Source organism: Phodopus roborovskii, unplaced genomic scaffold (assembly GCF_943737965.1).
Source record: "Phodopus roborovskii unplaced genomic scaffold, PHOROB, whole genome shotgun sequence".
NCBI lineage: Eukaryota > Metazoa > Chordata > Mammalia > Rodentia > Cricetidae > Phodopus > Phodopus roborovskii.
The window spans coordinates 856,625-928,713 of NW_026126613.1; positions in this window are offsets into that span (position 1 = coordinate 856,625).

Below are 72,089 nucleotides of genomic sequence, written 5' to 3' on the forward strand. Positions count from 1 at the left end.
GCAACTTGTGTGTGTGTGTGTGTGTGTGTGTGTGTGTGTGTGTGTGTGTGTGGTCTCACCTTTGTTAAGTGGATGTTTGATTTTTCAGTTGTTTTTACTCCAGTCTGTATGGTATGAATCAACCGAATGATGGTTATTTCTCAGTCTTGGGGCCACACTGGTTTTCAGAATTTATACTCTGTCTGACTTAGGACTTTTATTTCTGTGAGGAGATACCATGACCATGGAATCTCTTATAAAGTAAAAACATTAGTTGGGTGGCTTACATTTTCAGAGATTTAGTTCGTCACATCATGGTTCCACGTGGAACTGAAGCAGGAACTAAGAGTCCTACATCTTGACTCACAGGCAACAGTAAGGGTCTGAATCACTGGCCACAGCTTGAGCACACATGAGATCTCAAAGCCTGCCTCCACAGTGACACAGGTTCTCGGACAACACCATACCTACTCTAACAAGGCCACATCTCCTAACAGTGGCACTCCTTTGGGGACGGGGGGGAGGGGCATTTTCTTTTAAGCCACTACAGATGCTGAGGGTCCCAGATCGGAAATGTTGTTTTGAATTCTGTGTTTAGACTCCAAACAGGCTTAGAGTGGTGCAATGGGTATCCTGGGTACTAGACTATCAGGTCAGGAAGAAGACCCTTGGGATCTCTTAAGTAGGATTCAGAGACTGACTTCTTGGACATTTGCAGAGACAGAACTATGGGTATCCAGTGGTCCACTCCATGTGTGGTGGTCAGTCCCAATGGAATAGAGATAGGATGCAAAGAGTGATATGGCAAGCCTAGTGGTACCCAACCAGGGCAGAGTAAAGGAGGCGTATAGTGATTGTGGGGTCCATTGAAGAGAACAGATCTTAGGTCATCATAGAAGCACAAAGGAATAAAGATGGGCTGAGAGGAAGGGCTGAAGGGGACACTTGTGGCAGCAAGTCCCAGGAAGTAGAGATGGAGTTCTACTGAATTTCTTATAAGTGTTCAGGGGACAGAAAAACATCTATCTCCTTCCTGCTCTCCTCTACACCCATTCCCTTTTACCACTGGCTGAACCAAGGGCAATTTTCTTCACATGGTTACAACAAAACATTTTGTGAGGTACACACTGGAAAAGTCCTACATCTAGCATCTATATGGTTTACCTCTTAAATCCATTTTCCCCTGCTATTCTGAAATATATTGATGCTCCTTGACTTACAACAGAAGAACATTGTAAGCTGGAGCTATCTTTGGTCAACACACATAGCCTACCAGCAAACACATATTGTTGTAGCAACATAGTCCACAGTACAATATGGGTTGTGTCTGTGTGGATGAGTGGGAGGCGTGGCTTTGTTTACTGCCTAGTATTACAAGAATAACATGTTACATATAGCCAGCCCATAAAAAGATGAGAGTTCAAAACATGAAGTATGGTTGTTCCTGAATGTATATCACTTTCACACTATCACGAAGTCAAAGAATTGTAAGTCATCAGATGAGGACCATCTGTATTGAAAACTGAACTAAAAGTATCATTCAGGTGTGCATAAACAATTTTTCTCCAAGCTTTTGTTATTTTACTATATACACAGAAATTAGAGTACTCCTACTGACTACTAAGTCAGCCATGAATAAGAAAAAAAAAATCACCTACGTAAATAGAAATTGAGAACAGTGTATTTGAATTATCTAAAAACAAAGGAAGTTAAAATGAATGTGAGAAGCACTATTAACTCTTGAAATGCAGAATAAATCATCTCTACTGGATTAAGAACAGCAAGGTTCACTCAATATTGAAACTGTGCCTTTGAGATAACATAATAATTGCATGAAATTTCATACATGTAATTATCTTGTGCAATGGGATCTTTCAGGCTTCTTTTTTTTTAATTTCATACATTTATGGAACTTTTAAAAAAATAACAAAACCCTTAAGGCTGCACTAGCCAAAGAATGGATTGAAAAGGAGATTTTATATATATACAATAAACTCAAGAAACGGTTAAGGCATCATGTCAACATTTGTTATATTAAAGAGGTGTGTCTACTATCCTTCATGGAAAGGTAAGAAATATTGACCAGGAGGATCTATTATGTAGGATGCTGTCTGGGGAGTTAGGTGACATACTATTCCCCAGAACTACAACAAATGTGCCTTCTGACCTTGATTTAGTTCTTTAACTTTCCTTTGCTGTAGTAGTCTTTGCTATTCCATCAATTATGGGTATTTTCTTTTAACGTGCTCTTATTTTCTATTCAAAATGAGACATATACATTTAATTGTTTTACATCCCCAGTTCAAAAGATCTTAAATTCAAATCTGCCAACCAATCAGGCTACTGCTGTAATCAAAACTGATTCCAAACTTTCATGATTAAATTTTTCAGGAGATTTGATCTTTAAATGGAAAATGTTGACACTTTGTGCTTTAGTAGCAATAGTCCTTAAAGTCAATAAAATGAGGGAGAAAGCAGAAAGGAAAGCTTAGGATTAAAGAGGGTTGGATGTAATGAAAGACAAATAGTTAGGGAAAACAACTGGAATGTGTGAGGTCAGTTCTAGTTTAAGTATGATCCACAGGAGGAAGAGCGCATCAAGCTGTGGTGCCAGTCTGTTATGAGTCTTCTTTGATGTCACTGGTAGTCTGAAGCGAAATGATACATCTGCATCTTGCCACTTTCAGCTAAGATGGCCTTGGAATCCAAAGGGAAATTATGTGAGGCTTCTGTAAATATTTTCATGGCAAGTGGTTTCCTTACCACATACATGTGCACGTGAATAATTCATCCTCATTCCTGGTTTCAACTGTAATTTCAGCAATACTTTAAAACTCTGAGTGACAGTCCCAGTTTCTTGTAAGTCTAGAGAGCTGTTGAGGCTCGTGAGATGAAGTTCCTTTACATAGACTCAAAGGAAGAGGCCACCATTGCAGCCCTCACTTGATGCATATGGCTGCCTTCTTCCCTGACAAAGCAGAAGATAACTTGGAACTCTTCCTGTAGCTATGACGATATTTCGGATGGGTACTCCTATATCCAGTCTTCACCGCTCCCCAGAAATCTTTTTTACTTACCATGCTTCTGGAGACACTTGTATTCAGCTTGATGTTAAAGCTCAGCTTCCAAATCAGATTGCAAATTGTTCTGGAGCAAGCTTCTCTAGAGAGAGCTCAGAATAACCCATGATTATGATTAGAAAGAAGATACTCATTTAGCTCTATTGGAGAAGTAATGGTGTCGGCAAAATGCATATACAAACACACAAGGTTGGCATTCTATGTTGCTGTACTACTTCTGGGAGAGAGGGGCTCTAAGGACAGAGAGGATAAAGAGAGGCCCTTCCTTCAGGAAGCCAAGGACATGTGTCAAAGGCACCCTGTGAATTAGTGTAGTTTTGGAAGATAAGAGAAAGAGAGAGAGAGAGGGAGAGAGATTGTGTGTGTGTGTGTGTAAGTGTGTGTGTGTGAGTGTGTGTGTATGTGTGTGTAAGTGTGTGTATGTGTGTATGTGTGTAAGTGTGTGTGTGTAAGTGTGTGTATATGTGTGTGTAAGTGTGTGTATGTATGTGTAAGTGTGTGTGTATGTGTGTAAGTGTGTGTGTGTAAGTGTGTGTATATGTGTGTGTGTGTGTATGTGTAAGTGTGTGTGTATGTGTGTGTGTGTGTAAGTGTGTGTGTGTATGTAAGTGTATGTACATTCAGAGGCTAGAGGAGGATATTGGATCCTCTGGAGCTGGAGTCACAGGTGCTGAGGATCAATCTCAAATCCCCACGAAAAGCAGAAAGTGCCCTTAACTGCTGAGCCATCTTTCCCAGAAGAAACAGTTTTTAAGCTAGCCAGTCATGAATTAAAGAACAGGTAAACATCATCAGTGGAAGTAGACCCAGTCCCGAGGACTGAAAGGACAAGAGGAAGGAGATGTGTGACCGCACTGACTGATGTTGAGGATTCCTGGGTCACTGAGGGGTCAATGGTGTCACACAGGCGAATAGTCTCAAAGCACTGGAGAAATGGATTTGCTCAGTTTACCTCAGCTTCTGTTTGCCATACTTGGCTGTCCCCTAACATGCTAGATGGATCAGCCTGAAAGGAAAAGCAAGAACTATCTCCTCAAACATTTGTTATCTATTGCAGTCTGCTATTTTTTAAAGAATGAAAATGTACCGAGTATTGTTTTTGCCTCCGTTTACAAAAACAACATAATCATTGTGATGTGGATAAGGAGATTCTTTGTGCTGCCAAGATGCCAAGACTGGTACAGAATACAGCTTAAAATAAATACTGAAGAGTATGCATTCATGTAAGAAATCAACAGCACAGCAGCCTAGAGAAAATAAATAACTGGAACTACCATTATTTCCACATTTGACAGGTAAGGAAATAGGAACACCAGGGCTCATAGCTTCTGCTTTGTCTCATTTGCAATGAGAGGCTACTTTGTTTCCTAGATTCCAAACCTCCAGTTTTTAATCATTACATTGTGAAACTATTCAGTAAATTTAGCACAAAAGAAACCGTTTGGGGGAAGATGCTGTTGAAGAAATGTGAGGGTCCTGTTAGAAAAGAACAGCTTTGGAGTTTTGTCATCCCAGGATAGCTCATCCGTATTTCCATGGGCTCAGCAGGTAAGGATAGAACAAAGGAACAGAATTGATTAGAAAAGTCCCAGTACAGCTAGCTGTCATCTATCTTCTAGCCTATTATTTATAGTTAGGGCTCTTAAAGGGGTGGTTAATTAAAGACAATGTTGCCCTTTGCAATTTTTAAAACCTTTCCATGGGTGTCCTCTCTTCTTTTATGAGACAGTGTTTCAGTCCCATGGCTTTTATCAGTTCAGTTCTATCTGCATCGTTCTGAATGCTGGGTAAACTGTATGCAGTCTTGGGAAATGTGAGAATTAGTCATTTGGCCATACCTGGATGCTTCTGCACATCTACACACCTACACAATTGATCGATGACCCTCTATTAGGCTATTTTGTTACGACTCTCAGTCTAACCTTTGGGAACAAAGAAAAATAAAATTGAAAGTATGTTCAGCATCTCTAACCTGGCATGTTTCCCAGATCCTTTACATCTATGTTATTTACTAGCGTTTGACTTAGAATAGGCTGTTAAGCAGCACAAGTCCTCCTATTCCCATTTCCTTCTATTCATACCTGATTTTTTGAAAAGGTCAGTTATTCACCTTGGTTTCATGCCTATAAACATACACACAGAGACATTTACACCTTCTCTTGGCATCTGTCTTAGTCCGGGTTTCATTGCTATGAAGAGACACCATGACCACGGCCACTCTGATGAAAGAGACAACACTTAATCGGGGCTGGCTTACAGTTCAGAGGTTTGGTCTCTTGTCATAATGGTGGGAAACGTGGCACCACACAGGTAGATGTGGTGCTGGAGCAGAAGCTGATAATTCTCCATCTGGATCCACGGGCAGCAAGAAGAGACACCGAGTCACTAGATCTGGCTTGAGCTTCTGAAGCCTCAAAGCCCATCCCCAGTGACACACTTCCTCCAACAAGGCCACACCTCCAACAACGCCAGTCCCTATGAGTCCATGGGGGCCATTTTCATTCAGACCACCTCAGCATCCAAACAGATAATTTTAAAAGTTTGGGTTGGTAGTTTCCAGTTTGATTTGCTAATAAATTCCCAGGTAGGAACCGTAATCTCAAAATCACTGAAGCATTAACTAACATTGTTTGGTTAATCAAATTGCAACCTACTTTATCACTATTTATTGACTATTTTTATTGCAAAATGAACTGTAAAATCAGGTTATTAGATGGCAGATAAAATATATCCCATTCTTTCAGTGCTTCAAACATGGTGATTCTTCTCTTTCCACCAAGCTGAGCATCTCAAAAAAAAAAAAAAAAAAAAAAAAAAAAAAAGGTTTTTCCCCTGTCTTTTAAGGCTAGTCACAAAGACTAAAGCTTGTACTGCAAGTTGTTGGTGTTCAATCGGCTGAGAATCAGTGTTGGGAAAATGCTCCTGCTGGACAAGGGTTTGGCTTCCCTTGTGACTGACAGTTGTGTTTGTGATAACAGTTACTGTTTCTTGTCTCACACACACCCCCCCCCCCCCGCTCCCCAGGGGATCAGAGCCATGGCTGCACTGGTTTACACCACTGTCGCCCATGAAACTGGCTTGAGTTAGGTTCTTTGATTAGGCCTTCTACCCACTTTTCACTTGCATTCCGTCCGCCGCTCCCCCCCCGCCCCCCGCATATAGCTATAATGTTTTGAAGATGCCCACATCTTAAGAATGAATCCCTGTCTCGGTTAATTTCTGGAAGTTGTAAGGCCTGAATTTCCACAGCTATTGTAAATTCCCTGCATCAGGGATCTGGTCTGTTCGTGCGGATGTTGTACTTAGAGCTGTGGCATGATTGACATGCGGGGCTCACCTAAAGCACCTGCGAGTAGGCACATGCTACAGGGCCACCTTTGCAACTGCGCTCGCTCACCATTCTCTTCCTGGAAATGTTCCTGTATCAAAACGCTGTTCTCCTTAGAAAGATGGGGCCCAACCCTTTACTGTATAATCGCTGCCGTGCCCTGCTAGGGTCCCTGGGAACAGATGAGCGGAGCTCTGTCTGGGCCAGTCTCTTCTTCCCAGGAGCAGTGACAATGGAGTTATAACCTGCTAGATTTCTACTCTCTTGGTTTGGAGGTTGATAAAATGTCTCATCTCCCACCGCCTGTCCCAGGTCCTGTCATAGTAGGCACTAAATGTCGTTGACATCATTAGTGAATTCTTCCAGGGTGTCTTAGTACCATAAAGCATATCCCATTTTAACCTGAATGGTCCCTCTCAAAGGTACCCAGCTAACAAAACACATGCGCAGTGTTTCCTCCAGGAATGTTGGATCCGGGAAAACTCTGGAAATGAATCTATTCAAAGGAGAGATTGAGGTTTGCTTTGTGCTGCGAGATCTCATTTCTAGAAGTCTTAATGGCATGGCTACTGGAAAAAAAAATAAGGCTCGTTATTTGTTCTCACAGATGGGCCAAAGGATTTTCTTGAGGTGTAAAGTTCTGATCTTGGAAACAAGAAGCCAAATTTCTATTGTGCTTTCTTTCCAAATACCACATTGCCATGTCAGGCACAGCTATGCCTTCATGTTCCATTACCGTCATGATAACTTTTTCATTGCAAGAAGATTGAAACCAGAGTCTAGCTAGGCAAGAATTCTACCACTGAGCCCCAATTACAAATATGGATTTTGACTGTCTGTAAGAAAAACTGGAAAAATATACAGTAGAAAGCAAAAATTGTATGCTCTGCAGGGTACATAAAAATAATCCCCAGACCAAATAACTGGAGATGATTTGTAAGATGTTATTAAAAAAAATTGAAGTCAGAAATGATTTTTATTGACAAAGAGTACAAAGCAAGGATTGTTTCTGTGCCGACATATTCTGGAATTTTTAGAAGTCTGCATGGACAGAGTATTGTTGTCTAGAGAAAAGGGTTCCTAATTTTAAAGATTGCCACTCTGTGGCTGCCTGTGATAATTATTTTACTGGCCAACAAGGGGAACTGGCAATTAGGAAGAGACTAAGCTACAGTGAGAAAGGGACAAGAAAGCAAGTGGATTATCTTATTTTACAGGAATACTCATAAAGGATACAATTGCTATTATGTGCATAATATTAAATAATTTTGCTTTGCTTATTTTGCTTCAAAGAATCTACCACTTTTTTGAATTCATATGAATTTTCACATGATGGTGCTAAATGAAACCTGGCTAGAATTATTTGCATGCTTCACTTGAATTTATTGACTTTATGTTAGCATCAAGAGTGTGTGTGTGTGCGTGCGTGTGTGTGTGTGTGTGTGTGTGTGTGTGTGTGTGTGTATTATGGGTAAATGCACCTGTGTATGTAGATAATGTGTATCTATGTGTATGTGGAGGCTAGAGATCAATGTCATGTGTCTTCTTTGTTGCTCACTACCTTAGTTTTTAATATTTTATCTTACTTGTATGAGTGTTCTGCCTGTATATTCATTGGTGTATGTCTTAGTTAGGGTTTATCATTGTTGTAATGAGACACCATGACCATAACCACAGCTACTGTTATTAAGCAAATATTTAATTGAGGGTGGCTTGCTTAAAGTTTCAGAAGTTCAGAAGTTTTGCCCATTATGATCATGAAGGAGAACATGGCATCGTGCAGACAGACACAGTGCTGTAGTTAAAAGTTACAGGCAACAGGAAGTCAACTGACTGTCACCCTGAGGGAAGCTTGAGAAAAAGAGACCTCAAACACTTCCTCCAACAAGGCCACACCTCCTAGTACCACTACACCACTCCCTTTGGGGACCACTTTCTTTCAAACCACCACACACATTGTATGCATGCCTAGTGTCTGAGAATGACAGCAAAAGACTCCAAGGACTGGAGTTAAGGATGCGTGTGTGTAGGCATGTGGGTGCTGAGAACCAAACCTCGGTCTTCTGTAAGATTGCTGTGACAAAACATCATGATCAAGATGACTTATAGAGAAGGAAGCACTTACAGTTCTGGAGGGTAAGAGTCTGTCACTGTCACTGTAGGGAAGTGTGGTAGGGTCAGGCATTGCAGCTGTATTAGGCATCGCAGCTGTATCAGATAAGAGCTCATAATTTTAAGCACACCCAAGAGTCAGAGAGTGAATTGAGAATGGGGAGGGCTGTTGAAGCCTCAAAGGCTCTTCTAATGATGCAGTTCCTCCAGCGAGGCCAACACTTCCTAAACCTCAGCTAAACTAGGCCATCATCAGAGAGCAAGTATTCAAACCCCCGAGATGATGGAAGATATCTGCTTCAAGGCAGTAAGCAGCCTGAACCCTCGAGCCATCCCTCCAGCTCTAGCACCTTTGTTTTGATTCAGGTTCCCTTATGAAGCTTGACGTCACTGTCTGGCCAGCAAGTTCCAGGGATCCACATGTCTCGATCTCCACCCGGCGTTGGGTTACTGTGTGCACTGTTGTTCTGGTTTTAATGTGGGTGCTGCAGACCAGGTCCTCATACTTGAGCATCAGGTGCTGTACTGCATGAGCTATCTCCCCATCCCACACCAATGGCTTTTATATTATCAAAAGTATTCTAAAACCTAGCACGCAGGCACAATCCAACAGAAGCACTCAAGTTGGAATTTATTGTCTACCTCCCTATTCAGCCAAGTGTGATTTCATTCTATTTATTTCCCCCAAGGCATCTTTATTTTCTCCCTATAATCTTGGATTTGGCAAATTATTTTGTACCTGCTCTCGAGGGCTGAAGTAGAAGAGAAAATATAATAGTGGGTCAGATAGACCTGTCTTCATATTCCAGCTCTGCCACCAATGGTCAGTATGCCCGTTAACACTTAGCGGCTCAGAACCCTCACCTGTAAGAGAGATCAGCTGTTCCTGCTTGGTAAGCGTGGTGTGGAGCCAGTGTGCTCAGCACATCCAACTTTAGCATCTCATGTGAGTTTGGTATCCAATAAATGGGCAGTAGTGGCAACAAATGTTTGCATAGTTTTCCCACGAAGTTTAACTAGTTCTGTTGATGACACACATATCTACAGAAAAGTCATTCACTAGCCTCCTCTTAGCCCTGCCCTCGCTGCCTAGAAACAAGCAAACAAGTGAACAAAATAGGCAGAGCTACATAAGGGCACCACAAATGCCATCCATGAACAAAGTAAGGCAAGAGAGTGTTGCCAAGGTAGGATCATAAATGTAGTAACTGGATAGAACAGCTCAGCAACATTTTTATTACTGTTTTCTTTTTAAATATTACCAGAAAATAGGTGAAAATTTGTTCTGTCATTTATGATTTTTTTTAAATCTAAGAGTTTAAACATTTTTCCAATTAAATTAAAATGATGAGTGCAGTCATCTAAAACAGTGAAAGAAGTAATGCGTTTTGCACCTTCAGCGTTCTATTTAGTCAAAGAAAGGATGGATGTCCTAGAAGTCCCCAGTCTGAATAAGGCACATGTAGTGTGGTTTTAGTTAAGTCCAAAGCCTCAAGAACAGACTCCATGAACCCCATCCCTACTCCCTACTAAAGCAGTGGTTCTCAACTTCCCTAATACTGTGACACTATGATACAGTTCCCCCTGTTGTGGTGACTCCCGCCCCTCAACCACAAAGTTATTTTTGTTGCTACTTCATCACTGTAATTTTGCTACTATTATGAATCATAATGTAAACATCTGTTGTGCAGGATATCTGTTACGAGCATGTTTTCCCACCAACTTGGTCCCACAGCCGCGCCAGCCCCAAATAACACACAGAGATGCTATATTATATATAAAGCTGTTGGCCTGTTACTAGAATTTCTTATTGGCTAGCTCTGTCTTAAATACTAACTCATAATTACCAATATATGTATTTCAACATGGTCTTATCTTACCCAGAATGCTAGACTCGAGTCCTCTCCTCCTGAGATCACATTGCGACTCTTCTGTGTTTCCCAGTATCCTCCACCTCTCCTAGTCCTGCCTATCTTGCTTTCCTATTGGCCAGGAGGTCTTTATTCATTAACCAATGAGAGAGACATATTTACAGACTGACATCTCCCATCAGAGATCTGACATGTTGCCCCTGTGAAAGGGTTGTTCACCTCTCCCAAAAGCAGTCATGGCCTGTAGGCTGTGAACATTTCCCAAGCTTCTCTTGGTGAGCTGAGCTGAGCTGAGCTAGATGCCTACAGGAGACCGGTGCAGTTGGATGAATAAACAAAGACTCTGCCATCCACTACGGACTGCAGCTCTCATGCAATTAGAATCCTTGTCTGGGGAACCACCCTACAAGACAATTTCTTCCTCCAAATCTGATGTGTCATAGTAGCGGTGCTTTTGCCAAATAAAGAGGTCATCATTGGAGAGTCCTCTCCTAATTTACAATGTGAAATGTAAGTAAAACTCACCCTGGTGCATCCACAGATCCGCTTCTTTGCCTCCTTCAATGACAGCTCCCGGTGAAGCCATGTAGTGACTGTTCCAAGCTCCAAATCTCTCTGTGCAATGAAGAAAATGCTTTTCCTTCCTCGCCCAGACTTTATTTATTGCAAACACAATATTATCACAACAGAAAAATAATGCATCCAATTTCACTCTGTGGCAAGTCTATCTCTGAGTTTTCAAAAGGTCATAGTGTGCACTTTACCGATGACCCAAAGAACCAACTGTCAGAGAGTGGAGGAGAAGTGATTAATCATTTGGAAAGAAGGAGTAAACCTGAGAAGTGTCTCAGTGGAGGGTTGCGGGGAAAATAGCTTCCACTACACACATTATGTTACATTAAAGTCTATTTCTTAGCAGATGAGAAACGTTTTCAAATACAGCGCTAAACTCTTTAAATGTTCATAGAAGTAAATGTCATATTACTATTTAGTAATATGGCATTTAAGCAACCATGTCCAGAAATGACAGTGCGTCTTTTAAATTTGTTGTGCACCCACTGCGTGCTTAGCATTTCAGTCCCTGGAAACACACAACCTTGCAAGAGATGCACAAATACTGATAGTGAGCTACATGTGGGCAACAGAAGAGAAACATATAAGAGACAATGGAATCACAGAGACATGAAGATGCCCAGAGTAATCAGAAGAGATGCTGTTGGGTTCAGAGCTCTTCTCCATGGCACCCAGATGAAAAGCTTAGATGTCTCTGAATTTGTATATAGGAGCACCCAGATGAAAAGCTTAGACATCTCTGGACTTGTATACGGGAATATCTTGCCACCATTAAGCCAGCTCCCTATGCCCACCCACACTGTATTCTTTCTACACTTAACACCCATATCTGTCCTAGACGTCAAGGCATTGTCTTCTTGTGTTTCTTTTTCCATGGCTGACCAGCCTTACCTGTAGAATAGTGGGATGCCTAACTTTCTTTGTTGATTAGCTTTAGGGCCTTAGGGAAAGGGCCAGGGAGGTCACTAAACTGCTTTTAGTGGAAGCCAGCGGCCAAGGCTGTCAATAAGTCTTCTGCAGTTCATTTATAGCCTAGCACAGACTCTAGCCACTTGGGACTAAGCTACTTTATTCATTTTTAAAGGGATATTTATTGAGCTCTACCAGTTCAGGGCTCTGTTCTAGGAACTGAGGATAAAGTAGTAAAACCAAGACAGAAAATACCTATGCTTAGAGGAAATAGAGGTTGAGGGAGGTGAATTTATTTGCTGAAGGTCAAAGTGAAAGTCACTAGTAAAGTCTAGTATAGCCTCATTGGACCCCTGACTTCCAGAAATCATGAATCATGGGTATATTTCTTTCAGTTACAGTTTGCTACTTACATTTTGACCTTAAAGACTCAAGATCCTCTCTCTCTCCTCTCTCTCTCCTCTCTCTTCCTCTCTCTCCTCTTTCTGTCTCTCTCCTTTCTCTTCTCTCTCCCCTCTCTCTTCTCTCTCTCCTCTCTCTCTTTTTCTCTCTCTCTCTCCCCTCTCTCTCCGTGTGATGAAAAGGGGCAAGAGGAGACTGTGAATGTATTTACTCCATACTCAGGTCTCCAGAACCTGGTACTCCTTCAGTTAACTTTACCACATTCCTTATATGCCCTATGAATGGCATAGTCTATGTTTTCAATAATTTTATTTTCTATTTAGGTGAGTTCATGAGAGTTTCTTTAGACATAATATTTGTAAGTATTCGTAGTATGAACTTATAATGGTGGCAGCAATCATAGGAGAGAGATCTCTCCTAATTGTGTGCCATCATGTGAGAAAACAATTCACCAATGGAAAATCCCAGGGATGAAAAAGTAAAAATATGTTCTCATTTGAAAACTTTCTGTCTCCAAAGTCAGGCTCTTTCTAGTTTTTCACCAATTATTGAATTAGTTTGGCAATATTGCTCCCAAACCCATTTTCAAATTTAGTTGGAATTTCTGTAGGTTTGCCCATGACCTCTTCACACAGCAATTGGCCTCTCGCCTTAGGTGCCTGAGCCACCACAGAGCAAAGGGTGCAGTCTTGGTTCCCATTTGGCAATGAACAAGAATCACTTTCTGTCATTAGTGTTGACTGGGAAAGTGGCTACAGTAACTTGGACACTCACACACCTGGCCTCAGCCCCAAGTCTCCTCGCATCTCCCCCCTCAGCCTCCCCCTTAAAGCATCTTTATTGTTAATAGTTTCTTTCGAAATTTGAGAGATTTCGTGTGGGAAAGGAATCCATTCTATTTGTTAAAATGAGCACTTTTTTTTTTTTAATGCTATTCCTCTCTCCATCGTATTTCACCTCTGTTTACGATGATGCTAGGGCTAAACTGTTTCTAGGGCATCTTATTTCTCTGGACCCCCTTTTGCTGGCAAGGAAGTAAGTTTTAATTCTGTCATCCACATTGTATATTCAAGCCGCGGTGAAAATCACATCTAATTTATTCTCTGTAATATAGAAAACAATATTGAGAAAGACGTTAGAAATCAAAAAGTAATGAGGTCGGGAGAGCAGCTTCTGCCACAGCTGTCAAGATTCAGATAAAAGACAGACTCCCTTCATTTAAAGCAGCCGTTTCCAAGTCAGATGGAGGGGAACAATAACAAGCAAACCAAGGGATTGGTCGATTGGTCTTTTCCATGGTTTCCCGGTGACTGAAAGGGAAGTCTCAGAAAAAGACAGATTGAGGCTTTAGTGCCAACGATGAGGCTAACTGTGTCATTTGTCATCAGTGTCACATTGAAGCCCTAAGGATGAGCATCCACAGAGGAGCTGAGTGTCCAAAGAGGAGCCGGACACTGTCTCCCACCATTCCACACCCTCCTCAGTGAGTTCCCCTCACAGGGAAAGGATGCTACTCTAATTTGTTTCTGCCCAGTATCCAGAACGTGCTATTTTACACATTGCCAATTTTATTAAAACATGCTGCACTAAAGAATCTCTATGAAGGGGCTGTAGAGACAACTAAGGGATTAAATCCTGCCCTTCTAGAAAACCAGGATTTGGTTCCCAGCCCAGACATGGAGGCTCACAACTAACTGTGACTCCAATTCCAGGACAGCCTATGTCCTCAATCTAGCCTCCAAAGGTACACATACAATAACACACAGATGCCCATGCATACAAAACACTCCCATACATAAACATTTTTTGAAAAAAGTCTATGAGCCTGAAAAATGTTCATTTATCCAGAATCCACAATAACTCTTAATTTTTCATCAATTTATCTACTGATTTGTCTTGTTTGTTTGAAATCTATGCTGATTTCCTTATTTCATATTTAGTTGTTATATTTACTTGAATGTGTTAATAGTCACAGAATGTTATGCTACTTTGTTTATGGACATATCCTATTATTTTAACTTGTACTCTTATCTATTATCTATTTTATTTTATGAGAATATATAAAATGTGTTTTATATATTTCATAAGTATTTCTATTAATATACTTCATGTTAAATCTAAGAACGAATTGGGGATGGTGAGATGCTTGTGTTAGACTCTTAGGGGACAGAGCCAGAGGTTGGGTTTTTCTCTACAAATCATTCACGGTCAGGGTGAGCATAAGAGCCTGGGGAAGTAAGTGGAGGAAATTGAATGGGATGGGGAGAAAGCCACCAGGAATGGGTTAATGAGCAGGAGCCCCTACATTATCTTTGTCCCTCTCTACAGAAGGCATCTGAGCCGCTTTGAAAATCGTGACTCTGAGTTATGTTACAGTCATCAGTTTGGTCGCTGTGGTCTAGTTCCCAAACCCCTAATAGGCTCATCACAGCCTCACCATTAGTAACAAGCATCCTTTGAGTCATTACCACTTGCTGAAAGGCCCATGTGTGCAATGGGTGAATGCCTGCCCGAGTGCACGCGTGAGGTTAGAGTGCTACTTTTGGGAATCTGTTTTCTCCTTCCACCATGTGGGTCATGGGGACTGGATCCATTTAGAGGAGCTTGTCAGCAAGTGGCTTTGCCCTCTGAGCTGTCTCGGTGGCCCAGAGAACTGATTTATTTTTAAATCTATCAATGGGAAGCCAGCACTTGAGTTATGAACAGCTAAAGACTTTCCATCACAAGCTTTGAGATCTGCAACCTTTCTAACTTTTTAAGTCCCTATGTACAGGATACCACTGACCAACCTTTATGTTATTTGTGTAAGAGAGGGCTAACATATCGGCATTCTTGTGTCTCAAATGGTACCTAGAAAGAGATAATTACAGCAGATCCTTTCATTCTCTTTCTTCCTACCTAGCATCACCATCAAGGAAGGAGCAAGAGGTGGTGGTAGTGAAGTTAACTAGAGCCAAACAATTAAAAGCCAAACGATTTTGAATTCTACTAGAGTGAGTTCAGCAGCGGTTTATAAGTCTGAAAGATGCATAGGCAACTGCTGTTTAGTTTTTTTATTGGTTTTTGTATTGTTTTTTAAAAATGGCAATCACCATGCTGTGTCCCCAAATGTTAGTCTATATGAAAGCACCCAAACATTGAGGAGAGTTAGCTTGTGACTGTGGGGAAGTCTCAAGCATCGTGAGAGGTTCAGATCACCAGTCTCTGTCATCTCTACCTCCAGCATGGGTTCAGTCCAAAGGATGGCTTCAGCATCATAGCCACTAGCTAGCCCTTTGATCTAAGAAACCAATAGAATTGGTATTTCTCATTCTCTTGTGTGTTCCTAATGTATCTATATCCTTAACACATGTTTTCATTAATCTGTCAAGACTTAGTGATTTTACGAATTTTTTAAAATTCATTTACATTTTTCTACTTCCACACTCCACCTCCTACCATCCATTCATTTTTCTTTCAGATAGGATGTTTCAGAACTGAAACATGATGTCATGTTCCCTCTGATGAAAACCTTCTGTGGTTTTCCAAAAACATGAACACAAGCCTTGGAACTGGAGGTTCTAAGTCCAATCTGGTGTCTTTGGGTTATATTTTACCACAAACGCCACATCTTCAGCATTCCTGGCCTTAGTCGATCAATTTCTCCTGTCTGTGGTCTGCAAGCTTCCCTCTGCTGTCTGTATGCATCCCTCTGCTGTCTGCATGCTTCCCTCTGCTGTCTGCATGCTTCCCTCTATGGTCTGCATGCATCCCTCTGCTGTCTGCATGCATCCCTCTTCTGTCTGCATGCTTCCCTCTGCTGTCTGCATGCTTCCCTCTGCTGTCTGCATGCTTCCCTCTGCTGTCTGCATGCTTCCCTCTGTGGTCTGCAAGCTTCCCTCTGCTGTCTGCATGCTTCCCTCTGTGGTCTGCAAGCTTTCCTCTGCTGTCTGCATGCTTCCCTCTGCTGTCTGCTTGCATCCCTCTGCGGTCTGCATGCATCCCTCTGTGGTCTGCAAGCTTCCCTCTGAGGTCTGCATGCATCTCTCTGCTGTCTGCATGCATCCCTCTTCTGTCTGCATGCTTCCCTCTGCTGTCTGCATGCATCCCTCTGCGGTCTGCATGCTTCCCTCTGTGGTCTGCATGCATCCCTCTGCGGTCTGCATGCATCCCTCTGCGGTCTGCATGCATCCCTCTGCGGTATGCATGCATCCCTCTGCGGTCTGCATGCTTCCCTCTGCTGACTGCATGCATCCCTCTGTGGTCTGCATGCATCCCTCTGCTGTCTGCATGCTTCCCTCTGCTGTCTGCATGCATCCCTCTTCTGTCTGCATGCTTCCCTCTGTGGTCTTCATGCATCCCTCTGCGGTCTGCATGCATCACTCTGCTGTCTGCATGCATCCCTCTGCGGTCTGCATGCTTCCCTCTATGGTCTGCATGCATCCCTCTGCGGTCTGCATGCATCCCTCTGCGGTCTGCATGCATCCCTCTGCTGTCTGCATGCATCCCTCTGCTGTCTGCATGCATCCCTCTGTGGTCTGCAAGCTTCCCTCTGTGGTCTGCATGTTTCAGTTCATCCTTCTGATGTCAAGGCAGACTCCACCTCCTTAAAACCTCAGATGAATTCATGTCCCCCAAGTAAGCAAAGTTGTAACACTCTGTGTCTTTTCTTTGTTGACTGTGGAGGACACAGTCTAATTCTGTTTTGCTCTTATCTTGTATTCCTAGCACTAGGCATGAGGCCGGGTATTCTGAAGATCTCCAGTACATGCTTGTATCCCATTGGGTGAATAGATGAAGAAGAGGAATTGTGTGTTCATGAGTATATGTGTCCTGTGTATAATGGTGTGAGAGACTTCGTTTGTTTTGTTTTATGTGAAAAGTATTTCTGGCAAGTTTCTTTGATCCAAAATAGTCTTACTTGACTGACTTCTAATATTAAATTCTGAGGCCAGAGGTGTATATTGATTTATATTATCTGTGATATTTAAATTTATTTTACATTTACCTTTACTTATATTCATATTTAAGAGCTACTGTCTTTCTACATCTGAGTTAAAAATCGAAAGGAGATGGAGAGATAGCTCATTGAGTAAAGTGCTTGCATTGAAAACATTAATACCCAAGTTAAACCAAACAAAAGATGCCTATGACCACACAGATGCCTGTAATCTCAGAAATGCGGTTGACGAAACAGAAGCATGAAGAATTCGGGAGCTTGCTGGAGCCCAGCCCCAGGCTCACTGAGAGACCCTGTCTCAGAGGAATAAAGTGGAGAGATAGAGCAAGCAACACATTGAATACCCTCTCCTCACCTTACATGCAAAGGGGAAACCTCACAGACCCGCCACATATGCCCACATGCACACATGCATTCACAGACTGGCATTATAGCTCCCTGCTGGAGTGCATGGTCACATGGGCAAAGCTCCAGGTTCAGTCTCCAGAGCTGAATTTTTTTTTTGGGTAATTATGTGATGTATCTATATATCCTCAGGCTGTCTCATGCCTGAACATATTGCAATCCAGCTTTAGACTTTGCTTTTGCAAATTCCTTTCTATTTTCATTGCTAAGGGCATCAACAAGTCCAGATTTCCAGATCCATTAGGATTGCTTTAGTTTTTGTTGCCTTTAACCTCAAGAGGTAATTGGACTGATGACTGAATTTCCTCACTGCTCCAACTGTGAGATGTTTTCCAACTCAGCTCCCATTGCCTGGTCCATCTTCTCATGACCTGTGTTCTCCCACACTCTCTCAGGCTTGCACTGCAGGTTCAGCAAAGGGAGGAAAATTAAGCCTTAGTATTTCTGCAAACACATCCTCTTTGAAACCCCATCCTCTGCAGGGGCAGCCTATTTCTTTCCAGACATCTCACGTCCATCCATCTAACCTTGCTTCGGTAGGATGGGCTTCCTTAGCTCATGAGCATCTAACTACATCCCCCCACAGTACTCCAATTCGCATGATGTCTATACCCCTGAGAGTTATTTGCTCGTGGTTTGTTCACACTTGACTGTGAATAGGAAAAGAAAAATGTTTTGTGTCCACAATCCTAGCACAACATCTAACATGGTAACATCTAACGGAGCTACTTCAAAAAGTAACTCTGGGCTGTCAGGAGTATAGTTGGAGTTGAGATTCTCTTCTCTTTAAAATCATGATGCATACAGTGTAGAAGATGCGGGGTATTTTACACTGTCAGAACATGAATGTCCCTAAAGTGAAGGTTGTGGAGAAGATTGATAGCCCCTCTGTCATCTAAGACCCTAGTGATATATTGCTATGTGATTTTTAATTCATATGGAATCAAGAATTCCAGACTGTAATGCCCTGCCATTAAGAAACTTACAGCATCTGACTGGCCCTTCAAATTCAACTTAATCTCTGCAGGTCTCCCCAGGCTGGAAGTTACTCGATGGGCTGAGATGTGTTTATTGCTATACAAGTACACATGGTTCAGATCAGTTTTCCCATTTAAACATTTATAAACATTGAACAAAATGATTTGCCAGTGGAAATATGAGTAGTGTTAGGGAAGGAAGTGAGGCAGCCCTGCCCTACCTGAGAGACCTTGGAAACACTCTGGGTAGTCTGGTTTGTTCCATAACCTGCCTCTGCCTCCCAAGTTGTTCCAGTACTTTAACTTTCTAGGTATTTACTGATTTGGGGTGCATAACACAAGTTGGGGGAATCAAGATTTGTCACTCTGAAGTTCAAGGGTATCAAAACAGTCAGGACGCCAACATTCTTAAGAGACAATGATAAAAATAAGACACCCCCTTCCCATGAAATGAAAGAAGGTAGGAAGCCCAACAGCCCTTATCACATCTTTCCGCAGAGTACTTGCTTTTCTAGTTATTAATTTTTCAGTTATCGTACAAAATAAGAGATTTCAACATGACAGCTCTGATATAGCAACACCTTGCACAATGAAAGTTAGCCAGCAGGAGGACACCTTCCAGCCTTTTTTCACTATACCAACAAAAAAGGGTTGGAAGACGAGAACATAGCTGAAGCTCACAGTCTTGGCTGTCAGATAGAAAAGTAGAAGTCCTGACGTGAAACATTGGCAGAGGAATTGACCCATAAACGAAATGAGAACAACAACAACAAAAAATAATGATGCTAAGATACCAGTGCCTGCAGGATAAATTAGAAGAAAAGAAAGGGCATATAAGCAATGAGGAAGGGGGCTTCAGGGAGTGGGAGAGATCAGGTCGTAGCTCAAGGATCTAGTTCTTCACCTGCGCTCTTTGCTTCTTAAGAAGAAATACCACCCTGTAGCCTGGGCTCCCCTAGACTTGCTGTGTGAACACTCCTGAGAGTCAGAAATGAGACAAAGGCGTCTTCCATTCTTTCTTTGAGCTGTTGTAATGAGAAGTCCTGATGAGAACATCACAGCCACAGAAAAGCAAAAAAATTTCCGTGACTGAAATTAAAGAAGTTAAGTGTTCATTATTTATAAAAAACACCTGATTCTGACCTAGAGAAAATCATGGAAATCTTCTGATCCAAAGCAGTAGGTTACTTTAAAATTCATCTGTGAAGACAGAGTTCAGAATAGTGGGTACCTTTCAGGGGACTAAGCTATTAGAATTCATAAGTAATGCATTGTATTTGCTAATAAATGTCATAGAAAACTGTCAAAACACACAAAAAAGATTTCTATTTGCTAAAACAGAAACAGCAGTGATGAGACCATTTTTAAAGAATCAAATAATGAGAAAAAAACTAATTGAATATATAAAAACAATTTCACAGAAAATCATAAAACGTTGCTGAAAATATCACTAATGAGCTAAACAAAACTTTGTGTACCAGCACAGAAGAAAGCCAGGGAACGTTGATTTGAAGCTGTAAACAAAGAGGGGAGGGAGATGTCTCATTGGTTAAAAGCACTTATTACTCTTGCAGAGCACCTAGATTTGGTTCCCAGCACTTGCGTGGTGGTTCACAGCCATCTGAAACTCCAATTCTGGAGGATCCACTGTCCTTTTCTAACATCCATGGGCATCAGTCAAGTGATAAACATACATGCATGCAAGCTAATCCTCATATACATACAATAAATAAATAGCCCAAGTTTTTAAATAAAGGCCAAGTTTCAATGAGTAATTCATGATGATATGTGCACAAACATAACTAGATGAATCTATTGAACATATTGTAGAGCTGTATGACAATTTACTCATCAGGAAGCTGACAGGAAGGGTAAAATGATACCCATGCTGTAACCAGAATCATGATTACTCTCTTCTCTCACACAGGGACATTTTTCAAAATACCTTGAAAAATATAATATGAAACAATAAAAATGTTATGAGGACTGAGAACACTCTTCTTCTTTTGAAGATTAAACTACATTTTCTAAACAAGGAACAAGAAGCAGTAACTATGGAAAAAAAAAGAGAACTTGGCACTGTGGTTCAGGTTTTTAATCCCATTATTTAGGAGATTAGGACAGAAGGATGGCAATGAATTCAAGGCTAACCTGGGCTACATAGTGGGTTTCAGATCATCCTGGGTAAGATTGAGAAGATGGAGAAATAGAGACAGAGAGAGGGAGAGAGGCAAGTTAAGTATTGAATGGTATTGAAATCAGATGAAAATCTGCCTAAAGATAGGTTTGTAGGTATTTGTCATGACTTATCTGTTGATCTGAGTAGTGCAGGCATAGGTCATCTGTTAAGCAAAACTTCACTGAGATAGCACAGCATTTAATTTTGTTTGCCTTCATGTTAATGTTTAACTTTAGAACACTTATAAAGAATTTTCTCTTCAGTAGTATGCACCAACAAATGGTAATGTTTGGAACAGCAAGTAAACCATCATTTAACTATGATGCACTGACAGACTCTGGGAACCAGGAGCTCTGGCCCTGGTGAACTTCAGCATAGTCCCTGTACAGTTATTACACCGTGTATTTGATTGAGTGGATGGACAGAGAGCAGCCAGGGAGAGCAGACGGACCAGTCTCTACAGTAGACAGAGTGTGAAGTCATGTTGGGGTTCATCAGACCTTCCCTAAAACCCTTCACCATCTGGTGATGCCCACTGCTCAATAATGTATTGCCATCCCTGAAGTGCATGCCATAAGGTCAACACAGAAAGTGTGAATCATGAATCTGAGCATTTCAGATTAACTTTTGAATTTTGTTAGTTTTATTTAGATGACAATCTCTGACCAGCCTGTCATTATGAAGATTGTTTCTTTCTGTTTTGCAAAGACTAAGGGTAATTTCTTAGACTAATACTTTTGCATATCTTCAGTTCAAGCTACAAATTCTCTAAGACCCAGATAAAATTGTTTCACATATAAAAGAACTATTTATAAAATACTACAACTAATATGAAGTATGCTAACAAATGTAAGAATTCCTTGGTCATCATCACCCTTTATAAACATTGATTAGCCCATCTGGGGAAATCTATTGACCAAATTCTGACCAGTGCATGCCTTTGGAAATGGGATTTTGTTGGCAAACAGCCTGTCTTAATGGCTGTTCTATTGCTGTGAAGAGATACTATGGCTAAGACAATTCTTCTAAAGTAAAGTATTTCATTGGGGACTTGCTTACAGTTTCAGGGTTTTATCATCAAGGCAGGGAGCAGGGGCCACATGCAAGCAGGAGCTGGGACAGTAGCTGAAAGCTGCAATCTGATGCATAGGCAGAGATACACACACACACACACACACACACACACACACACACACACACACACAGAGAGAGAGAGAGAGAGAGAGAGAGAGAGAGAGAGAGAGGCAGAGAGAGAGAGATGGACAGCACCTAGAGCACGTAGACCTCACATGGACTCTTGAAACCTGAAAGCCCATCCCCAAATGACACACTTCCTCCAACAAGGCCACACCTATTCCAACAAGACCATCCCTCCTAATCTTTCTAACCCTTCAGTTAGTTCTATAGCCTGGTGAAGAAGCATTCAATTAAGTGAGCCTATGGAGCCCATCCTTATTTAATCCACCACACAGCCATACCCCTTTGTTTATACTGTCTTTGGCATCTACAATAGCAGAGTTGCATGGCTGTGATAAATATCAGTTTGAGTCCTCAGAGCCAAAAATGCTGTCTGCTTCTTTATAAAAATCAATCTTCCAACCCTTATCTCATAGTTAAATATTACTTTTATTTCTCAAGAGAGGGGGAGGTCCCATCCTACACAAACGGAGGTAAAATTAACTAATATGGATAGAGAGTTGTCAGAAGTGTGACAGTGTAATCAGTACAAGATGGTCACTGATCACGTGACAGCACATTAGCTCACTAAACATCTTTGATTAGGGAGTATCCCGTAGGCTAAAATAGTATTATAAGATACAAGCTCTTCCGAAGGGCATGTGTGATGCAACCTCTATTTTCATTCTGACTGGGTTTAGAATCTCCTAGGAGACCTGTACCTGTGATAGTGTTTCCAGAGAGGTTTGACTGAGGAGGGAAGGCACAACCTCGGATATGGACCACATATGTGTGAATTCCAGACGAAAGAAAAGAAAAAAAGTGATGCCCACTGAGAACAGCATTCATTTCTCTGCTTCTTGACTACAGACAGTGTGGTCAGCTGGCTCCCTTACCTGCCATGACTCACTACCCCTTCCAACTTTGAACCAAAAATAATTTTTCACTTAATTTGATCCTTGTGAGATACTTAGTCACAATAATGAAAAACATAATTAATCTGTATCATTTTCTCCAATAATTTAAATAATATGATGAACATGGGAAGAAAAGAAAATTCAACAAATAATCTTTAATGGACTCTTGGTTTAAAAAACAAAAAACTCTAAATATCAGGTCTAATTTCCCATCTAGGTGCCACTATAAAATATCTTGATAAAAAGCAACATAGGGAGAAAGGTTACAGTACAGTCTTCATCTTCATTTTAGAGAATTCAAGACAGGGACAGGTCACCTAGCATCCATTGTTCATAAAGAGAGGATGTAGATATATTTCTCCTTGCTTGCTTGCTCTCTGCTAGATTTTTCCTCATTTGGACCCATTGCCTGGAAAATAATGCTGCCCATAACGGGCTGGGTGGGTGTTCTTACATCAGTTAACTGTCAACACAACTCCCCATAGGCATGTCCACAAACTTACATAATTTAGATAATTCTTCACTAAGACTCTTTTTCGATGTGATTCTTGGTTATGTGAAGTTGACAAAGCTGACCGTCACAAGAACGGTACTGAAGTTGCTTGGTGAATTACCTTAAATTCACCAAGTTGGGCAATATTTTACAACTGTAGAAAAAAGCGCATGTTCTTAAAAGATACTCGTTGAAATGTGGAGTAAAGAAGTTTCATTATTTGCAAGCAGCATTAAGATGGATCATCACATGGAAAGAAAAGGAGAAATCAAATGCAGCAAAAATGCTAACTGGTGAATTTAAGTAAGTAGCACATGGGTGTTGATTGTACTATTCTTGCAAGGTTTTTGTAGGTTTGACATTTTTTCAAAATAGATTCTTAAAGAAAGGTTTTCAAAAAGCAGATGTTGAATAATTTTCTCTTCTATATTTGGAGAAAGGATGGAAAAGAAGAGGCAAAGGCACCCCCTTTCATTTTCTTTACTGAGATGCTTGTCAGTAACATATTTATTTAGCTATTGACGTATGATTATAATCCCTCCCTCATTACTTAGATATTCCCATTCACACATTTATGTACCCATTCCTGTTCATTTAGATATTCACACATGGTTATGCCCCTATCCCCTCTTTATTAGGTTTTGTCTCAAACTTCAATGCTCCTTGTGCTAACTGATTCAATTCCCCATGCCACATTCCCCACAGGAAAACATCACACATGACACACATGAGTATACTTAAACTGCAAATGAGCATCACCTCATCCAAATATATTTTGATTTTTTTCAGTGTTATATTGCACAAAATAAAAGAGAAGCAAACCAAACACAAGGGCCCTTAAAACATGTCTATCTCATGCTATATCAGAAACATAGTTCCACTAAATTTTGTAAGACTCATCCAGTTCTGGGTGGCAGTGGAGGATAACCATGGCAACGGTAGCTATGGCTGACATGATGTACACTGTGTCTGACTGATGACAGATCCTCTTAAGGGTTAGAATAGACAGTGTACCATGAATCTTGAAGTCCATTTGAGAACCCACACACAGCTGTGAAGAAACAGAAGTGTTGTTTGCTCCGCATTCCTTGCAGCAATTCCTAAACACTGATGTGTCCTTCTACAAAAGAGAAAGATGTTCACTGGTTCAGGAAATGCTCAGAGACGACGGCATGGTTGAGTCACCTACTCATGCTGCTATCTGATCAGAAAATGTCCTGTTTTTTGGTTCACAGAGCTACATCTGATGCTGAAAACCAGCTAGGCATCTCTTTCTGGGTCCTGAGTTTCAACTCATTTCTGTTGTCTAGAGGGCAACTTACTTGATTGGTGAAAGTATTTTCAATAAACTAGCCCATCCTTTCCCCATGCCCTGTCTTGTTCTTTCCTTCTCTTCCCTTCCTTCTTTTCTTCCGTTCTTCTTTCTCTCCTACCTTCCTTCCTTCCCTTGACTTCTTCTCTTTTCTTTGCAGTTGCTCCCTTCCTTCCCAGCCCTAGTCCCCCTATCCTACACTTCTGAGTAGACATTTTTCCTCACAGTTAACAATTGGAAGAAGTCTATACAACATTTATAGACAAGGTCAAGGAAAATTGTTATTGAGGGAAAGAAAAGAACAATGGAAGAAAGTGTTTTTAAATAGAAACAGTATGGGAGAAAAAGAAAAAAATCATGTGAGTTGTGAACTTAATTAGGCTCAATTTGGTAAGTTACTTGGATATGCCAAATGAGTCAATATTTCAGAAAGAGAGACTCTGTCCTGGCTCCTGATCTGATTGTAGCATTGGTAAGTAAGTCCATAGAGTAATAACATTAAACCATCTTGATGACAAATAATGTCAAAGATGACCTACATTGCAGTTCTTATTCATGTTACAAATATGAAGTGACCAATAATCCAGACCAATAACCATGACTTCAGTGCAGGACTCAGCACTGAGTCAAAACAGTGACAGCATCTCAAGGCAATTTATTTCCTTATAAGATAAGTGGTCCAGCCCTGTACCTGTATGGGTGTGTGAACTTTTGTAACATTCTGAATCGCTCTAGATGTTAATATTTGTTGTATGCCTCTAGTAAATCTAGTAATATAATGATGAAAGATGCCACCTGCAATCTTACTGATTCTGAAGTTACACCATTGTAAGAGTAAAGTGTTGGTATAGGAGGTTGTTCCATGCAGCTTGGAGCCTTGCCAATGGTAGGCATCTAATTTCATAGGCATGACATTAATGTGGAGGAGGTGAAGAATAAAAGTATAAATGAATTAAGCAACAAATGCTGAGCTAATATGACATCTGGTGGCTTCGGAAAAACCATCCTCATTAATAAACTCAGAGCATCTTTAAGAGAATCTGTGACTATAGAAACATCTGTGGCAGGAAGAGTAATGGCCAGAGGGGTTCTCAAAATGCATATCTTGTCCCCAGACTGTAGAAAAAAACAAAGTTGAGAAAGATGTCAGTTCCAGTACTGCCTGGAACAAATTCAGATCCAAAATTTCAAACTCTCATCTGGTCAGATTTGGTTTGTGTGACTGACTCAGCTGTTTAGGTCAGACCCTTGTTGACATGTCAAGGTGATGCTGTGGACACACTCTGTAAATGGGGCAAACCACGTGAGAAACAGGAAACCAGACTTTCCCACGTTGCCATTCCCTACAGGGCTATAGTTTAGAAGTGGCCCCTTTGTTTATTTGATTTAGTTTGTTACTTTACAGTGCCCTTTCTTCTTTGAGATACAATGTGGATATCTGCAGCCCAAAACATTTTTCAGTCTGCAGTTCACATTTTTCAGTCTGAGAGTTGTCTGAGTTTTTTTTTTTTTTTTTTTTTTTTTTCTTCTTCCAGTTTCTTTGTCAAAGAAGCCACCTGCATGTTCCAGGAAACTTTGTAATAACAGCTACTGTATCATTGGCATTTGACTTCAGCAATTCACTTTCAGATAGATGTGTTTTACTGGGCCGCTAGGAGGGCACCTGTCTTCCGGTGATAAGACTGAGGAGTCCAAGCCTGAAGGGGCCACTTTCTGGCTTTGATTAATGATTTGCCCTCTCTGGAAGCCTGTTTTTTCCACCACAAACATTTGGGGGATGGAAGGAGAGAGGAAAAATAGTAGAAACTACACTTTTGTGTTGTTTTCATAAAGGATGTGAGTATGAAGTATAACAGGTCTTGAAAACAATGAGGATGGTCTAAATGTCTGATGCTTTGCTATGGCTGATACATGAAGTCTACCACCAAAGAGCTCACATATTGGCCCCAAATTGACAGCAATGTTCAGAGGAGGTACTTTGAGGGATGTAATAGTTTTAATGATCAACTAACTTATTAACACAACCTAGAATCACCCCCAGAAAAATAGCTTCAGTGAGAGCCAACAAAAATATATCTACAGGCATTGTCTTAAGTTAATCAGTGTAGAAAGATTCAGCCTACTGTGGGTGGTGTCAATTCTTAGGCAAAGGCATTCCTGACTTGTACTAGTGGGAGATGGAGCTGAGCACAGCAAGGGAGCAAGCATACATATATTTTTCTTTGTTATTGACTGTGGAGGTGACTGGTTGCTTCCCTGGTATGAAGAACTGTAATCTCGATTTGTAATCTGAATAAGCTCTTTCTTTCTTTGCCCTAAAATGATTTTTCATGAGGTATTTAATCACAACATAATAATGGAGATTAAGAGAGGGGAAACGACTGGATCATAAAGGCTACATGTAATTCCATCCAATTAATCTTCCTATCCCAAATGACTAAGTAGCACACAGATTCTCTTAATCTATTGATGGACTGAAAATCTGAATGATTGAGAGATAAGTAGAATTATAGAAGGTGGAACTTAGTTAAGCAAAATACGTCACTGGAAAGATGTACCTTGGTTCCTGGCTCCTTCTTGTCTCTCTCTGACTCATGCCCATCATCAGTTGAGTGTCAGTGGTCTACCACATACCTTACACATGTCTTTCATCAGGGCCATGGCAACAGAATCAGCTGCCCACAGCCTATAAACCCTGACATTATGAGACAAAATAAATCATCCTTCCCTCCCTCAAATTGCAGCTTTCCGGTCCTTTTTCACAGTGATGAAAGGTCTGACTAACACATCTCTCGGTCATGCTATTTTCATTTAGGACTTAATGTGGGCCTGGGAAGCTTACCTCAGAATGCTTCAGGCAGCCTGTCTTTGAGTAGGTATGTCAGATCTCAGCAATCAAAGAGACTCTCCTTCAAGAAAGCCCCCTGGACGCCACAAGAATTGGAGGTCCATGTTCACTGCAGGTACTAGTCTCAGGAGTGACCACAGCCATGTGCCCTGTGGAGACAGGGGAGACAATTTATCTAGAGAAGCAGATGATGCCAAGGAAATAAACAGGAAGGAGGTAAACAAAGTATCGTGGGGCCCACATTCCTAAAGTCCTTTCCAATTTGGTTGTGTATTATCTTTCTCTGTGTATGTCTCTTTGTTTAAAACCTCTTAGTTTAAATTAGTTTTCCATCACTGAAAACCGACCAGTCTGGGTAAAGGTAAAGTGGAGGTCAGGAAACAACTTTGGGGGTGAGCCCATTTTCTCCTTACATCTGTATTTAAGTTCTGGAGATTGTACGTGTGCCATAAAGCTTATACAACAACTCCTTTTACCCGCTGAGCCCTCTTGTGTGTCCAAGTGATTCTATTAAAGCAGATTCTATCTACAGTAGAAACATTCCAATGACTGTCTACTAAGGACAAAATCTGAAATCCGGATAAAGGTCTCCCTTTGTATTCTGACCTCTTGCTTCTCTGGCCTGGTAGCCATCACTGTGTTTTGCACACTGACCTTTGTTCATATTGTCCTCCATGATGTTTCAGTGACACACCAGATGCCCCCTTGATCTTGCAACCTATATGGGCGGAGCCTTTCCTAGATATCTGCATCCCTCCCCTAAACTTCTTCAATCAATCTACTGTCAAACATCACCTAGTCCCAAGAGGCCTTTGCAACTCACTCCAACACAACAACTCCTTTACCCACTTAAGTCTCTTCTTCTCACCCTGCCTCATCTGAATAATTTTGGTGGTAGTCATTACTATTACCTATCCCTTTAAAATTGTGTTCCTGTTTGTATTGCTCTTTGAGAGATTTTCAGATGGAGGAAACTCACTGTTTACCAAGTGGCAGGATGGTCAGCACCAAGGACAGCTCCTAGCAAACAGCATGTAGGTGCGCAATGCTGAACACATAGATACCTGTGCTTACTTCAAAGACCAATGCTTTCTCAGTTTCTTCCTGGAAGACAGTGGGCAGGCAGCCAGCCTACCCAAGTGACAGTAACAGTACTGGCAATATTGCTCAAAGACTGGCTGTCCATCAAGCACTCTTCTGTGTGCTTTGCAATAGTTAATTTACATCAGAAGGACAAGGAAGGTGTCAGATTGTGGAAGGTCAGGGAGGCTTTGATGGAGATTTTAGGTTTTGTTTTTAGTGAGACAGTCATGGGAACGTATCGATGAGAGATGTGAGACTTGAAAGGATCATTTGATTAACTGAGAGGGCTCAGCAGGTAATATCACTATGAAAAAGGCCCCTCTGGAGACTGAGCATGTATGCATATCTCCCTCCCACCCAAATCATATCCCAACATACATGTTTGGGAAGAAGGAGTCCTTGGAAGATCGTTGGGTGCTGAGAGTAGAGCCCTCAATGAGAGGCCTAAAGTCACACCTACTTTAGGTGTGGTGAGACCTTACACATCTATGAGTCAGGAATGATCCCCTGTTGCAATTTTCATCTGTTTCCTCATCTTCCAGAACTCTGACAAAGAGATGTGTGCAACCGATAGTCCTCACAGTCTATGACATTTTACTAGAGCACCTCAAATAGACTGATACAGCTCCGTTCTTACCACTATTCAAGGTTAGAAAAGTCACCTATTGGCTAACACGTCCTCAGTCATAAGACGACCTAGTTGCTCAGCTGAGAACTGACTTCTGATGTCTTTGTCTCAGCAGTGCTTCTCATTTTGTGATGACCTGTCTAACAAAGCAACTCGGTGAAGACTCGGTTCAGTTTGAGGATGAAGCTCATCATGACTAGGATGGCATAGTAGCAGAAATGGGAGGCAGCTGGCCACATTGCATCCACAGGCAGGAAGCTGAGCGAAGTGAATGCTACCACGCAACTTACTTTCGTTCTTTTTCTAGTTTCACTCAACTTAGACCTGAGCTATGATCCAGAAACAAGGAAGCTAGCCAAGCATGGCTGAAAAAACATGAAACCTGTCAAACCCTGAGCTGCAATAAATTTGTTAAAATAAATCAATTTATTAGCTGCTTTTTAAAGGGCATTTGTCACAACTATGAAAAGCTGGCACACATACACACACACGCACACACACACACACACACACACACACACATATATATATATATATATAATGTTTCATGACACATTACATACCCAAAAATGTTGTGATTAAGATATATAGTATTCCGTGTTAGCCTCACCCACAGGCTTGCCTAGGCAGAACCCCCAGCCCATGCAAAGTGGATAAGTTCTACACCTCTGTGGAGAGGAGGCACTGTTGTTGGGAGAAAGCCCGGCTGGAGCTTTTTAGCACTCCTCCAATTATACTGTTCACGGTCTGGCTCTGCCATGAAGGTCAATGCCATTATAAACCGGGGGGGCCCTGCTGGGGTAGGAAGTATCAGCTGTTGTGTTCACTTGTTATCTAATTGCTGGGAGTTTTCCCGCTGTTCTTCACCTTCCTGGTGGATATCTTAACTAACTGTCCTTTCCTCTCATCTCTGCCTTACACAAGTTGACAGATGACACAGTAAACACAGTTGAAATACAGCCGAATAAATGGCAAGTCCTGGAGTAGGGTGACATTTCTAGACACCAGCCGCCAACCTTTCCCTTGTGTAGTCACTGCCCTCCCCAACCTCTTAGAGAAGACAGTATTATCCTAGCTGTTTCCACAGTAACATAACACTGTAAAGAAAAGTGTTGGAATGTGTTAGCATTGGTAGCTTCGTGACTTATTATTATAATTCTTGCGCTGAGAAATTGAGTGTGGTTGTTTGTATTTGGACATGCTTTACCCTTTTGTGTTTCTAGTTTCCTAAGCCATTTTCAGCTTATTTCCTAGATGAGAACACAGCCTCCCCAGGCACCAAGTGCTTTCCTAACACCTCCACACACACTATTCCCAGGGTGAAAACTGGTGCAGGCTGACCCCCCTACCCCCCCCCCGCCCAAGGATTGCCTCTGACTAACAATTCAGTTACTGGCACCCTAAGAGCCTGGTCCCGAGTTTAATTAGTAATTCCCTTAGTGAAATGTAAAGTGCTTGGGAAAGCTTCTTCAGAAATTCTAGAATTAGCTCTTAAATTATTTCTCACTCTAAAATACATCTCAGAATGCACACTGAAGACTCTTAACTTTTTATCAGCACTAAACAAACTGTGGACGAATGAAGCTTACAGCAGAGGAAAGAAGTTCATGAAGCAAACAATATTCTGCACACACACCTCTGCACATTGAAAGAACCTGTTCCAGGGTTCCTACCTTCAATCATACCATAACTGTGGATGCCTGAGTCCATTGGATAAAATGGTGTTTGTGTACAACCCATGGACACCTTCCAATGTCTTCCCATATATATATGGGACATTTTAAACTATGGTATTTTCTCTCTGCAATCAACCAAATCAGTAGATGTAGAACCACAGATGTATAAAACCAACTGTACTCAGAGCCACATGAGGTCTGGCACTCATGCACTCATGTCAGAGTGAGTCTCATGATCAGCTATAAAATGTGATGACACACACTTCATTGTCACAAGCAGATGCAATCCTGCATCTTTTTGTTCTTTTCTTCTTTTACCTCTACCCATAATGTCTTGGGGACATGTAAAATAAACTGATGAGATACAGAGGCCCAAAAACACAGTTTGTTAGTATGTGCACTCACTGTACACATGTGAATAGTCAGAGGTGTGCGCTTCGGTGATGCATAACCCTTGTGGGCAGTTAGAATGCAAGCTTGGATAGCAGCACCCTGAAAATGAATGATACATTGGGAAGAACATGGAAGAAAAGGATTTAAATTTTTAGGGTAGCTACTTGAGGGAACGTGACCTTGTTGGGGAAGCTAGTGGAAAATCATGAAGATCTAGCAAAGTCTTCCTGGTGGGTTCACCTGGGCTTCTAATGTTATGCAGCCTTTCCCACCATTAACATTTCTCCTGTTAGAGGGAAAAGTATGGAAGACTCCGCACATGCATCTCCTGATCTTAGGCAAATGGTGTGCATGTGTGTGTGCGTGTGCATGCGTGTATGTGGAGGGGGAGAGAGAGAGAGAGAGAGAGAGAGAGAGAGAGAGAGAGAGAGAGAGAGAGAGAGAGAGAGCACACTTTTCTTGTTTTGTTACTAAACATCACCCTGGGCTTCAAGTAATCTATATGCCCAACTGGTATGATCTAGAGAGTTACACCCTGCCTTGTTCCAGTGGGTAAAAGCAGGCAGGCAGTAGAAAGAACACCCTGGCTGAGGTGACAAGCCCCCAGGTGCCCAGATGTGAGTCCTCCGCCCTCTGCCACTCCATGATGGCAGCGCCCTCAGGAAGCTCATAAGCAGTTTGTGCCTCTGTTTCATCGTCTGTGCATCTGTAGAAGGGGATGATAAAAATAAAGCATCAAGGCAGAGTATTGTGATGCCCACCCGTGAGGAGGTCGTCTTGGACCACAAAGCAAGTTCAAGGCCAGCCTAGGCCAAATGAGACAGTGTCTCAAAATAAATAAATAAATAAATAAATAAATAAATAAATAAATCCTCATCTCCACCCTTTGTGATAGGGAATCAGAAAACTTTTAAGCAATATTATCATACAGTAATTGTTAAATGTGAACTCTGATATTAATAATTAAGATTTGATCAGTGTTATGAGGTGGTTTCATAGATAATTTCTGGGGAGTTAGTTGTATTTTTCCCCTTCCCAAACAGGCATTAGAAAGGAAAACAATGTAGGGAAACCTCCCCAGCATCTTGTTTACGTGTTTGCTTGTCAAGCAGATGGCGATTAAAATAACGTAAGCTTTTTGAAAGTCTAACATATTAGGCCAATGGGAACAATGATAGTGAAAATGGTTGCTTCCATTTCACTGCTGGTGGAAGAAAAGGAAGATTCCACTGGTCGGTGACACGCAGCATCCTCAGGGAACTCAGGGGCATTTATTATCCAAACAGTGCATCTGCTCAATCCCAGCACATCCATCCTAGAAGTACACTGAGAGCAGGAAAAAAATGATTCTGCAACGGCGCTTTGTGATTTACCTAGTGATGAATAGTTCATTATTCCATTTTTTAGAACCTTGAGAGTTTGATTGTGGGTTCAGTAAGGGTGATTGAACACGAGTGAAAAGACAGAAATATTTTCTCTTGGTCGCTAATGGGAATGTCCTGGATTAAGTGACTTAGGATGGCAGGTGGGAGTTTCTGTATGTATATACTATATACACTAGCCAGGCTTGATAAACACCAATGTAGCACACATTTAAACATTTTTATGATTTTTTTTTCACATTTATACCACAGCAGCTATTGGAGGTCAAACAACTGTCAGGAGTCAGTTCGCTCCTTCCACAGTATGGGTCCCTGGGATCAAACTCAGGTTGACAGGATTCCTGTCAAGGACCTTTACCTACTAAACCATCTTGATGTCCCTAAAGTACATTTAAAAAATTTCAAAGCATAAGTTTTGAGTGATAGTAAATACAGATGTCTGTTGGTAGTAAGGAGTTGGGGTTGTCCCAGAACTCCCTACAATCATCAAAAGTTGTAATAGTAAAGTCCCTAATCTGAAATGGTATTGTGGCTCACGTAACTCATGTGTCTCCTCCCAAGTGCTTTCCATTGCTCTTAGATTCCTTACTCTACCTTATAATATGTTCATGGTATGCACATTCTAAGGGCACTTGTAATCAGTTATTACAACGTATTGTTATGTCATGGCATGGAAAATGAAAGTTTTGAATAGACAACTTCTTCATGAAAGTTTCCATCCCAGGACTATAAAATCTATGGTTGCAGAACATACAGCTATGGAAAGAAAACAATATTAGAAAAAATATTGAGCTAAGAAATAAAACTAACCTCATTAAAAGCTGGTAGGAGAGTTTCAACTAGCGTTATTAGACACGGTGAGATTCCATGCTCAATCGTATCAGAAGTCCTGTTCTCATAGTTGAAAATCAAAGAGGTCGCGTTATAAGTCAGTATGTTGTTACAGATTCTGGAGGTTTGTTATGACTTTGTTTCAGTCTTATCTAGAAATAGACCCTGAAATGACCTATATCATTTTGGAAAGTTCCCACTTGGCCTGGGAAGCCATGGTTCTTTTATAAATGAACCAAGGCTGCAAACTGAAGAAGAATCCCTACATGTATATATGTATGCTTTATACACCATGCTACGTATCGCACACTCTGTGGATGGTGGTCCCCAGACTTAGAAGCCCAACCATATCCCAAGTCTCACTCACCCTTAAAAAGCATTCATTATTTCCCACTCCTGAATTCACACTGGTCTCGGAAACCATTTCTGCCTTCAAATATCTAGCAGAAGCCTCACCTTAGACCTGACGTTATATACCCAGTGGTGTTGCATCAGCAAGGCTGAGACATTTAAATAATACTTGCTTAAATTCTCGGGCACTAAAATAAAATCATACACAGGAACACTATTCCTATGGTATAGTGTTAGTCATTTTTCTCATTGCTATGTGAAAGTACTTCACTAAAGCAACTTAAGAAGGGCTCATTTGTCTGATGGTTTGTCGTGATCATCCCTTCAGGGTGGGAACGGCATTGTGGTAGCTTGCTTTACATCTGTGTGGGTCATCAAAAGCTCTCCTCAGTGACCCATTTCCTCCAACAAGGCTCCTTCCTCCTAAAATTTCCACAGCCCCGGAAAAAAGAGTGTTACCAGCTGGAGGCTGCATGTCCAAATGCGTGGGCTTCAGAGAGCAGTTCATACCCAATCATTGCAGACAGTAGTGACTGCGGAAATGTCCTCTTAACAAGTAGCGGCTGTTTTCTTTGTTCACGGTATCTAACCCTTCCCATTTTTATTTTTGGGCCTACTTTCTTAAAGTCAATATCATCATATTCACGTTTTCTGGGCATACAGCTAGACAATTATAGTGCTCTGGTTAGGGCAAAGAAGCAAAACTCTGACCTAACTCCACCTAACACTCATCTTTATAGTCTTGTCTAGGAGACTCTTCCTATATTTATAACTGACATCAGAAATTCCTTTAAGAGAAGCCATAACCACCAAAGAAAGGGACCTTGACTCTTCCACGGAACAACTATGCTTATTTCATTCTAGACTTAGCATGTCTTCTTATCTTAATAATCTGTCATCTTTAACTAGCACATTTTATTTCTTAATGTTACAAACCTGATCACTTCGGAGCAAGTGAAAAGGTTTAGTAATACAAGCCCTGAAAATGAATGTCAAAAGCAACTTGCCGTCAAACAAAATGCGTCACCGCAAAATTTTATCTAGTATAAAATCAGAATAGTCTTCACTGAATACCTAATGATATGGGCTAAAAGTTAATTGCAAACATAAAGGGTTCCTGGGTACGTGACAGTGTTGCACGCTGTTCTGTGGGTGATTCCAGAGTTGTCTCTCCGGTGGAGACAAAATGCACCAGTAAGGCAGCATTGAAAGGTGATATAACATTTAACTGCCCAGATACTAAGCCCCTGTGACAGACAGGTCTGAAGCACATACTGAAGTGATGTATGTGGATGAGAGCTTAAGGCAAATTTTATGACAACGTATGAATATTACTATTCCAGCTTTTGACAGTTTGATGTATGTTACCCGCCACTGAAAATATCTGGGGTTAACCCTTTCACAATTAAGAAAACACGACTATATTTGCCAGTAGCTCCTGACACATCACACTTTCTTTTAGGATGGGAAGGTTTTCACTCGAGTGCACCTCTATGATAAAATGAGACCGCACAGAAAGCATCATTATATGACCCTTTATACCACAGGAATATTTTGAGGAGGAAAAAAAAAAATCACGAGAAAGAGAGAGCCAGAGAGAATTAATTCACGAGGCAGCTAGATGTACTTCATAATGAGGTACATTAGTAAGTAAATTGTAGTTTGCGGTTGCTCCTTATTAGGCTTTTGATTCATCTACTTTTGCCTCATTTCCCTGACATAAATTCTAGAGCCCCTGAGGTACTACAAATGCATTGCTAAATTGCTTCTTTTTTTTTTTTTTTTTTTTTTTTTTTTTTTTTGCCACAGTAACCTTTTATTTCACTGTTTAAGGCATACATTTTATGGTGCTGGTTTTTCTGGGGTAATACCAGTAATTCTGATATAAGGTAGGCTCAGGCGCTCTCAGTGAGCATTCTCAATTTTGGACAACTCTCTACTTCCCGTATTCCCACTTCCTCCCTCAATCCACCCATTGTCTTTACAATTTCTAATTCCCTTTCTCACCTTCTCTTTACCTGACACCCATATTATTTTAGAGACAATGAAACTTCACTTAAAATTACACCCAGAGAGAGATGGCTCCTCCTCTTCCCCCCCCACCTCTCTCCCTCCCAGGTACATATAATAATATCCCAGAACCAACCATGTGACACATATCAGACACTGTGCTACATTGTAACTCTGACACTATCGCCACTGCCAAAGACCTCATAATTTGATGGCAGGAACACAGCATCCTGGATGCTAGGATCTAAAACTGAGAGGTGGTCTGGACAAGACCACGGGGAAATCAACTGCCCCAAGCAGTTCATACTAGGAAGGTAGAGATCAGAAAACTAGGGTCCTAGACCAAATCCCTGCTTGCAAACCGACTGTTGTCTGTAAGTCGGTTGGTAAAGTCATGCCATTTGCTTAGTTTTATACAGTATTGCCCTAAGGTTACAATGTATACAATGTCAGGCACTGCAAGGCCCACAGAGTCTAAATATTTACCCTCTAGTCCTTTACAGAGAAAAGGGGGGGGGGATCCTGAGGAAGAACAATCCTTTCCATCTATATTTCTCCATGTGTTAGCATGTAGAGAAAATGGTAGCATGTGAACAGCAAAGTGATTTAAACATACATGCTGCTGGTAAGAGAAAATAGGAGAAGGTGAGAAGGAAAATTAGAAATTGTAAAGAAAATGGGTGGATTGAGGGAGGAAGTTGGAATAAGGGAAGTAGAGAGTTGTTCAAAATTGAGAATGTTCACGGAGAGCTCCTGAGCCTGCATTATATCGGAATTAATGGAATTGGGTTATGAGCCCATCTTGAGGCAATCACGTGAAGAGTCATTAGAAATTGTTTATTGCACCTGCTACCACTTCTCTCTCAAAGTTTCTGTCACGTCCCCACCGGTCCCAACACAGCCATGGGCACGCACGCACGTGTGCATGAGCATGCACGCATACACACACACACTATTTACCGCAGTTCCTACCTGAACACTCTTCATGAGATGATAGCCCATGTTCACTTCAGAACATTAACTCCCTTCTCTGCACTTCAGTTGGGAACAAAGCACCCCATTTAACAGTATATGTCAACCACCAACTTCATGTGTTTTAACTAGGGATGGGGGAAGCATCAGAAAATGCAGAAGTAATTTCCTTAGGGAAGTCAGAGATTACAAACATTACCAGCAAGTTAAAAAAAAATCAGTTAAGTAAAAATAAAAATGAATGACTTCTATTTGAAAAGTAGTCTGGCATGTTCTGACGTACCCCGATGTCACCGTGCTAGAGTTAAACATGGTGCAGCAGATTTGTTTGGGAGGGAAGACATCATGAAGTGCCAGTCTACCACTGAGCCATTTAGTAAGCCTCTCTTTCCTTGGTGCCCTAGAAGAAGCATCCCTTCCTGCCAGTTTATCCCAGAAGAGAGATGAGGTGGATGTCTACAATGACAGATTTTTGCTCCTTCTTTTGATAGATCCAGAACTCTAGAAATGCAGAGGCTCGAATTTCTGCTCGCAAACAATTTGCATAGAAGATCTTTGTCTGCAGCTAGCTGGGACTAGCTGCTCGCCTTTGCAGTGTTTAACCACACACTGCCAGGAACCTTGTCATCGAGGAGTCTCGCTTTATGAATTTCTTATTTAACTGTAGACATCCCACTTCAGAAACACACTAAGCCACCTTAATCTGTCATCCTATTGAAGCTTCATTCATTCATGAAAGATTTATTGAGCACACTCACTGTTCCAAGTGCCATGCTAAAGCCCTGGGTACTCAGATACACATTCAATCGTCTCAACTGAGTTGAGAAATAGCTAAACCAGGCTCTGTGGGAATAAGGTACAAGAAAGGTATAGGGCGGTGTGCGTGTATGTGTGTGTGTGTGTGTGTGTGTGTGTGTGTGTGTTAATGTGTGCATGCTCATGCACACTGGGTTGAGAAATAGCTAAACCAGGCTCTGTGGGAATAAGGTACAAGAAAGGTATAGGGCGGTGTGTGTGTGTGTGTGTGTGTGTGTGTGTGTGTATGCGTGCATGCTCATGCACACGTGCGTGCATGCCCATGGGTGTGTTGGGACCGGTGAGGACGTGACAGAAACTTTGAGAGAGAAGTGGTAGCAGGTGCAATAAACAATTTCTAATGACTCTTCACGTGATTGCCTCAAGCTGGGCTCATAACCCAACTCCTTTTTACACCAAGGCATCCACACAAACACACAAAAGTCAGTACTCTCTCCATTTCCTGTGCCTCCACGAAGTATTTATACATTTTTTAAAATTCTGTTCTCAGATGCCCAATTGCTAGTTCCACACTTCCAAGAATCCAACAGCAACAGAAACAAGAGAGGCAGATGTCACACCGAGCTAAACTGATGCAACAGCGGCCCTGCAGCCTTGGAGGTGCACTCCTGCATCCTCATGGCTATCATCACGCCTTTAAACTTTTATCTCTGCCCCGGTCCTGGTTTTAGAGTGATGCAAATGATCTGGCCCCCAAAACAGTGACTTATGAGGACGTGATATTTTGATAGCTTCTTTTCATAAACTTCAAGAATAATGTGCCCAGGATACATTTCATTGAGGCCCTTTCGACCTTGTCCCTTTGCGCTCTATCTTCACTGTCATGGGGCACCCAGGACACATTCTGAGTGCTAGCCCATTTCTTCGTTAGGAGTAATTCTGGTGTCATATTCCTAGCAGGTGCAGTCCATTAAGACTAGATTGTTTTCAAGATTATTTACCTGATAAATGACTTCCATCATACCCTAGCAATATAGCCAATCCTTTATGCAACTGCTAGGTTACAAAGACAGCAATTTAAAGACTTTGCCAGCACAAGAGATCATCCAGTTCAATGACTAAATTTATTCCATTAATAAGGCATAAGCTGAAGCTTGTAATTGTCATCTGGTCTTAAACCCTAGCAGATGTGATCAATTCTGATTTATTTGTTGTGGTGCATTGCCATATACCCAAGAAGACAAAGAATTGTATGCCATTTACTTTTTTTTTTTTTCCTTGCAAATTGCTCTTGAGGTATTGCTACTCCCCAGAGCTCCTCAGTCAACACTTGTTTCCCAGAACTTGCTTGTGTAACATTCAAATAGTTTCAGCCAGTACTCTTGGAGAGTTTGAACTTAGATTGTCAAGATGTAGGGAAAGAAGGGATGGAAGTCTGGTGGAATTTCTGCTCGAGGGTAGCTAGATACTCTCTAATTGTATCCCTCCCTTCTTTTCTTCTCTCCACTGCTACCAGTCCTCTGAGCATCAAAGATAGGCCTATGTGGATATTGGATTGGTCAGTTCTACATATCAACATAGGTATGGTGTAGCCAATTGTTGTATCAAATACAGGTACATACATTGTGATCAGTGAACGTATGGCTTTTTAAACATGTGATTGACATTTCGATGAGTAGACTTTAAGTCTTCCATAGCATGAATTGGCTTCCTCCAATCAGATAAACACTTAAGAGCCAAGACTGGAGCTTCCTGTTTCTTTTTTATTAAGACATTCTATTCAGGCTTAGGATATAATGATGACTTACAAATTCCAGAAAGCTCTTGAAACTTAGAAGATGTAGAAGTGCTCCATGCTCTCAAACTTATTCCCATAGTAACGATTGCTGGGAAGAGAAAGCTTTCTGATTGACCCAGCTGCCTGCAAATTGTAATTCAGGGATGGATCCAGGGGATGCGGCCTTTGGGAGTCACCACCCATGCTGCTGTGACTTTTCTGAAGTGGTGTGGACTCTTGTAGTTAATCCCTCACCCATAGACTTTGATGGAACTTCTTCTCTGGTATGCTAGCAGTGCATCTGTTCACATCTCAAACCCCAAAAGGGAAGGAATTCTGCTGTAACAATGCCTTCAAGACAGTAGCATGGCTGTGCCTTGGGTCTGCCACTTACTCAGCTGGAGAGTCCAAGGTTGCCAGTTCTTCTCACCATATAAGTCAAATCCTTAAAATACATCTCCTGATAGATACATAGATGCATAAAAGACTACACAGATGATAGAGATTCATGTGTGTGTGTGTGGGGGGGGGTTCTATTAGATGTTTAAATGGAAATCCCTGGCTAATATAGACTATATCTGTAATTCCTAAACTCAAGCTTCAGAACTGATTTACCCAACGAGAGGTACAGACAAATGGTAATGGTGAGAAAAGCCAGTATTATGTTTCCACGCTCCCTTCCTGTGGGTTCAGGGGCTGGTAGTGGCTGTGTTTCTTCTACCCAAGGCTGTTCATGGCACCTGCCCAGGAGCCCTTTGCTACTGTTACCTGATTCTCTGAATTCTGGTACCCACTCTGTCGTCATTTTCTTTAATCCTAAAGGAAGTAAAATGGTCCCTAATGCTATTTATTAATAAGGGGGGTTTATTTACCTTGTAGGTATCTTTAATCCCATCCACATGTACTGAAATTGTGTGTCCCCTGATTCCTCTAAATGTTTCATTTGTGTGTGTTAGCAGTTTCTTGTAGAGAACCTAACATTGATTAATAAGCATTTAGAAAAACACTCTCTCCTCTCCTACTTTAACCAAAACTGGTGATGTAGCACGCAGCATGCTGGGATTCAATAAATGGCTCAGTTTTTAAGATTGTCTATGGATTTTAGGGGTACATTCTCTTCAGTATGAACTGGGTTTGTTTACAGGTATTTTTGTCTGTTATTGACATGGAAGAAATACTTAGTCAATCAATCCAACCTTGATCCTATTCAAATTTCTCATGGAAAAAATAAATGCAGAGAGGACCATGTACAAGTAGCTACATAATTAATTCTAGAATATGGGAAATCCCAAACTTGTTAGGGAGAACTTTATGATTCCACTGGTAATTTTAAAGTATATTAGGGGGCAGGGAGATAGTTAAACACATAAAAAATACTTCCCATGCAAGCCTGGCCATCTGACTTCAATCCCTGAAACCTTCTTTAGAAAGCCAGTTGTAGTGGTACACATCTGTAATCCCAGGACTCCTATGACAATATGGGAGGTGGGTATAGTAGAATTTCCTGGAATCTTGATGGTCAGATGCTCTGGAATATTCTCTCAAAGTAGAAGCAACTAGAGAGATGCTTCATCAAGACAAGGTAGAAGGAAAGAAACAACTCTCAAAAAGTTGTCCTCTGGGTTCCATGCACAGAGAGAGAGAGAGAGAGAGAGAGAGAGAGAGAGAGCGCACATACATGTATGTGAAAATTCTTCTGAATAGGCTATAAGGGACCTCACTATTTAAACTCCTTCTACAAGGCTGGAATTATAGCTCAGTGGTGGGGATGAGTACCATCCCCAACATTGCAAAAAGTTTGTATTTATTCTGTAAATCAAAGGCAACCCTCCACTGCAGAAGCCTTTGGCTGGATACGTCAACACTGTACATTATTCAGTACTTACTCAAGCTAGAACGACTTAATTCCCAGAGTGTAGGGTATAGGCAGTCTACCCTGCGAGCAAGGATTCTACATCTACTCAAATGTTGACACCTTCTTACCGTGTGTGATGTTCCGTGTTAATTGTCCACTTGGCAATTGAAAATCCCCCAGAAGATAGGTCTCTGAGCGTGTCAGTGAGGGATTGTTTTAATCGGGTTAATTAAGGAGAGAGGAGCTAGCCTAAAAGTTGGCAGAGAGAGGAGCTAGCCTAAAAGTTGGCAGCTCCAATGCCTGGACGTGGGGTCCAGGGCTAAGTAAAATGGAGAAAGCAAGTTGAGCACTGAAGTTTGTCACTCTCTCCTTCATGATGTGCCACTTCAAGCTCCTGACCCTCAACATGACAGGCCACATTTGGAACTGTGATCCCAAACCAACCCTTTCTCCTTTAAGTTGCCTTTGTCAGAGTGTAATATTCCAACAACAGGGAAAGAAATTAAGGCAGAAAAGAAAGAAAAGGGTGCCTGCAGCTGTTTGGTGAGTTAGGAAGACCGCAGGGTTGAGTTCCAAGAATATGTCTCTGCTTTTTACCCAGAATGAGAAACTGTCCTGAGATGCACAGTGACCCCACTTCTGACAAATTGGGTGAGACTATCCAAAATGGAAATGATTTCTAAATTCACATGGCTTTTAATACAGCCATCATGCTTTGTCTTGGGCAATTCTCCTTGTGGACATGTGCAAGAATTTGGAGGTACACACCATGGACTTACAACACTGTGAAAGCTAAAGGCACAGGGGCAGGAGATAGCTCAGTCAGTAAAGTGATAGCTGAGAAAGCTTGAAGACTTGAGTTCGGGTCTTCAGCATTCATGTAAAAATCCAGGTGCTGAGCCATTGAGAGGCTCATTGGGCCAAAGATGCTTGCCAATAAGCCTGGCCTGATTTTGATCCCAAAATCCTCATGGTGAAAGGAGATAACCAAATACTGCAAGTGTCCTCTGACCTCCACACACATGAATCTACCCCCACCACACACACACACACACACACACACACACACACACACACACACACACAAAATCAACCAATCCGCTTATGTTTTTTAAAGCCAAAAATGGCCATATATGTCTATAATCCCCAGCACTGAAGAGGCTGAGAAACAGCTTTCTGGCCAGTCAAACAGCCTAGTCAAATTCATGAATCCCATATTCTGGGAGAAACAATCTAAACAATGAAATCCCTGATACTGACCTCCACACACATGCACATATACATCCACACACACCAACACATAAACACATATATGCCATACATGCCAAAGATAGCTCAAACAGTGAGGTTTGGAGGCCTATTAAAATAACACAGCTGTTGTCCATGTTCACCTCCTGAGTCTCTGAACAGCTGGTGCATCTTCCTGAGACATCCCTGCTGCTTTCCTGGATCCAAACGCCAGGCATTGAAGCTGCAGAGCTCTGCTGAAAATCGCCTGAGCCTTGCAGCCCTCCCTCACCACAAAAAAATAGGGGCCCCTTTTGGCACTTTATAGGCTCCTGGGAAGAAGAGTTTATTTGGGTTTAGATAAGGCTGAGAAAGCACCTGAGCTCCACAGCTACAGGCCACTCTCCAGCACTCAGCATTTCACAGCTAGCTGGAAAGGGGGCAGAGACTCCCATTGAGCTGGAAACACAAGCTCTTCCCTTCCAGCCCCTTCTGTGGCCCAGCTCTCCTTGCCACTTCTTCTTTCTATGCAGTTTCAAAGCTTGTAATTCTATTTTTAGTTAAATCGTGTCTTGTCAGCTCCGATGTGTTTGTCTCCCAGACACCGGAGCAGAGGTGTAGTCCTAGTCTAACATCAGTCAGTCACTGTCACGGAGAGCAGTACCCAGAGACCTTGGAGCTGACCCTGCTCAGGGCAGAGCATTCTCTTGCTTTTTTTACACCCAGGCTGCACAGAAAAAGTAGCAGCAAAGAGGCACAATGCCTAAACTGGGCAAAGCCTGACATGGCTTTCAAAGGGGCAAGATCCTGTGCAATAAAGAAGGGAAGGAGGGAGGGAGGGAGGGTGGGAGGGAGGGAGGAAGGAAAGAAGGAATGAATAAAGGAAGGAAGGGAGGGAGGGAGGGAAGGAGGAAGGAAGAGGTAGGGAAGGATGCAGAAAAAGGGAAGGAAATGGAAGAGAGGGGAGGAGGCCGTATTTCCATTCAATAGTGTGACAACATTTTATTAATAGCAAGCAACTGACTGTTCTGCAGGGAAAGAGACTCGCACAGGAAAAGTGTTTGCTATATGCTGGTGGCTTCACAAGATCACTAATGAGAATACTACACTAAGTTTGTTAGGTTCTTGTGTCAGGCATCTCAGAAAGAGTTTTAAATGCCTTCACTCACTGAATGTTCATAGCCTTTTAGCTGCTATGTTTCCCTTCATTTTAAAGGGGGTAAAGCTGAGACAAGGCTAAGCCTGAAAGGCAAATACAATCACAAGACTCACCATCTTCAGTACTGTAAACTCTATGCTGAGGGAATCAGTTTAGACATGTTTTACAAATAGAAAGCCAGGGGTTACACCTTTAAAGAAAACTGTCTTTCTCCCTCCCTGTACCTATCAAATGCCAATAGCTCTCTCAGACAGTGATGGGGTTTTTTATGCACACCCCTGCCTCCCATACCGGAATTTAGTCTGGCTTGAGTGTATGCTGTAACAATTGCTCTGAGATCCTATGTGCAACTGCCAGGATTCCTTGAATTTATCCACCACCTCCGGCCCTTATAATCTTTCTACTTCTTCTTCCGTGAAGATCCCTGGGCTTTGAGAGATAGGTACAATTTGGATGCCCTATTCAGGACAGAGCACTCCCTAGCTAGATATAGTTACACAGTATAGGTTTCCTTCCAGCAAGAGAAAGTCGGTCTATATAATGCCCCAAGTCCAAGTTCCATCTACAGCACCATCTAAGTTGTTAGACTCTATTGAAACCATCATAATTGGGGATGGACAATGTCTCATTTGGTAAAGCACTTGCTGTGCAAGTGTGAGAACCTGAGTTTGATTCCCAGAACCCATGTAAAAGCAGGGTATCATGGCACATCAGTAATCCCAGGTAAGCAGAGAAGAGGCCCCGTGGGGCTTGTTAGCCACACATTCTAGTGCAATCAATGAGCTCCAGATTTGGTGTCTTAAAAAAATAAGATGTGTTCCAATCTGACAGCTGGGAAGCTAGCACAGGACCAATTCAGACTCTCTGAATGTGGGTGTTTGTTAGGAGGACTGGGCAGTCTATGGGGCTCCTGGTAATGGATCTATCCCTAGTATACGAAAGGACTTTGGGAACCCATTCCACATAGAGGGATACTCTCTCAGCCTAGACACATGGGGGAGGGCCTAGGCCCTGCTCCAAGTGATATGACAGACTTTGAAGACTCTCCATGGAAGGCCTCACCCTATCTAGGGAGCAGAATAGAGATGGGATGAGGTTTGGTGGAGGGAACAGTGGAGGACAGGATGGTGTAGGAACTTGCTTGTTTCCAAATTTAAATTAAAAATTATATATAGAAAAAGATGTGTCCCAGTAGGAGAAGATACTGGTTATTAACTTCTGGGCTGTACACACACACATGGGTACACATGCATGTGCACTTGCACACACGAGAACACACATATGCTCATATTCAGTCTCAACAGCAGTGGTGTGTGGGTACTGCGATGTCATTCATCTCTGGCTAGCTTCCTCCCACCCCACCCTTCCTGCTTTAGTCCACAAGCAATAGCTCTGCAGGAATTTGAACGTCACAGTCGCCACCACAGCCCCCCCATCCCACCATTCCCCATACCCTTACTTTAACTTTTAACCGCTTTACAGCTGATTTACCAGGCCCCGAGGAAGGAAGCTTCTGAAAGAAGTTCAGGACTCTTCATTGCTGCAAAAGTTCTAGGCAGGTAGAAGCCATGCTACCTTTTCATACATCCAGTCCACAAGCATTTACTGTTTTCTAATATAAAGAATGAGAGATCTAGAGGCTGTCAAGATATGGGCATTTCAGTGAGACCAATGTCCTGGGCAAAAATGGGCATGTCAACCCAACATTCATGATTAAATGGCCCAGGGACTTGGAGTTAACTTGAGATGCTATAAAAATAAAAACAAAATAAAATATCTAAGTTTTCTTCCAGAATCCCATAGGAGCTAGTGGCTACCTTGAACCTTGAAGGGGTAAAAGATTCTGAAGCTATTTGTGGCTCCACTGTGGCGACAGAGGTGTAGAGAAAGTGAAATCTGTAGGGCTTGTTACTTTCAGAGTCTGGGGTTCGATGGAGTTGACCTGAGCTGGACCTGATGGTAGCTCTATTTGGCTTTGTTCCTCTGTCCACTCCTTTAGGCTGATGCCAATGTAATGGGACTGTCTGCCAACAGTGGCTTCAATGCGAATACCCCCAGGGGCTCATAGTTTTGACTGCTTGGTCACCAGGAGTGGCACTATTTGAAAGAATCAGGCCTTGTTGGAGGAAGTGTGCCACTGCAGTGGGCTCTGAGGGTTCAAAAAGCCCATTCCAAGCCCATTGTCTCTCTTTCTGCTGCCTGCAGATCGGGTGGAGAACTTTCCGCAACTTCTCCAGCACCATGTCTCCCAGTGTGCTGCCATGCTGTCTGCCCTGACAGTGGACTGACCCTCTCAAACCTTAAGGACGGCCCAACTAAATGCTTCCTGTTATGAGTCGTTATGGCCATGGTGTCTTTTCACAGGCATCGAACACTGTCTATGACACTCACTCATCTTTTCGACACACCTCCCAGGCAAACCATCTGCTGGTCACGATGCTGAGGATCCCACCCTCCCAGCTTCTCTCCTCATAGTAACCTTTGAGTCTATTATTGAGAGGGGAAGCAAACAGAAAGAAAATAACATAAAGTTCTGCTTTAGTAATAATGGCATTTGCAAGCAGTCTCCCTCTCCCCCGACTTCTGTCATAGGGAGCCCCAGGGGACTAATAAACTCAGCAAATGTTACACAAACTGAAAGCCGAATCAGACATCCCAAATCTGGCAAATGAGGTCACTCTGGAAAGGGAACACTGTACACACACACACACACACACACACACACACACACACACACACACACACAGAGATATCAAAAATGCCAAGAGGCAGAGCATGTTCACAGTTGCATTTTTTACTTACAAAGCCAAAGAAAACCAGAAGCACTGGGGATGCTTATGGTTCTTAAAATCAAATCCATTTTCATGAGTTCTGTTACCTGCAGGTTAGAATGCAAACTATCCCTTACAAGTGAGAGGCAACAGAGTGCTTAACCTTCCCAAAGCATGTTGCCGTCATCGTTGTCATCGCTGTCTTTACAAACAGCACTTAGTTGAGATTCTCATCTTTTGACCAAAGGATGGAGGCTCAGAAAAATTACTTGAATAATTGTCTGAGATTATATAAACCCAATCGTGATGAAGGTCAGAGGGCACATAATCCTGCTGTCTGTCTATGGCCAGCTTTCACATGGGGGCCTGATAGGAATATTATCCCTGAAGGAAGTTCATCTTGATGAATGCATTAACTGTGTACTGATCACTGTCATGAATGCCTTTGGAGAATGATTCATGGGGCTTTTGAGATGCAACAGGCTCAAGTGCTTAAGCTGTCTCATTTGAGGAGGATCACAAGCTGAACTTGAATCTACACATTCTTATTCAAGAAGTAACTTTCTTAGCCATCACACTGGGGAGCCTTTTGGAGGCATTGTTCCTTCCATTATTTAGCTTTGAAGTTAAATTCTACAAGCTTACAGCTAAGATCACAGTCCCTTACATATCCATCCTTACAGTATCCATCCTATGTTCTGGAAATGCTGTTTGAAAATTAATTTGCATATATACCTTTAAAACTGACTTATAACCTGGGTTTTCACCTCCAACTATTTTGTACCTGCTTGGCTCACCTGTTGCTTTGTTAAAAAAAAAAAAAATATCTACCCCTCCAACACAGACGCTTAAAGAAAAAAAATCAATCACCGCTGCTTCATGGTTCTGTGGTTTTGTTGGGCTCAGCTGGGCAACCCTAGATGTCTCAGTGGGTTCCTTCTGTAGCTCTGTGCAGACTGAGGCTGCATTTGAAGCCCCCTTGAAGGCTTTGGTAATTATGAGTCAATCAGCTGTCATGACTCAGATACAGAAAGCTGGGATCCCAATGCTCTTGGGTGAGCTCTCTCCATGTGATCACTACAGTGTTGAGGTTTCAGGGTAAGTGAACTCCTGACATGATGATGGGTGAAGCAGGAAAGGCAAACCCTCTCATGGAATCACATAAATGGCACAATCTTCTCTTTCTTTTAAAAGTCGATTTATTTTGGTTATGTCTGTGCATATGTCCATAATGGGCTAGAAGGCATCAGATCCCTGGAACTGGGTGATCGTGAGCTGCCAGACACAGGTGCTGGGGATAAAGCTGAATCTTTTGAAAGAGCAGAAGTGTTTTTCACCAATGAACAAGCTCCCCAGCCCTCTTTCTTGGTTTGTATGCAGCATACATGAATTATACAAGGCAATGAATTTCATTATGAGGTGCCCATACACCCATGCAATACATTTTGATCTTATTCACTTTTACTTTCAATATGGCAAGACTAGCCATTTGGATAAGATAATGCTCTCATCTGGACTGTTCAACTTCATGCTGTATAAACTGAACATGCAGGACCCACAGGAAAGTGACTGCTGATACAAGATGAACAGTGTTGCGGGGTTCCTGCTTCATGAAAGAGTCTGCTAGACAGTCTGCAGGACATAGAGAAAAATGACTGACAAACTGCCACTAGAGATGGACAGTATAAAGTTTCCTGCTTTGCTGAAGAGTCTGCCAGACACACTATGGCCTATGGGCTGAAGATGGAAGATTTACAGAAGAACTTTGGGTGACTGACCAGGCAGTAAGATGTCTCTGTCATTTCTAGAATTTCTATATTAACCTTCTGTGGTCTTTGAAGGAGTTGAAGGCAGATAGTCAAGGTTATAGTTTTCCTTAGTTAGGATTAAAGATAAGATACATATAAGACTTTAGATGGATAGATGATAGAATATTTTCTTTAAATCTTGCTAAATGTTAATGAACAAAATATTGTTAACAATAGTTCTTATTTGATAACTGTTATGTGATATATTTTGTTATGTTAAGTTTAAAACCCTCCTTTTTATTTTAGACAGAAAAGAGGAGATGATGGGAGATGTCATCCTGTAAATATGTTTCTCTTATTGGTTAATGAATAAAGCACTGTTGGCCAATAGGAAAGGATGATAGGAGGGACTAGGAGACAAGGAGGAAAGAGGAAGAAGTAAGGAGGAGTCAACATGGAGAGACTAGGGAGACCAGATGCTGGCCCTACTCTCCAGTAAGATGAGACCATGTGGAAATACTTAGATTAATAGAAATGGGTTAATACTTGAGACAGTGCTAGCCGATAATAAACTAGTACCTGGCCAACAGTGCTTTATTCATTAACCAATAAGAGAAACCTATTTAGAGAATGACATCTCCCATCATTCCTCACCTACTCTAATCTTTCTCTCTCCTCTAGCTAGTATTTGTTGCTACTGTATATTTTAAATTCTGTAATCTGAATATGACACAAATCATGAGCTATTTGTCTTTCTGGCTATTTATTTTTTCAATTAGTATTTGATTTCTAATTCCATTTACCCAAAAATTATGTAATTTTGTTCTTTGTAGTTGAATAAAACTCCATTGTGTATGTATAACACATCCAATCTATTCATTGTAGATAGATATCTGAGCCGATCTCATGACTATTGTGAATAAATAGTGAATAGGGTATCACGTATATCTACTGTATGTGGGATTAGATTCCTCCATGCATATGCCCTGGGTTATGTGGTACTTCTACTGCGAGTTGTCTGAGGGACCTTCCTTACTGGTTTCTGTAGTTTTGTACTAATTCACAGCCCCACCAACAGTGCACATGTTCCTCTCTCTATCCTCAGGAACAGAGCTGATTGTTTCCTTGGTGACAGCTCTTCTGACTGTAGTGAGATGGAATCTCCCTGTAGTTTTGATTTATATGCTTTCTTATTATGTGGCCTTTTCTGACATAGCCTAGAATGGCACTTCTACTGCATTCTGTTAGGTGCTCAACTCAGATACAACAACGGAAGCAGATTCTTCCTCTTGATGTGATACTCTTAAAAAAAAAAAAAAAGCAAATCAGCATGCAAGGGGAAGCACTGATTGGATTATGCTTGCACAGTACAGCTGCTTGAGCCCTGTCATCGGAACCTGCACATCTACCTGTCCCATCCCTGTCTTCTTGGCATTCAGTGTTGACGTGGGTGTAATGTGTTCTCTATACCATGAACATCCTATTGACTTTCTATTACAACAGTTTATTTTTCTAGCAGTTAATTACTAAGACTATTTTCTTCCTTCTTTTTTTTTCATTTAAGTCCCATGTTCCTTTCACTAAAATTGTCATAAAGAATGGTCAGAAACATCAGGAGAGACAACTGTCTGACATTCTCTTTTCAGAGATTATTCTGAGATGTCATCCTTCTGAGCGAGTTTCTTTCTTCTCTGGATGAGCATCTCTTCAGATTTCTTTCCTGTAGCCATTCGCTTTTCTTTCTCCTTTGCTGAGCCATTTGCTTTAAGACATATGGTCTCATCCCTGGAGAGTGGGCTGTGTGTGGAATTTCCAACGAGAGAGATTATCTATCAAGCATGTATCAAGGAAAAGGAAAGGAACGAATAACATTTAACAGATAGACAGAAAGACATCATCAAAGCAAGCACTTAAAGCATCCAACAAAGAGAACGGTAGTAGCTTGGTGGTGAGGGCAAAGAAACACAATACCAGAAAATGGTGGCTCATGACATCTAGGACAAATCAACTCGGAAAGAAAGAACCACAGCAGAGTTCCTGATTGAAACTTCCAGGCAGGGCAGAGCTGTCTCTTCATGGAGAGATTCTAGTTTTCAATCCCCACTGCAAGCATTTTTATATTATCACATAAACAAAAGAAACCTGTGTTGGAAATGGTTTACAGTCTAGCTGTTCCTGAGGACATGATATATATATATATATATAAAATCTTTTTTTTTTTGAGACAGGGTTCCTCTGATTTGCTTTGGAGCCTGTCCTGGAACTAGCTCTATAGACCAGGCTGGCCTTGAACTCACAGAGATCTGCCTGCCTCTGGACACTGTACAGTGTTTTTAAAAACTGGACATGCTTGTTGTTTTCCTGTCTCCTTGGCACAGAGCCAGGAAGCTAGTGGGCTCCTGAACAAGGGACCTCAGAGGACACTTTGAGACAAAGATGTCTGGTCCTGAAATGGAAAAGGATGTTATGCCACTTCCGAGGTCAGTTTCTCCATGAACTTATGCTAAACATGACAATTTACCAATGCATATTTTTTTTTTTGCTGCATACGGCTTCCTTTTATTGATCTATTCTTAATCATTAATGTCTTCATTTGATGAGAACAAATATGTAAGCAGTAAAGTTCCTGAGCCCTTGCCTACATGAAGATGAATTTCTTTCACATACCCATTAGCTTATCTAGATACTCATTTCCAAGTGAGAAAATATTTCCCCTCAGCATTTTGAAGCCATTGTTCTATTATCTTCTAGCTTCCAACGCACTGTTGCAAACTCCACTGCCAAGGTAATGTGTAATCCTGCCTCTTAGATTGACTTTCCCTCCTGCTCAGCTATATTCACAAATGGTAGGAAGATCAGAGTCATTTCATATTCATTGCAATAGAGATGATATGTGTCCTTTTATGTCTTTGATAATCACTGCCAACTACCACTGTTCATTTTCTTTGAATTTTCTTATATTATAGCTCCTTATCTGCTTCTAACTTTTTTCTCCATTTTATCTCTTTGAATATTATTCCTCCTTTAAGGACAATATGATCCACTTGACCTCCGACTCAATCTTCCATTGATCTCTGAATTCTCCATCATCATATACATTATCCCTACAAGCTTTCTTTTACTCATACTCTTTGTACACTACTTTACCCTTAACTGTTGGAAGCTGTTATTTCTCTGGTTTTTAAATAGCTGTAGTTTTATGTTTTTTTTTAATCATTTCATTTTCTTTCTACTTTATTTTGTTGTTTTCCTTTCAGTTCCTTTCATGTTAAAATATTTCCTCAAGTCTAGAAATTGAAATTGTAATGACCTCTGTGATTTAAAAAATTGTCTGGTTGTTTGGGGAGAGACGGAAGTCTCCTGAGATAGCCATATTTTCTGGCTTTTTCCCATTAACCACTGAAGAAAAGCCAAAAGTCATAAGCTTGATAGCCAAGATTTGGAATTGAGTGCAGAGGATGGCATATGGGGCAGACGATCTATTTTGTAGGTTTTATTAATCTCCTGGGCTTTCACATTCTCTTCCAACCCTTTAGTGCTCTTGGACCTCCAAATCTTCAGATGCTCGAGTGGGACATTTTTTTTTTCCTTCCATAAATTCACTACATACCTCTTGCCAAGATGGAAGAGAAACATCTACCTGGAAATATGGTTCATGTTAATAGACTTAAAATATTCAACTAACACTTATAACTATAACTATAACTGTCTTTTTTAAGTTTTACCCCCGCTCCATCTTTTGGAAATTGATTGTCCCCATCCTGATGTGACAATGTACCTGTATCCTGTTAGTGCCTGGCTTGTCCATTTAGGTGTTAGCTGCTTTGCCAGATCAAAGAACAGCATTTATCTGCTTCTCTTTCCCCTCGTGTTCTCTGGTACCTTTCTCCCTATATCTCAGTTTCTTTGTCCTTTCAATCAGTTTTTATTTATTACTCTATGCATGCTCAATGATTTGGAAGTATATATATGTTTAATCTTCTTATATATTTACCCCCCCAATCTCTGCTTTTCCCTTCTTTTAACTGATAGAGAAGTTAAAACCCACAGAAACCATACTATCTGTCCAGCAATGTAACAAACATAAGTGGTGAAGCAGGCTATGGGACAGATGCTCTGGCTTCCCTATGAATTTAAAGCATTGGTCGTTGGGAACCATAGTTACCCAGACTTCAGATTTCACATCTCTTGAGAATCATATGAGTGTTTCACTCTTTGTTGCAGAATTGTGGCCCGAGGTTAATGGACTGTAGGACTCTTGTGCAATCTCATCAATAGAAGAGCTTTGCATCGTCTGATAGGATCCCAAATCTCTGCTTTTTGTCTTATTCTGTGTACTCCTCAGGCAGCATGAAAATTCCTTAGCATCATTGTCCAGAGTTAACCAAAAAGAAGGTACCAGGGACCAAGCCAGTGTCAGTGGGACTCTCTGAGCAAAGCCCTACTTAGGTTGGTCAGGACTTGGCATTGAATACTTTATGTTTACTTTGCCAAAAGTTTTTTGTTTCTTTATTTTTTGCTAGATAGGCCACTTGTTTTGGTTTTGCTGAGATTTATTTTTCAGATCAAGCACATAATTTACTTTTAATGTAAGTGGAAATCATTTTAAATGGTGCCAGCTCGATGCATGGCAGTTCTTCCTAGAGATAAGAACCTGGTTGGATGGACACAGCGCTGATGTGGCACCTGAGTGACATGCTCATAGAGTAGTGGTGATAGTTAGTCAACCTAATGAAGAAGTGTCTCTTCCAGGAAGACCTTTATTGTTTCTGACTAAAATAAATGCCATGTAGGAAGAGGTGGGTAATGCAATGTGAAAAGCTCTAAACAATGTTAGTTTTAAGGAGCAGAAGATACAATGGCAATAAGAGATTTTTGCACAATGACTGGCTGTGAATAAAGGGCCAATTAGCCTTTCCCTCTGTTCAATAATATCTATTGCATAATATAATTACTTTTTAATTAAGCTGCAATTTGAGAAGAGAAAAAAATGCTCTTAGTGTTGTTTCCTTTTCTGAATGTTCACTTTATTATGAGCATTCAGACATTATTTTACGGTGGTGTCACATGCACTGAAGTACCCCAGCTACACATCTCAGGGAAAACTTATCTCATCATTATAAAACATCCCTAGAACCCAAACCATTACCATGTGTTCCTTTTCACTTACAACAAATCACTCTTCTGACTTCTACAGCTTAGAACATATTTTCAAGAGCTTATTTCATGAACACATTTTCATAAGCTTGTGTTACTGCTTCCATCTTCTTTTGTGCTCCAGTGTATGAAAATCAATAATTTTCTTATGTATATTATTATTTTTCTGAATTAATATTCCATTACATGAATGTTCCATAACATATTTATCCACTCCCATTGATGGTAAATTGAGTGGCTTCTCCAGCTGGTGCCATCATAGTAGCTCTGATGTAAACCTGGTTATACATGGACCACTGTGAGTGTTTAATCATTTCTCATGGCCACATGTCTAGGAATAGATAGACTGCTGAGTCACAGTATCAGTATACATTCATCTTTATTAAATAAAACAAAAAATTACAGGTGTGAATGCTATGCTCTTTACATCTTTGCATTCACCTATTTTAAAACCATCCTTTCCATTCACCACACTTTATTAAATTAAACCCCTGGCTTTAATGACTGAGGTGGGAAACCTTAGCTGAGAGGTACCATCCATTCTGGCAGACCTTCCTACATGATTTTTGGATGTTCTCTTGATTCTGGCTCTTTCAATGCTTTCTGAAGTCATTTTAAAATTTTTCTTTTAATCTTGTGAAGTCAACTTGAATACTTTCAATCTGTGCTTTTCAAAGAATAGCCTTTGAGATGGGCACACCAAGTCTATATCACTATTTCTCAATAAGCAGCTTCTATTTATTTGGTCACTAAGGCAAAATTTTAGGTTGATTCAATTATTGGAAAGATTTCAGAAGAATAGTAACATATCGACCAAATGAAAGGCTGTAACTCAGCTCTGAACAGCCTTATAATACTCAATGGCACTTCTAAAATGTTAAAAGAGAGCATTCTGCAGAGGAAAGAACTATCCTGTTACCCTGGAGTGATTACCTATTCCATTTGAGTTGCCTTTTCTATCATGCATATCGTCTATAAACCAGAAATTGTCTCCAAAAGGAACCTGGCTCCTTTATTTTTCATTTAACTTGTACGGTTTCATGAAGAGAGAACAATCATTTGAAGCAAATCGAAACTTTAAAACATCAGGTAGAAAAAACTTTTGGTAGAAATGAACCACTTTATCTCTTTTTTGAAAAGCATATGTTATGTACTCAGTATGTCATAGAAGGGTCACATAGGTAATTTCTTTTGAAGACGTATTAATAACTTCAAATGTATAAAAGAAAATTACATGGCAATATGAAAGTGTCACCAAGAAATGGGCCTAACTGTGACTTCACAAAGTGTCAACTAAATAATGCACAAGGACTGAGTTTGTGATTCTCTTTCCTGTGTATTAACTTGATTTATTCTTCACATAATGGATACATACTTTCATCTCCTAGAATGAAAGCATAGCAGCAAACTCATGAAAGATGCGTGTCCAAATTAGATTTCTAGTTCATGAATAAAAATATGTCACTGGGGCTAGAGAGATGACACATCAGCTAACAGTGTCTGCTAACCATCTGTTCAACTACGTTCACAGCAGCATTATTTGTAATAGCCAGAACCTGGAAGCAACCTAGATGCCCCTCAACTGAAGAATGAAAAGAGAAAATGTGGTACATTTACACAGTGGAAAAATACAGTGGAACCCTGTAATTCGCAGGGAAATTCGCAGGATGAAACTAGAAGAAACTGTCAGAAACAAGGTCCCCTGGAGAAAGGGAAAGGGACAAGATATCCTGAGAAAATCGGGAGCATTGGAGGAATGGAGAGGGAGTTAGGAGAAAGAGGAGAGGAGAAGAGGAGGGCAGAGGCAAACATGAGGGACCAGGAAGATTGAGTCAGGGGAAGAATAGAGGAGAGCAAGAAAAGAGATGCCATAATAGAGGGAGCCATTATGGGTTTAAAGAGAAATCTGGCACTAGGGAAATGTTCAGAAACCTACAAGGATGAGCCCAACTAACAATTTAAGCAGCAGTGGAGAGCCTACCTACCTTATATGCCCTTTCCTGATAATGAGATTGACGACTACCTTCTATACCATCCTAAAGCCTTCACCCAGTAGCTAATGGAATCAGAAGCAGCTAAACACTGAACTGAACTCCTGGAATCCAGTTGCAAAGATGGAGGAATAATGAGCAAAGGGGTCAACACCAGGCTGGAGAAAACCCACAGAAACTGATGACCTAAAGAAGCAGGAGATCATGGACCACAGACTGATAGCTGGGAAACCAGAAGAGAACCGACCCAGACCCCCTGAATGTGGGTGTCAGGAGGCCTGGGTAATCTATGGGGCCTTTGGTAGTGGATCAGTATTTATCTCTAGAATATGAATAGACTTAGGGAGCCCTTTCCACATAAAGGGATGCTCTCTCAGCCTAGACACATGGGGGAGGGCCTGGGCCCTGCTCCAAATGATATGATAGATTTTGAAGACTCCCCATGGAAGGCCTCATCCTCCCTGGGGAGCAGAAAGGGGGTGGGATAGGGGCTTGGTGGAGGGGCAGGGGAGGACAGGAGAGAGAGGGAACTGGGATTGACGTGTAAAAGAAGCTTGTTTCTAATTTAAAGTTTTAAAGGGTGGGGAAGAGTGTCTGCTACCCTTCTAGGGCACCCAGGATGAGTTCTGAGCACCCATGACAGGATACTCACAGCCTCCCCTAACTCTAGCAGCAAGAGGTCTTCTGCCCTACAATGGCATTTAGCTCACATGTGCATATGCACACGCACAAATACATACACACACACTAAATAGGTAGAAGATAGAGAGACAGACAGATATCTGAGACTGGAGACTTGGCTCAGTGGTTTAGAGCACCTTTTCCCTTGCAGAGGACCTGGGTTTTGCTTCTAAAACCAACATGTTTCCTCCAAACTGTCTGCCACTCCAATGCACTCTGACTTCTGTGAGAACCAGGCATGCACACATTGCATATACATAAATGCAAGCAAAACATCTATAGGCACAAAAATAAAATCTAAGTATAACTGCTTCAATGTACATGCTAAGCAAGTACTCTTTCATGGAGCTACAATGTTTTCGAAACTTATTTTTGAATATTTATTGTATATATATTCATTGCACATAACATTGCGTTACATGAGGAATTTTAGTTTTTACAAAAGCATGTATTAAATATTGAGCGTATCCCTCCCGTATTCTTCTATTCTCCCCTTCCTTACTGCACCCCCTCCTGTTAGTGTCCTTTGGTCTTCTACAAGTTTTACTTCTGCTTTCAACTTACATATACATGCACAATGTTATGTATCTTGTAAAATCCATGAACGAGAAACAAAAGAAAACACATGATACTTGTGTTTCTGCAAGTGATTTGATTTGCTCCATATAATTGTCTTCAGTCACATCTGTTTTCAAGGGAGTAACACATTCCATCGTGTACATCTGGTATACTTTCTTTATCTGTCCCTTTATTGTTGGATGCCTACTTTAGTTTGGTTCCATAACAGAGCTATTATGAATGGTATTGCAATAAAATAAATACAGATCTGAAAATGTATGTGTGTAATAGTGTCCATCAAAATTATTTTAACCATATTACTTTTTACATTAAAATGTTCACATTTATGAACTATGATGCGGAAAATTTATGTATCATTCATATTGAACAAGAGGAAGCCAAACATAAATCTGATGATCACTTCATTCTTCCCTTACTGCCTGTTTAAATTATTCTCCATGGTTACTTTTTCCTCATTCCTTCGGAAAATTTTATATGAAGTTTCTGGTAATTCTCAAATAGTAGCAAAAGACTCCTTAAGTACAAACATGCACCTCTAAGACCAGGTGATATTTTAAATTATCTCAATAATATTGTTGAGCTAACTACCATAAAGTTTGCTCTAAAATGCACAATACCACCAGAGCACATATGAGCTTTCTCTCCCTATAACTAACTAGCTTTATGACACACCATCCTTTTTATCTTTATAAACTGTATTGACCTAAACAAGTTTCCCTCTCCCTTCCTCCCTCCATCCCTCTTCCTCTTCTTCTCCGTCTCCTTCTTCTCCTTCTTCTTCTCCTTCTTCTCCTTCTTCTCCTTCTTCTCCTTCTTCTCCTTCTTCTCCTTCTTCTCCTTCTTCTCCTTCTTCTCCTTCTTCTCCTTCTTCTTCTTCTTCTCTCCCCCCTGATTTAATCCATACTTCTTTGACTAAAACCAGAGATGCTTGTTCAAAATGGAAATAGTCGCTACTCTTGGGGTTGTGTGTGTATGAATACTTCAAGAAAAAAGTCAAAACTTTCTAGAACAATGTCACTATGGTGAAATCCCATTTCCTAATTCACTGAATGTTCTAGGGAATTAGACATCTTACTATCATGCTGCACTATTCACTTTAGTTTAACAAGATGTACATGTCAATAAATATGTGTTTGGAGCTTCACCATTATGGATGTTGAATATTGTAAAAATGTCTGCATGTGTCATAACTCATTTAATCAATTTCCTATTGACTGACAGTTTATTTATAATTTTATGCAGTTAGCTCTTATCTTTGGTCAACATCATTAACATTATAACTTGAGACAGGGACTGGTGTTTCCTAGGCTGGCCTCTGGTTCTCTACATAGCTAAGGATGACCTTGATTTTGAACTTCTGATCCTCCTAATTCCCCTCCAGAGACCATATATACCCATGGTCCTTTCTGTCCAAAATGTTTCCAGCACTTGGCTCATTGGGAGTCCCTATCCATCTTTGTTTAGTCTGACTTCTGCTATTTTTGAAACATGGATTGATTGCAATATCACAACTCAATCCATGTGCTCCTTGGATGCACATTTGCCTACCTGACCAAACACAGTCCAAAGGCTTTGAGTTTTCTAAAGTTTAAATACTGAATAAATTGATGAATTTTTACCCTCTAGTACCAACCATCTTTCAATATTTCCTATCCAACTTCTCACTGAAAATTTGGTTGTAATACAAAAATATGAAGAAAAAAACATAAGTCTCAGGATCTTTTGTCCTAGCAAGTCTATTTTAGATGAACATCATATGTTTATGAGATTTTTTTGTTTTGTTATTTGCAAAATGTGAAAAATAACATTTCAAGGGTATCTGTATAGAATCATAATCACTCTCCACTTTTCCTTCCCTCTTGTCCTACTTACCTTTAGGATGGGAAGGACTGGAGTAATCAAGGGCTATTTGGTGGCTTATTAGAAGATTTGTATGTATATTTCAATTAATGAGATGTAGTATATAGATCCAGTTACCTACAGAAGAATTATGGCTTGCATCAGCCCATTTAGGGTTGGCTTACAAAAGTGCACCTCATGACCTAAGTTCAGACTTACCCTAAATCACTTCAGGACAGACAGTGGCTAGGAACCCACCCTGGGTATTATGGAACATATAACGTTTGACGTGTGGAAAGCCAGAACACTCACTAGAATGACTAGAATTTTAAGGTACTATTCAGACAATATGACTTGGCACTGGGAGGATGCTGAACAGATGTGTCTGACACATTTCTAATTGACGGAAGACACTGTCACCAATTTGGAAAACTATCTGGAAGCATCTATGGTTAAAAGACACACATACACACACACACACACACACACACACACACACACGTAAGAAAAATGCATTGTAAAACATATTACTCTGTATGCTAGCATTAAAAACATAATAAAATAAATAAAACAAAACCAGGCACCTATATCCTATCAGCATCAATCCTAATAATTCAAGAAAATGAACAACTCTAGCAAGAAAATGTGTTATGAAGTGTTCTAGATGCTTTTTTTTAATAATCCAAAACTGAAAAGAAAAGCAAATAATCATCAATTAGAGAAAGAAAAATAATGCATAGTATGTTCAGACCACGGAAAATTACTCAACAATAAAAATGACCAAACTGTGTGTGTATGTGTGTGCATGCACACACACACACACACACACACACACACACACACACACACACTGGTTTCCAAAAGCAAAGGAAGCATGACACAAAATTTAAACATACCACAAGGGCTCCTTTCTGTTACAGAATCTATGGTGACCTCATGAGGATGATGACAGATGATAGTTGACTTGATTCTAGGGATTTTATTGACTGGAAATCAGCATAATGGAGTTTTGGGGGTTGATCAGGGAGACAGGGAAAACTAGTCTATGGAAATTCTTTCACTTGTCAAAAAGGTAAACTTTAAGGATGTCTGGTAACAATGACAATTCCATTCTTAATTTCTCTAAGCATGCAGCATGTATAATTATCAATATACTGGCTACCTAAAAACTATAATAGAAATTGTGAAAACCAGGTCAGGTGTAATGGCGTCTACTTGTGTGTGCCTGTAATCCCTCCACTCAAGAGGCAGAGGCAGCAGGAGGAATCAGAGGCTAGTCTGGTTTACAAAGTGAGACCCTACTCCAAGATCCAAAGGCTGCAGATGGAAGCCAGTGGCAAGGTTGATGTCCAGTATGTGTTAGAATCCCTGTCTCTAAGGTTGATTCTGGGGAAGAGTTATGAATTGCATGTTCATCTGTGCTTGTGTGTTTTAAGTGATTCGTGCCTCCAAACTGATGGGAGATGCCAATATATGTTTCTCATACTGGTTAATGAATAAAGCACTGTTGGCCAATAGGAAAGGAAGAGGAAGGAGGGTCAACATGGAGAGTCTGGAGAGAACAGAACCGCCAGCCGCCTCTCGCTGGTAAGACCACGTGGAAATACATAGATCAGCAGAAATGGGTTAATACTTAAGATAGAGCTAGTCAATAAGAAACTAGTACAGGGCCAATAGCATTGTATCAAATACAGAGTCTCAGTGTGTTAATTGGGGCTGGTGCAGCAGCGGGACAAGACCAGGTGGTGGGCAGAAAAACCATACTCCTTACACCAAACTCTCATTGCTTTTTAAGGAAGCATAAGTTTCTATTTTCATCTCATAAAATGTCACTACTATAAAACTCTTATGGATTAAAAAGGTGGTTGAGGAATGTACAGACAAAAATAAGGGTATAACTATTGCTTCGAGTACTTGGTTAAAATGACATTTGTTCTAAATTAGTGATATTTTATATTTGCTAGCTTTAGAATTTGTCATTTGGTAATATTTTCTCACATCCCATCTCAACATTTGTCCATTGCTTTTCATTTGTGATTTCTTTTGAGGGGTGGGGGTAGAACTTTTGTATCCCAGACTGGCATCAAGCTCCCTACATAAACAAACATAAACTTGAATTTCAGATCTTCTTTACTAGGTGTTAGAGTTACAATTGTGAACAACCTCACCTGGTTGATGCAATGCTGGGCATGAAAGGCAAGGAAATACTCTCCTGACTAAGTGACATCCCTACCCCCTCACGTGTGATTCTAAGTTGTTTTTACTATACTGTCAGATAATGAGAGGTTTCGATGCCACCCTCTGTCACTGCCCATTTGACCCTTCTACTGGAAACTTCATAGTCACGTCACACTCAAAGCCCAAGTCCAGCACACCTTCTGGTCCCTTGGGTTCCCCTTCCTGGAGAATGAAGACACCATGTCCTACTTTCTCGCACTATAAATTCAGACGCATGCCCAGTCCTTTGCCTCTGTAGCTCTTACAACTGTCCACTGACCACTGTCATCAGTCCACCTGACAACTGTTCTGAAATACCACTTATGTCTACTTTCATGACCCCAATTACAGTTCATACTTTGAAAATGAAAATCATCCTAACTAATGTCTGTTTCCCTACATCAGTTCTGATGCGCACCTCAACTTAGATGGATGAAAGTGTGGCTCCACATAGCGCTTATGAAAACATCTAAACACTCACTCATCTTTCAGGACCTGCCTGTATAATCTGAACCCTGCATTCCCTTTCACATTTCCCCTCCATTCACTAGCCAATTTACTCCTTCTTTCCGGCATGTGCGCTGCTATTCTAAACTAATTAAGTATACATCTGATTTATGGACTTTGCTTTTGTTCATCTCTGACTGGAAGATTCTGTCCCTTGAAAACTGCAATTTCTTCTCAAAGCACAAAGCAGCCACTCACATGTCATTCTTTCTGAGTGACCTTCCTTCTACACCATCTAAAGAAGGACTTTGTCACCCTCAGAGCTTGCTGGCTTGCTTTGACAACTCTGACACGGCATTACACACTTGAACTTTTTCCCCTGTCCCTCTAACTGTATGATAATCACCTACAGGAAATTGGTCTATCTTCTATAGTGCTATTTTTTCTGTCACATCAGGTCACCCACCCCTTAAGGTATCTAGTTCATAATTGGTACTTTCTAAACATTTGTGAAATAATACTAGTCTTATTTAAAATTGCCTGGAGCCTCCTGAGGCCTAGGGATTACACAAACTTGGAGGAGCCCACCCAGGAGCCCTATCCAGAACTCCAGAACCCTATGCAGAGCTCTGTTCAGAGTCTGCCAGCATCCCCATCCTGCCTCTACGCATGGAAGAAGCTAGAACATACCTAAACATAATAAAAGCAATATACAGGGGGAAAAAACAGCCAACATCAAACTGAATGGAGAGAAGCTTAAGGTGATTACTCTAAAATCAGGAACAAGACAAGGCTGCCCACTCTCTCCATATCTCTTCAATATTGTACTTGAAGTTCTAGCTAAAGCTATAAGACAACAAAAGGAGATCAAGGGGATACAAATGGAAAGGAAGAAGTCAAACTTTCACTTTTTGCAGATGATCTAATAGTTTACATAAGTGACCTGAAAAACTCTACCTGGGAACTCCTACAGCAGATAAACACCTTCAGCAAAGTGACAGGATACAAGATTTTTTAAAAAATCAGTAACTACTATATAAAGGGGCTGAGAAAGAAACCAGGGAACCATCACCCTTTACAATAGCCACAAACCACAAACAAATATTTTGGGGTAACACTGTCCAAACAAATGAAAGATCTATAGAATAAAAACTTTAAGTCATTAAAGGAAGAAATTAAAGAAGATACCAGAAAATGGAAAGATATTCCATGCTCTTGGACAGGTAGGATCAACATAGTAAAACTAGCAATCTTGCCAAAAGCAATCTAGAGATTCAATGCAATCCCCCATCAAAATCACTCCACAATTCTTCACAGACCTTGAAAAAAACAATAATCAAATATATATATATATGTGTGTGTATATATATACATATATATGTGTATATATATATATATATATATAGCCAAAACAACACTGCATAATACACTGTATAATAAAGGAACTTCAGGAGGCATCACCATCCCTGACTTCAAGTTCTATTACAGAGCTGTAGTCCTGAAAACAGCTTGGTATTGGTACAAAAATAGACAGAAAGACCAATGGAACTGAATTGAAAATTCTAATATTAATCCACACACCTACAAAACACCTGATTTTTGACAAAGCAGCTAAAATTATATAATGGAAAAAAGAAAGCATCTTCAACAAATGATGCTGGCATAACTGGATGCTGACTTATAGAAGACTGCAGATAGATCCATATCTATCACCATGCACAAAACTTAATTCCAAATGGATCAAAGACCTCAACATAAACTCAGCCACACTGAACCTCTTAGAAGAGAAAGTGGGAGGTACCCTTGAACAAATTTCTACAGGAGATCACTTCGTGAACATAACACCAGTAGCACAGATAATGAGATCAACAATTAATAAATGGGACCTCTTGAAATTGAAAGCCTTCTGTAAGGCAAAGGACACAGTCAACAAGACAAAATGGCAGCCCACAGAATGGGAAAAAAAAATCTCCAAAATATATAAAGCTGATCTCCAAAATATATAAATAACTCAAGAAGCCAGTCACCAAAACACCAAATAATCTAATTAAAGAGAAAGTGCAGAACTGAATAGAGAATTCTCAATAGAGGAATCCAAAATGCCTGAAAGACACTTAAGAAAGTGCTCAACATCCTTAGCCATCAGAGAAATACAAATCAAGGCAACACTGAGATACCATCTTACTCCTGTCAGAATGTCTAAAATCAGAAACACCAATGACAGCTTTTGTTGGAGAGGATGTGGAGAAAGGGTAACTAACACTCCTCCACTGCTGGTGGGAGCACAAACTCATACATTCACTTTGGAAATCAGTATGGAGGTTCCTCAGGAAACTGGGAATCAGTCTACCTCAAGATCCAGTAATTCTGCTCTTTGACATATACCCAAAAGATGCACATTCATACAACAAGGACATCTGTTCAACTATGTGCATAGCAGCATTATTTGTAATAGCCAGAATTTGGAAGCAACGTAAATGCACCTCAAGTGAAGAATGGATGTAGAAAATGTGGAACATTTACACAATGGCATACTACTCAGCAAAAAGAAAACACACACACACACACACACACACACACACACACACACACACAATGGAATCTTGAAATTTGCAGGTAAATGGATGAAACTAGGAAAAAAAAACCCTATCCTGAATGAGATAATCCAGTCACAAAAAGACGAACATGGTTTGTACTCACTTATATATGGATTTTAGACATAGAGCAAAGGATCACCAGCCTACAGTTCACACCGCCAGAAAAGCAAGAAAACAAGGAGGGCCCGAAGAGACACAGAGAAGGTCCCCTGGAGAAGGGGAAAGAGACAAGATCTCCCAAACAAATTGGGAGTATGGGGGAGAATAGAGGGAGTTAGGAGAAAGAGGGGAGAGGCGGGCATGTGAGAGCAGGAAGATTGAGTCAGGAAAAGAATAAGGAGAGCAAGAAAAGAGATGCCATAATAGAGGGAGCCATTATGGGCTTTAAGAGAAATCTAGCACTAGGGAAATGTCCAGAGATCTACAAGGATGACCCCAACTAACAATCTAAGCAATAGTGGAGAGGCAACCTTAAATGTCTTTCCCCTATAATGAGATTGATGACTTCCTTATATGCCATCCTAGAGCCTTCATCCAGTAGCTGATGGAAGCAGAAACAGATACCCACAGCTAAACACTGAGCCGAACTCTCAGAATACAGCTGTAGAGAGAGGGAGGAGTGATGAGCAAAACGGGTCAAGACCAGGCTGGAGAAACCCACAGATTAAACAGCTGACCTGAACAAGGGGGATCTCATGCACCCCAGTCTCACTCTCTCTCTCTCTCTCTCTCTCTCTCTCTCTGTCCCCCCTCTCTGTGTGTGTGTGTGTGTCGGTGTCCATCTGTCTGTCTGTCTTTCCCCTGCCATAGGGCCTGTTTTTCCCTGACTCACCTAGAAATAGCTTTTCCATCCTCCTCATCCTCCAGGAGCTCCAATTTTTCCCCTTGATGAAACCAAAACCAAAACAAATCAACACAAAAATATAAACAAACAACAAAATAGGCAGTGACAATAATAAACATCATATCCATGCTAGGTAGTACTCTCCTACATTATCCAACAAAGAAGGGAAAAGATAGAAATCTTCCTTTGTTCCTGGAAATGAGAAACTTCTTTAAGGCTGCCCCACTGATTTGCCCTCTGCTCACGCATGATATTCCTGATCCAGTCACTCTACTGAAGGAAAGAAACACACTAACAGAATGAAAACTGCCGAGGCTGTGCAAGACAGCAATGAGTTACAAACAGCCACAGATGAGAAGGAGCACTGGTTTCCAAAACAGCACAAAGTGGTGGTAGACAGCAAAGGGGTCTGGGCTGTAGTTGGCGTTTACACTCTTGCTAACCTCTACATCCTGCAGGTCTAGACCTTCCTGCCGGAGCATCTTTAGAGGATTAAATGATTTTATATTGAACACATAATATTGGGATATGCTTGTGACTTCCAAACTCTTGTCTCTTCTCTTCCCAGGAAGTAGGCAGACAGCTTGAGAACCAGGGGGCCTTTGGATTCTCTCTGGGCTACAGCCTCATCTGTAAGCAGTACACGGCCTAGATTGGAGACGAGTTGATGTGAAGTCACCACTTGCCACTGAAATTCCATTATGCCAGCATAATAACCTGCCCTCCCCTGATAACTGTGGGAAGACCATTAAGTAAATAGTGAAGTATCTCTTTGACAAGAATACAGGCATGCTTGATCCCCACCAGATGCAGTTGTGATAGTATCTACACTCCAATGTTGTGTTTTAGAAATTCCTCCCTAGACCATGTGTCTGCCTCAGTCTCTTTGGTGATCTTTACCCACCCTTCACAATTCTTTTGACTATGATAGAAACAGTCTATGAAGCTAACAAATATTTTAATGACTTCATTCATTGGAATACTTTTATTGTGGTAAGTGTATCTTCTTGGAACATTTTAAATCCCTTGAACTGGGACAACGCAAGCTGAGTCCATATTTGGTACTGTCTCCACCACTATAAATCTTGCTTGAGGCCTCTGGTAGATCTCCAAAGATGTAGTTAGTACCAAACCTTTTATACAAGTATTGGGAAACAGAACTAAATCATCCTGATAACTGATGTGACTACTAAGTGATTGACAGGTAGGTAGCATATGAAGTATGAATACACTGAATAAAGGGATGGTTCGTGCCCTCAGACAGTTGGAACAGTGTGGTGTGAAATTTCATCATGCTCCTCAGAACAGAACACAATTTAAAACTGTTGAATTATTCACTTCTGGAACTTTCCATTTAAGATTTTCATAACATGGTTGATCATGGATAACTGAACTGAAACTGAGGAAAGAAAAACTATAAAATGCATCCACATTCCATAGAATATATACTATTTAATTGGACCTTAAGATACAGATTTCAAAACACACACACACACACACACACACATCTTTCAATTCAATAAACAGTGTTCCTTCCTGCTAACAACAATAAAGAAAACAGGATGTAAGGCCAAATGTTGCACAATCTCTTGTACTCTGTATATTGAATAATTGCCCAACTCTGCATTACTTACCATCTACTGCAAAAGAAATGTCTTTGATGCCAGTTGAGAAATGCATTACGAGTTGATTTAATATATAGTACACTTAATAGAACAATAATAATAGTGTCTCCGATAAGGTGTATAACCTATCTATCCACAGGTTCTTTGCCCCCACAATAATAGTACCAGGTTAGGTTGTGTCTTGTTAGAAAAATTATTAAGAGGAGCATCATAACAATGAAAGAAGATGGCAATGAAACACTGTTCTCTAAACATATTAGGCCAGTTGCACGTATGAATCCACGGAAGTTGTGTCAGCATGTATAACACATGCACAGGTTCAAGACAGACAATATCCCAGCCTGGAGGGAAGAGATGGGCATAAAGCTCCATCCACAGTTGAGGAGCTATTGGCAATTGATAGGTGCTAATGAAAGAGTCAATCGTCTTTAAAGATTCTACCCCTGGAAGGTTGATCACATTCTGAGGAATAGGTCTACACTCAAGAAATATTTGGGAAACACAAATTGAACCTGTCTTGAAGTTGAATGGGTAAGGAGGTTGCTACTAATTAAGCATTTGTACTGGCCTGCTTTTGGAGCTGTGACGGGAAATGCCCTCAGCTGTTGCCACTGAGTGCACCACCTGCGCCTATTCACAATGTTCCCTTCTAAAAGGGCCCTGTCCATCTCCACTCTCCCTCCCCTGCCTCTTGTTTCTCCCTCCTGCTGCTCCTGTCCATGGAGGCTAGATTTCCCCCCCCCTCCTTTCCCCTTTTTATGATCCCTTTCTTTTAATAAATAACACTCTGCTTGAACTCTGTTGCATAGAGTCTTCTGCACTGATTTTTTTTTTAAAAAAAATTTACAACAGAGGGGAGAGAGGATCTACAAGAACTGGGGGGGAGGGGGAGGAATGATTATGATCCAAATACATTAGATAAAATTCTTGATAGGCATGGTGGTGCACGCCTTTAACCCAAGCACTAGGCAGGTGGATCTCCGTGAGTTCGAGGTCAACCCAGTCTGTAGAACTATTCCAGGACAGCCAAGGCTACACAGTGAAACACTGTCTTGAGCAATAAACAAACAAACAAATAAATAATCTCAAAGAATAAGTAAAAAATATGTAAAAAGAAAAAATATTGATTTTATCTAAACTCAATACCCAACCATTTACAACATGATGCACAGATAAAAGCCTCAAGTTCTAACCAATATATAGCATCATGTGACGCTTGAAGGGGGAGTAAGTATCTGAGCTATCAGTGGTGCCAAAAGTGACAAATGAGGAAGACATCTGATTTGACCTTTGGCTTCTCCAGGCTTATCTAGGCAAATGTGAGCATGCATATGTGTACAAGCACATAAATACACACATACACAATTTCTTTAAAAAAAAAAAAAAACTGTTGAAGTTGTTTGCTGTTTACCTGTCTTCATCCCCAAAATTTGATCATCTTCTGTGAAGACTGAACACACCCTCTATCCGTGGACTTTCATGGAGGCCTTAGACGTATGAAGCTTCTCCAGCTCTTTCTCTGGTTAGCATGTTTGCCTGAAATTGCTCATCTTTTTAGTATCATGATCTTGATATGCCCCATCAAATTCTGTGTGTTGAAAGTTTAATCACCAAAGTGACAGCATTAGGAGGTAGGGCCTTCAGGAACTGGTATGGTTTGAGTATGAAATTCCTCCATGGTTCCTCAGCTGGTGGTGTATTTATGAGGAGAGACACGGAATTTTACAAGGTAAGCCTTTATTCGGGGATATGGGTTAGGTTACTTGGGAGTGTATCACTGAAGGGTACACATCTCAGCCTCATCCTCATCACACTTTGTGTCCACACTAAAGTGCACAATCTCTCCCTCAGTATAAGCTTGCCATCGGATGGTCTACCTCAAAAAAGGCCAAGAAACGGGGAGCCAAGTACCATGGACTGAACTCTCTGAAACTATGAGCCCAAATTAATCACTTCTCTTCTGAGTTGTGTATGTCATAGTGATAGAGCCATAAGTACCACAGGAAGTCATTGGTTCATGAAACAGCCATCACCAGACAGGTTTCTTTGATGAAGGACCCTGGAGAGCTCAATCATCTTTGCTTCCACAGGGAGCTACAGTGGGAAGGCACAACCTGTAAACTAAGAAATAGACCCTCTCCAGACACCACGTCCACTAATCTTGAGCTTCCCAGTCTCCAGAACCATGAGAAATAAACTTTCTGCTAACAGCCTAGCCTGAGTAGGACAACCATTCAGGTATATCCACTCATCACAGCTTTCCATAGCCCTTGGCAGCTGACAACTGTATCCTTCTCCCAAGTTCTTTTCTCAACTTCTGGCATGCTACACATAGAAAGGTGTTTATTTCAAGGTAATTAGTTTTATTATAACATCTCATTTTTGTCCCTAGAAGCTCTATTTATTCCTGTTCCCATTTCTATGTTCTATCATAAACATAATATTTATGACATGCTGTAAACGTTGAACATGGTACTGAGCACAGTCATTACCATCATCCTTTTTGAGTGTGTGCTGATTGGAGAGTGGTGTCTGTTTTCCTAACTCATCTGATGCTACTTCAACCTAGATAGTTCTCTGAGGTTTAGGGGGCTGAAGAGATGGCTCAGCATTTAAGAGTGCTGGCTGCTCTTTCTGAGACCGGAGTTCAATCCCCAGCATCCATATGTTCGCTCACAGCCATTTGTAATTATAGTGTCAGTGGATCTGATGCTCTCTTTTGACCTTTGACACCAAGTATGTATTTATACAAACATAGTGGCAAAATACTCATACGCATAAAATAAAATTTTAAAAATCTAAAAAAGAAAGAAATGAATTAGTTTTCTGACATGAATTATAATTTTTCTCTCTTTAAAGTAATTGGCAATAGGTTCTGAGCAGTATTTTCATGCAAAATAATTAATTTTCAGGTCATTTCATTGTACTAAACTGGGTGAGACAATTTATTCAATGTTCACAAAGTCTCCATTGCAGACAGTGACCTGGGGTGAGCTGTTTTGGAGAAGCCAAAACCTCAAATGGCCCAATAATAGTAAGTGAGAAAAACCCACTAACCCACTCTCCAGGTCTAATTGTGTTGAACAATATATTTGGGACAGAGATAAAGCTCTGTGTGAGCAGAGACAGAAGCATTCTGATTGGAGCAAGAAAAGTGAATTCACAATGAAGTCTAAACCACGAAACAAAAACAAAGTTCAGTAATATTTGAGTGTGTATTGATAACATCAGAGATGCAGCAATATTAGTAAATCCATCAAGCCCTCCACATTCTCAGGAGTAGGGATCCTTAAAGTTGGTGAAAGGAGAATTTTAGTATGGTAACAGAGTAAGCAAGAATATAAGGAAAACATACTTCCTCACCAACTTCTTGAATTATGTTGAAATTATATGTTGTTGTTGAACAAGAATTTACCATCTGTTGGCATCATTATATCTGTAAGAGTAAGACTGAAAATTTTCTGAAAGTTTGAAGAGTTTGAGAATGCCCTAATTATATCACTTACATCTCATTCTGTAAAATTTTCACGTACAGTGCACTGTACAGTATCATGTGCACTGGAAACAGAAAAACTAAGATGCATAGCCTCTCCTTCAAGAAACGTAAGATCTTCTTGGAAAGGTCCATTAATATCAAGTAGTGGGTGCATAAATACAAAAAGAGAGACAACATAATGAGCGCCATGCATATAGAGAATGCATAAGATCCAAGAGTTGCCCCAACACGCACACGCACACACACACACACACAAAGCTTCATAAAGAAGGAAAGTCTTAAAATAGTGCTCACTGCTCACAAGAAGTGGCGATTTGATTAAGAAGTCACTAGAGGGTGACTTCTGTCTCCTTTGTAGCTGTCTGCTACCGGTGACCAACAGCAAGCAAGCTGTTGGGAGCATGATGCTCTTTTTGCACACAGATCTCCAGGGAACCTGGGAATATTAAGCACCCAAGATTGTTCTTAACGGGATGGACATGCAACTTGTTTTTCTATAAAGCTTGGAACTGGAAGTAATTGATAGCTAGCTGGGTGATCTGCATTATTTCTTGTGCCAGACAATATTATGTTCCTACAACCAGGACCAGGGATGGCTTGTAATCTAAACCACTCTCTCTAGCCAGTCCCTACCCAACTATCACAAACAGGGCCAGAGGTGGCTTATACCACAAATGGCCTCTATACTGTCTATGTGACTGAGGCCAGGCCAGACCCTTCCCTAGGCCCTTAAGCTAGTACAAGTAGCCTGTCTCTAGAACCCATCTTCTTGGAAGAAATAGCATGTACCTAGAATCAAGTTTTAATGTAACTGTGCTTCTTTGCATATATGGGAACATTTTCCAAATAATACTGCATTTAAATTTGTTGTGAATAAACCACTTGAGACCAGACTCCCCAAGTCTTGATGCAGGTTGACGAAGTAATTCTGATCCGAGTTTTCATTCTAATCTTTTTACTGCCTGCCTCCCTGAATGGACACCTGCGAGTCCTCCTCAGTGACTGAGTGCTCTTAGGTTTCTAAATCACTGGAAAATACAGTCATCCCTTACCACCTTTAAGACACCTGAGGACAGCTACCTCATCACGTGTCTAACTTGGATAACCAAATCTGCAGATGTTTAAATCCTTATATTAAATAGCACAATATTTTCATGGAACTAACACATATCCTCCGATATACGTAGGTTCATCTAGGCTTTACAATATAAGCACTGTATAAATATCTGCATGCTATTGTTTAGGGGATTATGTATTCCTTTCAAATGCAGTTGTACCTTCTGAGTGTTTTGGATCTGCTGACGGTTAAAAACACAGATGCAGAATAAACAGGAAGCTGATGGCGGTATCGCATCACTGCATCAGTTATCCACTAACTAAAGACCCAGGCAGAGCAATTAGGAAAGGCTGCTTCTTGAGGCTTTTGTAATACATTACCTCACAAACGTTTCATTACTTCTGTCACCCCTCCAAGTTTTATGTGGTCATCAATTGCAACTCTGAAAGTAGCCCACAATGTATGCCGTAACGCAGTGATGGAAAACACATTACCTTATTCCCAGCGCTTATTATTAGTGACAATGCTCTGCTCAGTGATTCATTCTTGTTGTCCCTGAGTGCTCGTAGTGACGATTATCTCATCGTTGCAGGCATTGTTGATGGGCATGGTATTCTACAGAGTGCAATGTCTTCTGGTTATTATAATGTGGTGCGTATATATAACTCTCCATGCTTCATACAATGTTATTCTTGCTCTAAAGATGACTTTTTGGGAAACAGGGGTGAAACTTTAATATCAGAAATGCTTTTGATTTAACACAATGACTCATTCACAACATAGAAACCATTCATAGTTATCATGCATAGCTAGTTGGGGAAAATGTGAAATTACCTACATTACTTTTTTAAAGTCAATTTAAAAGCATCAGCCAAAAAAAGTGAGACAGATTTTTCATGAAGGTTTTGCAAGCTTGACCCACAATTATAAAGACAGTCTTCCTGGAACTGCATACTCAACATTACCCTTTATTCCCCTCCCTGCCTATATGGCCTGACCCTGTCATACTTCCAATTATGTTCTGTGCCCTTATACCTTCCTATCCATCTTCATTCTTTCCTAACTCCCTAAGTAACCATCACTACCAACATCTCTCAGGTTCTATGAAATAAGGTAGGTATTTTTGTTCTTTAAATCATTTTAAAAGGGCCCTAAAGTCTTCACCTTTTTATATAGAGTACTATGTGCTGTGCATGGCCTGCAGGGAAGACCAAATTCTTCCTTTAGGGAGCATGTACTTTGAGGATACCTCTGATGAGCAACTGGATCTCAATAACTTGCACGACAGCTTCCTTCTGAGCCCTTGAACTTAATTCATGCCTTGATCCCGACTTTAGTTAACTGTAAGTCAACTGTAAAATATCTAATGGCCACAAACGATCACGATTTCAAGGGAAGCAATGGGCATGGTCCTACTCTATCACCTACTGGGTAGAAGGT